The sequence below is a fragment of the Homalodisca vitripennis genome, chromosome 5 (assembly GCF_021130785.1).
Source record: "Homalodisca vitripennis isolate AUS2020 chromosome 5, UT_GWSS_2.1, whole genome shotgun sequence".
Lineage (NCBI taxonomy): Eukaryota > Metazoa > Arthropoda > Insecta > Hemiptera > Cicadellidae > Homalodisca > Homalodisca vitripennis.
In genome coordinates this window covers 160,791,301-160,858,729 of record NC_060211.1, presented here as the reverse complement: position 1 = coordinate 160,858,729, position 67,429 = coordinate 160,791,301, and the positions used below count along the sequence as shown (strand labels likewise).

Below are 67,429 nucleotides of genomic sequence, written 5' to 3'. Positions count from 1 at the left end.
CACAGCTTTATACAATAAGGTAGTTGTTATAACAGCGTATAAATAGCATTTCTATTGTATTAGATGGATTATTGATCATTGGCGCAATCTAAATTTAAAATTAAATAACTTTGTATTTGCAATCTGCATTACACTACTGATTAAGCACTTTACAATAATTAAATATTTACTAAAATTTAAATGTAAACATTTAATTAATGTTTCTGCCTTTTTCATGAACTTCAGCTGAAAGTTTTAACAGCAGTTTGTGTATGCATGTTATGTTAAGTATCAGTTCAATTTATATTACGTGTCGTAGCGCAATCTGCCGCTAACCAATGTAAAACCACAATCCAATGTAAAACACTCCAATATCATAACATTTGAATTTTAACAAATTAATTTTTAAATTTGAATTCGACTTTATTTGGTGAAATGAATGTGTTATGGGTGGTAAAAAGCACTCTAAGTGTTAATTCAGACCAAAAGCTATACATGTTCCAAATTTCAGCACAATCCATATAGCAGTTTCAGCGCGATTCGAGTACAAACCTCCAAACATCTAAACATCCAAACATCCAAACATCCAAATATCCAAACATTCAAACTTTCGCATTTATAATATTAGTGGGATTAAATTTAAATGTGAACAGATGATTCAGTCTAATTATATAACCTCATTTGAAAATGTCAACAGCTGTTTATTATCAGCTAAATATGGATTATGAAACGCAAATACTACAACTTGTTACAGAAATTCAGTATTTCTTATATTCCTTTCTTATAAACCATCCTTATTTTCAAGAAATTAAAAAAAAGAAAATTAGTCGAATTGATCCACCTGATGCCGAGATTAGCGCTTAGGAACACATTTTGCGATGAGTTTTATATAGCAGACTATGTTAGCTACGCACTCAATTTAAAAATCAAAGTGCTTATTACTCTTCTTAGATAAAGTACATATGATGTAATTTTTTGGTGTTTTACCATCTTTATTAAATGTAAGTGAGCATATATAGTATAAGTATTATTTCAGTGCTCATTGTTAAGAGGTTTTGAGGTTAATGGACTGACTCATTCCAGGTTTTGCGCTTATGGGGGGGGGGGGGGTTTAATGAGAGTAGGGTAAACGTGCTTTAGTGTCAAGAAAAGTGGACATTTCAGTATCCATGGGGCGTTGGACGAGTGCGAAACATGCGTTTGTGACGTATTAAAAAACGCGGATAGTGAGGTTGGTGCTCAGCGCGCTTTCCGTCCTGAATTTTTCTATCGCCACAGGATCCCGTTCCAAAAAAGTTACGGATTGGTGTGAAATGTAATCACTTGTAATCGTAGAACGCTATCAAAAAATGAATGGTAATACAGTGGCAGTTAACTCTAAATGTTATGCTGACATGTTGGCAACCTTTCATCTGCCTGAAATCAATCATTATGATACAGATGAAGAAACACTCTTCCAGCAAGATGGTGCAAAACGAAAACATCAGTGTGATCTAGATGAAGAAACACTCTTCCAGCAAGATGGTGCAACATGAAATCATCAGTGTGATACAGATGAAGAAACACTCTTCCAGCAAGATGGTGCAACATGAAATCATCAGTGTGATACAGATGAAGAAACACTCTTCCAGCAATATGGTGCAACATGAAATCATCAGTGTGATACAGATGAAGAAACACTCTTCCAGCAAGATGGTGCAACATGAAATCATCAGTGTGATACAGATGAAGAAACACTCTTCCAGCAAGATGGCGCAACATGAAATCATAAGTATGATCTAGATGAAGAAACACTCTTCCAGCAAGATGGTGCAGCAAATCATGCTGCTAATGTTTCAATGGATTTGTAAACTCGCATTGTCAGGATGTTTTATAAGCAGGATGTTGATATCCATTCGCCTGCCCGTTCACCAGATTTGTCCACTCCAAATTTCTACTTTGGGGATATCTTAAGAGCAAAGTCTTCGAGGAAATCCACCAAGAACAAAAGAAGGTTTGAAGGAGCGAATTTGTCATGAAATTTAGCAACATTCCGCTGCAGACGCTTCAGAAAGTCGTGGGCGGACATCTCAAACTTCGACGATTTGCATAAACCAAGGACACCACCTAGCTGGCACTATATTCGAAAAGTCATTGTTTAAGGTATAACACCACTACCATCCACTCATGTACATTGAGATTCATGTTAAAACAATTCTCCTCTTTTTGTAAATCAATTATTGGTGACTGTTCGAAATCGTGCCGTTTCACAGCCTCACCTGTACATTAATTCATCTGAAGTATTTTAATGAATTGTGCCGAAAATTTCAGTCTTAGTCTATAGTGGTGGAATAAGTTTTTATTAATCTGGGTGAAAGAATTTACTATGTAATATGGTGTATTCTGTGATAATTTTGAATCAGAAGTAGTCACGATTAAGGTACATATTATTTCAGTGTTTACTATTAAGAGGTGAATAAGGTAAACAAAATTACCACTGGCTCTGGGTCTAATTTTAAGATTAGTGCGTGAAAAGCATTTCTGGTTAGAATCAAGTATACTTTACACGTCATAGTGTTGTTTGTCTTTTTTTCCCACGATCAAAAGTATATACACTACTCGATCCAAGGAGTCTACTTAAGTCAAAAAGTGCCTAAACAACCTACAACATTTTTGGATACTTTTTATACATGTTATAATTCTATGCTTATTTGGATGTTCTGAATATTGTATGCGTGTGCGTAGGCCGATGTTACTTCTATTAGCAAGGCTAGATTAATGAACATATAAGATCACAAGTTGTTAGGTTTAGAGCTTAATATACTTACTACACTAATATTTATATACAGAGTGTCCCATATTTAGGCAGCCGAACTTCAGGAGGTTATTCCAAAGGTGAAAACAAACAAAAAATATAAATTTTTCCGTCTATCTTTCTGTATGTGGTTTTTACAAAAAGCTTAATACCTTAGAAGTTACTTAAGATAAAAACATGAAACCTGTTATAAATATTGATCTTAATAGTTTATAATATATCCTTTAAAATGTGTGTGTGTTTAAAATGACCATTATTTTAAAAATTACAGCTAAAAACCTCAAAAACTTTTAGTGAACTTTAGTAAAAACTCGTAAGAGACAAAAGGCTTGAGGAATTAGTCGTACAAGTTATGTTATATAGATGATTAATATCAGACAACTAAGAACTGAGAAATTGAAATTTGTATGAAATAAAATGGTTTGTTATTAATAAGAAGTTTAAAGGTAAAAAAGCAAAAAATAATAAAAAGCCTACATTCAAAACGCACTAATAATATGTTAAACAATTGAGAAATATCATTCATTAGATGTGTGGATTTTAATCTGCAAATATGTAGCATAAGCTATACTGTACAATCAGGGATCATCAGCTGTCATTCATTGTTGTGAAATACACGTTTTTATTTGTTATTGGTTAAAGTCCATTCCAAAAAAAGAAAAACAGTGATATAAGGATGTTTTTCTAGATATCGCTTTTCTGTTTACGTTGCTATCATTCTATTGTCTTATTTAGTTGCTGAATTCACCAAACTGCCCATTTAGCCAAATCAAGAGCTAACAGACGTTAATGTTTTTATGGATTGACCAATGGAAACTCTCGAGAGGCAATCTATACAGAGAGGTTTCTTAACAGAAGAATTCCACACAGAGAAACGTTCGCAAATGTTCATAGAACTCTGAGGGAGCGTGGAACTTTTACACAAGCTGAGAAGTCCAATTTCAGTTACAACATTAGAGCTCATTAATGAATATTAAATTCCGTTGGAGAACACTCAAGTACTAGTGCTATAACATTGCAACAGGAGGAAGAAATACAACAAACAATTATACCCATGTCATATTAAAAAATTCCAAAGCCTCTCTCAAACAGGCTCTCAGCCTAGAATGAATCTGTGTCAATGGTTTTTGAGAAAAATTGCTGCGATTCCACTATTTCTGTCAAATTTTTTTTTCTGTCGAGGCCGGATTTTTTGAAAGATGATATTTTGAATTATCAGAATAATCACTTTTGGACTGACTTGAATCCTCAAATTATGTCGCAATCCAAACACAAAGTAAATTCCCCTCTCAAAGTATGGAAAGGGATTATTGGACATAAGTTGTTAGAAGCTGTGATTTTGCCAAATAGACTAAAGGTGCGTCATATTTGGACGTTTTACCAAACTTGATACCGGAACTATTAAAAGACATGCCTTTACACAAAATAAATTCAAAGTGGTTTATGCCATATGGTGCTCTTGCAAATTTTAGATGGAACATAGGCTACACTTAGGACGTATTTTGTCTTTTACAGCTTTTTTTTACTCAAACAAGGTTTTTGAGATATTTAGAATCTCAAAAACTCAGATATTTAGAATTAAAAATTAAAAATGACTGCCTTTTTCAAAAGAATGTTGTAAAAAATAATCTTTAAGGGATACGTAAACGATCAAGACCAATATTCATACCATTTTTATGATTTTATCGTTAGTAACTTCAGATATATTAAGCTTTTTTAATTCACGTACGGAAGGGAGATAGACCATATGTTTATATGACATTTTTTTTTGCTTTGATCTGTGGAATAACTTCCTAAAGTTTGGTTGCCTACACACGGGACACCCTGTATATACAAAAATCTGTTTGCTGCATATTTTTATCTGTAAGGTATAACCCAAGCTTGAAAACAATCGAGAAAGCTAATTGTTGTAAGAGCGCCACGAGTTTTAAGCCTACATGTTTGGTTTAAACGATTTCCAGTTAATAATTTCTGAGGGTTTTTTACAAATGGGACAAACAGAGATAGGGCAAATAATGACGAGATATCTGAAACAGCTTGTACCACTTTCTCATCTAAAATATAAATGTGTACATGAAACCAGACTGATGGATAGGCACAGCCTTATTAATGTTGTTGATGTTTGTGTACTTTAGCAGTGAAATTTCACTTTTTCGTCGCTACTTTGAACTTTTTGTTTAACTACTCCATATTTTTCTTGCTCAAATTTAAATTAAATAGGTCGCACAACTTAGTAGAAACCCCAAAATAAAGTATTAACATCTATGTAGATACATACGTTTACAAAAGATTATACTCATTACGGGCCCGATAAGCTATCACTACCCCATCTGAGGGATACAGTTATCGTTGAGGGAAAAATATTAATTTGTGAGACAGCAAGTAGACTTTTTCGGCGATTGTAAAGGCACTAGCAAGGGATTGCATTTCTTTTTTGCTTTTAATAATTCGTCCTAGTTGGGATGGACGATAATTCCTATTTCGTCTTATGAATCGAAGAACAAACCGTAATCGTCCTGTAACAGATCAGGGCCACGGAGGGTTTTTTGTTTTTAGTTTTCACCGAAAAGTCTTTTCTTTTGATTTTACTTGAGCAGGCAATACAAGTTCCTCTGAACCGTTGTTGTGAATCTGTTTACTTTTATTTCCTTCAGTCAGTTTTGAACACTATACTCGTTTATTAGGTTTATCGAGCTACATAGTACCCGAGCTCTTACTGTGAGATCCTTGGTTCGTGTGTTTTAAAATAAATTTATATGCTTATTTAAATAATTAGAAAATTTGGAACCGTTTATTGCCGCATTCTGTCAATATGATGCAGAAATACTTGACTTAGAAACTATCATATAACCTTTTTATAGAGGTTATCCTGAGGTTATATTGAGGCATTGAGGTTATCTTTTCGTTGCGCGAGTGCATACACTTTTGTTGAGTCCAAGTCACGTTCTCATTCTAAAACCTCACAAATTAACAGTGAAAACACTGAAAATTGGTGAGTTTTCATTTTATAACTAACTTCTGCTCAAATAAAAAAAACGAAGTAAATTTTAAAGAATTATCCAGTCACATCTATTTATTGTAATCGATCTTGTCCAGTGACGTTTCAGATAGAAGTATAGTCAAGTATTTATTTCGGAGACATAAAGTACATTTGTATTCCAAACGTCAAGTATCTAATAATTTCGACACACATGCTACATCGAATTCTCATTTATACATACATTTTGGCACTCAGTCTGCCCCATTCATCGCCAATTTTTTCTCAACTCAATTCGAGAGTAAGTCTTCTGATTGTGTGGGCTCCCAGTTATACGCCATAAACTCGTTCACACTATAAAACGCGTTCGACACTAAACAGCGTTTCAGGCGAGTTTTAAATACTTTATGCGTAGGTGAATTTTTTTCTTTTCTTTTAGTCAATAGTCATTAATATCTAAAGTGATCTAATGATAAAGTAAACAAAGTCGCAGGTTACCGCAGCAGGAGTTTCCGGTTTAATATTTATATTGCAGCTCAACTTAGCGTTCGTTGGCGCAAGGAAGATAATGAGTTTTAAACCCTACTTCTGTATAAATTTGTCGCGTATGTCAAATTAATGACTAAACGTCAGAACAAGTGTAACATAAATGCTGTGTAGTATTTCATATCTTAGCTATAGCTTTAATTAAATAGCGGATAAAGATCGAGCAAGATCGCTCTATCCAACACAAAGTACTGACGTTCTAAGTGTAAATAGAACTACCCTAGAGGTTCTAAAAACGGCCTATTACGGCCTAATCCATCCACATCTTGTGTATGGATTAAGACTCTGGGGAGGATGTGCCAAAAACAAAATGGAGCGGGTTTTCAGGCTCCAAAAAAAAGCAGTCAGGATCATTTTAAAACTGAATTATAGAGAGTCGTGCAGGGCATCTTTCGGGGAGCTGGGATTGATGACATTGCCCTGCCTTTACATTTTTGAGGTGATCGTGTACTGCAGATCGAGATGTGCCTTGATAAGTGGCAGGGACGTTCACCAATATGAAACTAGAGGCAGGGACAACTTGCGAACTCATCAACGCAGACTGGCATTATCGCAACACCTCCCTCAGCAGGTGGGTGTCAGACTAATCAACAAGCTCCCTGAGGATATCAAAAAACTCCAACAACCTCAATCAATTCAAAACTCGTCTCAGACGCCTGTTGGTGTCTAAAGCGTTTTACTCGATTGATGAATTCATGACGAGCCGTTGGGATGATTGAAAAATCATGGATCCGAAGTCTGTGTGATTGTGTCGTGAGAATGCTGAGATGTAAGTATGACTGTGAGTGAATGTGTAGTTAGGATATATTTTTATGATGCATTTGACTATTGCAATACAATGTTACATATTGTCAAACACGCAATAAAGAGATTATGAATTGTGAAGTCAACGCGTGAACATGCACCTGACCTGTATTCCCAAATATGTCTGACGTTTTGATCTTGTATAAAACCTCAAACCTAAATCATTGAATTTGAAACACTTAAAATGTTTTGTATCCTCTAGAAGAGAAATACAGAAAATTTTAAATTTTAGGTAACTATGAAAAATGTGGTTTCTGCCATTCTGACATCTACCTTGGGGTGACACTTACCCTGTCTCTCAACTTTAAGAACAATGTACAAACAAAAAAGAAATATAAATCGCTAGCACAAAAATGTCTTTTTCGGGGATTTCTTTTCTATCTTAGTTATTATAGTTTTGCTATTTTTTCAATATTATAAATAATAAATGATGCACGACCTTTATAATATAAAATTTATTGCTTTTTACTTTCGATGGGGTGATACCACCAACTTCCGCACCGGGTGCCACAGCATACAGCTGTGCGGCAAGGTACATCGGCAGCCGATCAGCTGCAAATGCTCAAATTCTATGTTTAAAGACTGTTATTGAAAATGGATGCTTTGAAAGGATAACAGGAGATCGGACATTTGCAGGCTTTGCAGGTTTGGGATTGCAGATCCAAACAGGTTCGGACATATGCACCTGAAGTCGGCTATAAAGAGAAGCACACTCCCAACCAAGTATACCCTCTCGGAGTGTGCTCTCTGCACTAAAAGGATAAACAAAATTTTGACGGAAAGACAATTATTCTTTTAGAAAATGAAAATCATCCACATCATTGCACTGAAAACCCATAACACGTGCTTGCCGAGATCACGTGTTTTCTCGGACAGTATGCCTCGTTATGGTATGTACATAGCCTTATAAATAATATTGCATATATATATTAATTCAGCAATGTTTATTGAAATGAAAATAAGGCTATTGCCATTTATACAAATTTAATGTTAATAAAAGTCATTTGACAGGTGTTTGGTCTTCCGATCATATGTTAGTTTGGTTATTTAAACGCATATGTGACAGATGCGGCCAAATACAAAATAATTAAATCGTAAAAAGTGAGGGCTCCGTTCTGTGGTGTACTGTAATGGTAGCACATTCACCCGGCAAGTGAGAGATCCGGGTTCGACTCCCGGCGGAGCAAGTACTTTTTGCGATATATATATATTTCAATGTTTATTGATATATATCTCAATAAACATTTATATATATATATATAATGTGGAGTTCATAATATAATATATATATATATATATATACATATATATATAAATAATTAATTAATTCATCATTTAAATTAGTGAGAATAGTTTGAGATTTGTTGATAGATGAAAATGCCAATTCACCTGGATTACACTATATTTTATATTTTGTAATCCATGTGTCTCTTATGTTAAAATTATGTAAATTGATCGTTTTGAGCTTCTTCGTCGTTGAAGTTTTGCGTTCTCTTCAAACGAACAAGGCTCCATATTCCACTTACATTTTCCCCTCAAACACATCAACTACTAAATACGTAGAATGAGCAAGAAATATTAATGATCTCTGGATCTGAGATTGCTGCAGACCCTTAGTTACTGTATACAAATACAGACTTCCATTAAAACCTGTATTTACGTGGATGGCATGGAGAAATCCAAAAAAGCACAGACGCTGCATCCGTGATTGTTTTCTTATTGAACACTTCAGTTGTTGGCTTAAAGAAAACTTTTCAATTGACGTAAAAAGTGGGTTTAAGAAGAACTTCTGTTTAATACGGTGCTACCATTTGTTTGCATTGATTATTTTATTTTCAAATATGTATAGTTTATAACATTGACGCTATTCGTCAGAGCGTTAATGTAATGTGGTGTGGATAGATAATATAAGGTCAAGTGATAAGAGACTGACCGAGAGGAAGTTCAAATGTTTTGTGAGCAGCTTCTGAGTATATATTCGTAGATAACGCGCAGCTGCACACAGTAGCTGACATGATGTGGTCTGCAGCAATAGAATCTTTAATTTTCCTTGCTACATTTACACCAATTCTAGGTAAGTCATTCATAAACCAGAAAGCAATATAGTAGCAATAAACATGAATTTATCGACAGTGACTAAAGTGATTATTACAAAACAGTACTGCCTTCGCTAGGCGAACTTTTAGTAGAATTTTACAATAAACTACGAGCTAACTTAACATTAATCACGTACCAGTTTAGATCTACATTTTGTTTTAAGCATTACAACAAAGTATACAACGAATAACACCTATCAAATATCCAAGTAAGTAATACACATTGTAACTACCCAGTTATACTCAATAAATGTTCAATCGCAAAATTTCGTGCTTTCTTCCGATGGCAACTGCAGTAAAATCCAAATAGTTTAAAATATCCTCAGCAATAAGCTTTCAAATAACGTAGATATGTTGCACCTGATGTGACAAAGAGAACACCTCGCCACCTAGATACACTATATTTTACTCTCTGGTGTTGAAACGATGCAAGAGTTTATTTTGAGCTTCTCTGTCACTGACTACTTTTGGTCCTCTTCAGCCGAACATTACTTCAGATTCCAGGAGTCAAGTCTGTTACACCGTCGGATTTCAGATGCTGCACTAAGAGGAAGGTGAACTGGAGCTAAACTCAGGATGCACAAGCTTTCAAAATATTATAAACATCAGTCGTAGTTGGCATATTTAATATTAGAAACTAATATTAGAGTTATTTTTATGTTACATTGCTTTTTGTTTGGAATGCTACTTGCAAATTTTGTATTAAACTGGAATAATATTTTCAGGATCAAGAGGAGAAATTTTTGACATAACAACGGTTTACGATGTGGGCAACATTTGCAGAAACCTCTCCCTACTGCCCATTGGTACGTTAAAATAATATTGTATCTTTAATTTCAAGTGACAAACACCTATACTACTGCATATCCATGCAGCATCAGTGACGTAATTTGTATAAAATTAAAACTAAAATGGCAAGTTTAATATAATGCGAATGCTCAAACATTCAAGAGAAAGGATTTCAATGTAGACATACTTAACACTTTTTAGGCACAAGCTTTACATAATTGCGAGTATCCAGCGGCCTTATAATTGATTAAATAATAGTATTCTTACGTATTTAATAAATCTTTTACAAACGAACGTTATGAAATTTTACGTATTTGTACTTTCTTGTTAATAATAAATACTTAAAACTTGCAGAATATAACTTTTTTAACTGTTGTTTGCGAATTATACGAACAACCCCTTGCTATTGTTAGGCATGTTATTGTCATTCCAATGTTATTATGTAGTTTTTATGAATTCGGTTGTATTTTACTGTATCCCAAACAACATACATATGTAAGAAAAGCATTTGTCATTAAAACAAACAGGTTCATAATTTCTAAAATAAATAAATTACAGCAATGTCTTGTGACTTTCTATCAAGAGACAACTGTGCTGGCGGCCATCTTGTTTTTATCTCGTAAGAAGAACCTTACGCTGAAAGACTTTTTCATTATTATTCGTCACATTTCATCATTAAAACCATGAAAGATTTCTCACATTAAAGGCATATATTTTAAAAACAAACAAAACCAAACGCATTGTAAATGTATTATATATATATATATATATATATATATATATATATATATATATATATATATATATATATATAAAATTAAGATATGGTAGTTAGCATCTCCTGAGCTGTCAGCGCCCAAGCTCTATTAAGTTTGGGTTCTGAGGGTCAAAACTAAAGGTATACACGAATGAGTTTTACTCGGCAATCTTATTAAAATATTTATGTACATGTGTCAGAATTACGTACCAGAGAAACGCATGTACTTTACGGACGACTTTTGGAAAACAATCGTTTAGGGTCAGTGTGTGTACATGCTATACATATAGGTTTGGTACTTAATACCTAATATAACGGAGGTATCCCGATCATGCATTCGCGCGGTATACCTGTACTGTCTGAATACCTTTGGTCTACCGGTGTGTGTTTATACACGAAATTTGACGTCTGTTTGATAGTGTGTTGTGTTTTAAAGCTCAGGAGAAGCTAACTCCCTTATCTTAATTATATATCCCAGCACTTACAAGTGAACTGAAAAGAAAGTTATGTTTTAGATTGATGTGTAACAAATTACGATCTGAGGTATCGTATACACTTTTTATCAATTATCCCTAGGACCTTAATAATGAGCTTAAGTTACTGAAAAAAATGTTGTGTACTATTTTCAAGTAATTGTTATACCTTTTTGTAAAACATAAAAGTCGTATAAGCATATTGTATTATTTTATAGGTCCTAATGAAGTGGACACAGGATCTGCAATTGATAAACCATGTGATTCAAGTAAGTGTTAGTTAAAAATAACAAATTTTAGTTATGTTTTATAAAATTTCAACATTTTAAACATGCCACTCAACTATTGTAGCTGATAAACACATTACGTAATATGTACGTTCTACAACTTGATTTTGTAGATAAGTATTTCTTTTGCTATAATATTCTATTTTGCTATGTATTCTGAATTCTGTGACGATCAGACAGAACAAACCCGGGCAATAGTGTTGTAGGTCAATTGATTGTTGTAGGCTAGTTATGATCAACGATGTATTAATAAACTTGTATAGTGCCCATTATAATTGAATGCCCAGTATTATAATAATGCCCGCATATGCCTACGATCACCTCAACCCTGAAAATGTAAATAGCTATTAATTAAACAAAATTAACTTTTTAGGAGCAGACAGATTTCATAAAAAGGATAAGAAATGTTTTTTTTTTTAGCAAAAATGAAACAATTTTTTAGTTATTCTTATGGTGTCACTTATAGTTAATTTTAAATTTACAATGAATTCAGTACCATTTCTCTTAGTCAAGATAGGAAATTTTCGGTCACCAAAATAAGTAGTTTACATTAATATTTTAGATAATCTTACCTCAATTTCTTAAAGAATATGTATGGTTTAATGTTATGAACACCACAGTGCTCGTTTAATATTTGAGTAAATTGTTTACGTTAACGTTAATATAGGGGATGTTTCGTGAGAGGTTAGCACATTCCAGGAAATTATAGTAGACAGAAGCCAAAAGATTCATATGAACATTTGTCCCATGTCGTTTTAGTTATTTCGTGTGTATATAAAATTTTACAGAATTATCTATCATCATATAAACCGTTAATGACGCTAAAACGGAGAGTAAAAGTCAGCATTCGGATATGATTATTTTTTCAATTAATACTTTAGAAAAAAGCGCAAATTCGCGATTGACGAGATAGGGACAATACACAAATTGTAAGGTTAACCTTCCATACCATTGTTATATCAATTTTAACAAATGTAGGCTAAAGTTGGATTTGCCTCGACATGTACAACAGAACGTTATTCTTGTACAATAATGAAAGCTTAACTCATTTCGATAACTCATGAATAATTTAAATGCCAACATTTTGAAACGGAAAGTATTATTATTTATTTAACTTTTCGTTAATTTTCCTCTTATTATATTAAAACAACTGTCAAGCATCGTATTATTCACACTAACAGTTTAAGATATGAGTTTTAAAATTAATAAAATTCATACTGACATACAAATACTATGCGGAGCGAACTTTTACTCGTGTTTGTGTCTACTATACTGTAATTTCCAGGAATTCGCGATAATCTGCCACAAAACAACCTGTGTATATGGTAAAAATATAAATACTAAAAATATACGCCTTGACCATTTCCAGGTATCAAAGGGCGAGTTCACGTTCGTACAAATGCTTATGGATTACACGTGGAAGGAATACCAGGTAAGTTTTCTACAAGATATTATGTATAACATTAAGCTCACCTCTCTGAACTTCATCTGTCCCAAAATGTATACTCCTCACTATGAAATGTTGAAAGATTAGGTCGCTAAAGTATCATATCGTTAATATGATTTACATTGGCGTTAGGAGTCGTAGCTAACCTTCACGAATTGTCTGATAAAGTGTGTGAACCAATCCACTCTATTTCAAGTCGTATCTGAAGTCTATTAAAATAAAACGTAAAACAATTATTTAAAATCTTAAATTTAGTAAAATCTCGTGTACTACTACTGAGTAAAATTACTAACAAAAACAATGTTATTCATCACGATTTTCTGCTTAATACTCTTAATACAGTTTCTATTTATTAAGGACCAGACAGGGCCTTCTTGAAATACTGCCATTCCCTCAGTCTGTGCAATAACTCTTGAGAGAAGCGTTTGGGAACTTGAAAATTGGTTCATGGGTTCCTCTTGGTCTAAGGAAATTCGCTATTGATTTTCGGCTCAAACAGTCAAAGGGCAGTCATTTTGTCTGACTATCTATAAAACTTGATAGAACACTTTTAGAGACTTGAAATTTTGTACATAAGTTCCCTTTGGTTCAACAAAGAGCTTCATTGGTCTTACGGCGAAAGGTCCGTCTGACGTCTACCTCGTTCATTACATTTTGTCGAGTCTTTCGATATTTCCTTGTATGGTTTTATTCAAGAAGTTATCACGTAATGATTTGGAAATCAATGTTATACTTTCGTACTTCATTTATAAATTAGGAATTACGCAATCTAAATGTTTATATGTCACTTTAAAATGAAAACTACTGGGCTTAAATACAGTTGGAGGAATTCAGCTGTGCTCGTAGGGCCCAAATACTACCTTTTCAAAAAATAAACGCTGTCTGTGTGACGGGTTGCGTTTACGTGCTAGCCGCTGAGATGAAGGCGCAACAATCTTTTTAACGACTTTAAACTCACGATTTCGATTTGCAGATTAGTATTGACAAATACGTTATTTTCAACAACACGTTAAACAACACTATAACAACTGAAAAACAAGGATAAGGCCTATTATTGCTATTATTTGGTATTCTCTTATTATTTAATTCCACCACAATCAGCACTGTCACAGAACAGACTGATTGTAGCGAGTGTGATGAGTTATTTGGGCCAATACGATTCCTGAAAGGAGGGTTTTACCCATGAGTTACATGGAAATGTTTTCGGGACGCAGTGCATAATGCTACCCCGCCACCCCTCCCGCCAATCACCACACACACACTCAAGGTCACGCGCGCAGCTAAAGTCCTCGAACTGTATGGTTAATAAGCTCTGACTTCTCTCCGGTATTAATGAGAATAGGATAATGAAGACAGCACTAATCATTACAGAAATTAGTAAACCAATATGATTCTGATAGAATGTAACACTGTTTCAGAATCGGTAGGACTATTGGCATCCAATAACAATTGTGACCCTTCGCTAGAATGTAACTGGACGAAAGACGGCTGGAGTTTAGAACCCTCCGAAGAATGTAAGTAACATTTGTCTGTCGAAAGGATCATGATCTGAATCAATTGCATTGCAACAACATTAAACTGAGTTTCGTAATGAGATTATTGCCAAGAGCTTGCAGAAGGTATGTTTAAGGTGCGGCTCTTCCTTTTTTTGCAGATGTGATCAGTTCCGATTAACCACCACCTATGTATTATAGATATGTATACTCTTATCATATGTTTACTAGTCACTCTGAGACTGTTTAACACTACTTTTAAATGTGTTTGTACATTGCGATTATGCTTTCCTTTGTACAACATAATTATACTGATTTTTAGCGTGGTAAAATACATGGAACTTTTTTTAGTATATATGGATATATTCCAGTTGTAATAACATTGTATATAACAAAATTAAAACTGAAACGGAGAAGTTATTTTGATAAAAAGCATCAAGTAATATTTGTCGTTTTGTAACAGTAAAGTTTTAATGCGATCAGTATTAGGCTACTGTGGGTTAAGAAGTTAGCATTAACTGGAACCAGAGACTGTTGTGAATTGTATTTCTTTGATCTCTAGGTCTGCAGTGTGATTTTAAAGACAGATATACATAAACTTAATATTATAAAATAATGTTCAATATTTTTGCTACTTGATGAGAGTGAATCTATTGCTTTGGTAAAACTGTTACAGTTGTAGATATGGAAGAACTGCAGGTCTACTCATTTCAAGACCCAATTAAATTAAGGATCACAAATATAAAAAATAATGGAGTAGTATTTATCTTCTTCACTAATGGAACGTCTAACCTAAGGGATGAGGAAATAATATACTTAGTGAAAAATTCGCATTCAGAAACTTCATGGTTTAATGGTTATGAAGCCCAATTTTACAGTCAGTGCATCTCATCAAAAGTAGGAGAAAATCACGGATACACAGGCTACAATTTTGAAGTTAAGGATCGTGATGGAAGTATAGTTGGAGTTCATTGTTCTCGTGCAGATTCAGACTTTAACGTAAGTTATTATTTATTGTGTTACTTATAATTAATATTGAAACAATACTTAAACTGTAATTTATTCGTGCGTAAAGTTATATATCCTACTATATTGATGCAATATTTTAACAAATAATGTTGATGGTATTATGAAACAGGAATAAAATATATTCCGTATAATTAAATCGCTAAGGAAGAATTACACTTCTTGAGTTAGTCTATACAATAGGAGTATGATACACCATGCGCAACGTAATAAAACTTTGCTCAGATGGAAGTATTTGAATCTATAGCTACATGCGTTGCTATGCCATATGTTAACATTTAGCATGATTATACTCAAGTTTTTTGACACATTTTTCACTGTGCGGTTTTCTCGTTTGCCATCATCGCCAACCATAAGACCAATGTAAAAATGTTCACTAACGCTAAACCAAATGCTATGGAGTAACATGCACCTATATAGGTCTTATGCATTTTCACATTGGTGTTATATGTGGCGATGATGGCAAACGAGAAAACCGCAAAGTGAAAAATGAGCGGTCTATGTTGGTCCTTTTTATACAATGTACAATTAGGCGGCAAATGTTGGTCCGAGGGTCGTGTGTTTAGTGGTGGGGGAAAGAGGGGAAGCCTCTTGATTGTAAATTATTGTTGAACTAGTAATTGTCTTTCGTTTGTTAAACACCAATTCATAAAACATTAATTTCACATATTTTCTTTAATTTTAAAGTAATCAATAGTATTTACGTGGGTGAAAGTAACAGAAATTCTTGGATAGTTCTTAATATTGAAACATAATACGTTGCCCCAAAATACTGTTGTTTCTGATCTGTGGCCTCCTTATTAGCCACAAACATTTATTTTATTTCATAATATTAAACATATATTTCAAAAGAATAACATTTTTTGAATAATACGCATTTAATAGTTTTTCAGATTAAATATTGTTTTTTATTAGAGTTATAAATAAATATAGTATTGAGCATGTTTTAATATAAGTTAAATTTATCTATGCTGTACATTTTTGTCGTAATACTGTTTTGTTAAATTGTTAAGGGGTAGTCCTGTAGTCAGTAGTGAATTTAATATAAAACATAACTGACAACGACCGGTTTATACACGGAGAATACTAACCATCAATCGTCCCACATACTGCTGAGTAGCTTTGTGGTCAGTAAATCAGCTTAAGTACTGCATTAAAATAGATCAAATAACATTTTTATTTTGCCAGAACATTACAAATTTTATAGCAACCTCCAAAGACTTTTTTTATTTTAAAATTTTAAACATCCACATCACATCGGCACCCTAGTCAAACATACTAAAAGGATATAAACATTCCACATTAGTATCTCTTAAAAGACACCAACCATCAATAATGAACTTCAATGTAAGGATTATTTTAAATTTCAACTAATTTTGGAATATGATCAAGTGCCAGGAATACACGTATATTAATTGTATAGGAACTACTGAATCCCATCTAAGAATTTTTACTATAAGTGAACCAACAGGATATTTATCTCCTAAAATTATATATGAAAAATAAAAGTTCTAAATTTTATAATAAACTGCCATACAAATTGAATTAGGCTATAATTATGGCTATTGAAGGGAGTTGAATTCAGTAACAGGTAAATAATTATACTAGGTTTGTACAAATAATTAACATTTAAATTTTTTGTTGTTAAAATCTTAAGCTAATATTTTCAAATTATTAGTGCGCAGGTACTGCACTTAATTGTAAAGTTTAAAAATTCAAATATATTCCTTTTTCGTAAATGTTTTATAGAAATACAAGGACACATATTTAATTATTTTATTAAATTCGCATATTTTTTAGGACGTTAGTACCTCTAACAATTTGAAGATTATGGAAGGTCAATGCGAAATACTGTTTCTTATATTACATGGTCCTTTAAAGTGTAAATATCGAATGCAACATCTGATTTTAGTCTTTCACTACCTTAGCCTATTCTGTTCAACAATCATACAAGAATTTCTTTCCTCAAATTACATATTATATGTTTTCCGTCTGATTGCAAGAACCCACTCATTACTAATTTATTGTTACTGAATGTGGGAGGAGATATTTCGTTATTACACAATAGTATATTACACATTAGAGATATTTCCATATAGCATATTATAAAATCATAAAATATAACATACTAAGGTCTGTTCACACTCTAGATTTACAGATGGTAAAATCAAAATTTCGTTATACTCTGCATTAACAGATGGTACATAAAAGCAACATAGATCTTTTAACATTCTAATAATATATAAAGCATATCGGAGTAATTTAATAATATACGAAGGTGGTCTGAAAAGTTTGCTTTCTTAACGTTAACAAAAGCTACTGAATTTCATCTGCTGACGGTTACTCAACAACTTATATCCATTTTCGATGTGCAGATTTTATTTAATAGTAATTTGAGTGAGTTGATGTGAGTTTTTTTGCAAAAATGAACAAAATTGAATATCGAGCTGCCATTAAATACTTATATTTGAAAGGCAATACGCCTTCACAAATCAAAAAATGAGTTGGATTCTGTGTATGGGGACTCTGCACCATCATTTAACTCAGTGAAATCATTTTTGGGATGCTGAATTTAAACATGGATCTTGGGAAATGATGAACGTTTGTGACGTCCAAAAACTGCAACTCTGCCAAAGTTCACCACATGGTGCTAGACGACAGGAGAATTAAAGTGAGAGATATAGCAGAGGTTATATGTCGAATGAACGTGTTTATCACATATTAAATCAACATTTAGGCATGAGAAAGCTGTCCGCGCGTTGAATGTCGCATTTACTCATGTTAGACGTTTTAGGATGAACATTTCCAACACTCTTTTGGCGCAAAATAAATCCGAGTTTTAAATTCTTTTTAAATATTTCATTCATCACGTTTTTCAATTAATCCATCAACATTTTCCGAAATAAAATCTTTAATTGCCTTGTTTTCATTAAAAAACTTGTTATTTACAGCCTTTTCTTGAGCATAAATATAATGAATAATTCCATAAAATTTTGTTAAATCACTGATATATCTGTATTCAATCTCATTATCATTATATTTTTACACCAGATCCTACGATTTGATCTTTATTTTCCCTAAAGTGTTTTAATTAAATTAATATATTTTTTACCTCTAGTTGATGGTTGATAGTTTTTTAGTTGATGGATCATTATTTTTATAAACTGACTCAAATATCCATAACATTTCGGTATACTTTTTAAAATCTTCTTCAGAATATGAATCCTTTCTAGGAACATCATTATCTGTTAATATCCATAATCCTTGAGTACCTTCATATAATTTTTCATTAATAATTATATCGTTAGGATAAAAATTCACGCGCAAATTTCCAGTCATATAACTTTTCTTTTTTCTATCCCAATACAAACCAAATTTATCATCTTTTGCTCTAGGAAGAAGTTTTCTACTCATTGTACCAACTATTATATCAATTGTTCTAGGTCTTGGTTCAACTATTGTAGATTTTTCAATGATTCTAGGTCGAATCGGATTCTTCAATGGGGTCGAAGATTGTAATTTTGGCAATTCAAATTCTTCTACTTCAGATTCAGGAATCGAAATATCAGCAAATTGTCGTACAAATGGGACTAAATCCATCATATTTTCATTTAAAACATTTTTAATTTTTCCCTCTACATTTTTTATTTCAGAAGTTACAGGTTGATAGAATTTTTGAATAAGTTCTTATTCTTTTTCATCAATTCTAAACTGTTCTTTAAATTCTTTGATTAATTTATTTTTTAATTTGATCGTTTTTTTGCTTCTTCTAAAGTTACTTTCGCCATTTACTTAGACAAATTTTGAACGGTAAACGAGAAAGGTGGAACGTGAACGTGAAACATGAAAACGTAAGAGATTTTCACACGTTTCCATTAGCAAATGTATTCAAGTATTTACCATCTTTAGGCTTCAAAGTTATATTAATTGTTAAAAATACGTAGTCTTCTTTCCAAATGTTTTTTACAAGTTTTTTTAGTAGTTTACAACTTTTTATTGTCCATCCAGAACTTCTATTTGGATGATTTGTCTGTTCTAGATGCCATAATTCATTACATTGCTTAGTAATAAAGTCATTTAAGTTAGAGAATTCATCTGCTTTTATAGTAAAATACATAGGACGAGTTGTGTTTTATCATTCACTAAAGTTCGTTCATATTCACATTCTATATATAAAGAAACTTTGATATTTTTCACATATTTTTTTAATTTTTCGATTAAACTTATAATTTCTGGTCGCATAATTGATAGATATTTGTAAATTGACACGAATTGTCGTTTACATTTTTAAAATGTACTGCTTGTAAAGATCATGTAAAGATGATAAAATTTCAACATTAATGATATTTTCATCAGGTTTTTCGTTGTTTTTAAGAGTTTTATCTATTTGGTCAATGATTTCAGAGTTAGTCTTGTCATTAGTTTCAGTAGATAATTCATTCGCAATAGAATGAATTTTTTCATCATTAAATATTTTTCTTATTTTTCTTAAAGTTTTTCTTTAATTCCTGTAATGTTTCTATATCATACAACTTTTCGTGATCAACAATTTGATTTTATTTAGTCCATTTCCTAAAATAAACTAATTCTTCTTATAAATTTGTTTAATTTTGCCATATATTTTAGAATTATAATGTCGTTTATAGTTTTGTTATAGGATATATTTCTTACACAACGGACGTGATATTGTTTTTCGTGACATTTATTTATGAAAAATGTTTAATTAGAGATTTTCTAAATTCCAATTTTATAGTGAACTTTGAGAAATTCCTTTAAAATTATTATCAAATTTTAAGCTGAAAATTCACAATAATTAGAGATAATTCAGTAGACTTTTCAGGATTTTTCAAGCAAACTGTAGTATTAGGGTGTATGTACATTAAAAACCGTGATTTAGACCCCAAACACCAAAAGCTCCCAAACAAATGTTGGCTCAAAAACACGGCTTTTCTTGTGTTTTTTGGAAGTATAATGTCAATTTTTAACCTTAAAAGTGTATAATTTACCCAATTTTTTGTAGAAGTATTCTTGTATTATTCATTTGTTTGGTATTAAATGACGCTGTAACAAGAGTAGAATGAGTTTGGCAATATATAATTCAAAGAATATAAGAAAATTAATTGATTTAGATAACAAAAAGAAGTATAAAATCATGAATTAGGAGAAAATTAAAGATAAATTCGGGCTTACAATCATAGCAGAATTGGAAGATTTTAAAGTACATTTACCAAAGTTATTTGTAAGCCTTTTAGAAAAAAAAGATTAATGGATTGAATAAAAATGATAAATTACACTTGACTGTTACTGGAAAGAATACTATTAAAGATAAAGAATGTGTTAAAATTAACTTTTTAAAATAAAGATTTTTCTAAAGATTTCGAAGTTTTTTCATTAAAACAGCTCAAGAAATTAGAATGCTAACAATGAACAGTAAAACAGTTATAGATTCGGTTATTTTTGATTCGTGATTTACTGTTTGATTTCTCAGATTCATTTACGATACATTGAAAAGGATTTTACATTGATTTTCTGTTTGCCTCCAAAAGTGAGCCAGGAACTTATATATATAATATATATATATATATATATATATATATATATATATATATATATATATTTGTGGAGTCACAAATTACCCACAGTTTGATACCCAATTTGTTATTGTGTTTATTTGGTAGGTACTGTAGTAGTAATCTAGTGTAGTTTTTTCTCCCAACCAAACTTTCATCAATTGATAATTGTTTGTTAGGAATATAGTAATTCTGTGAAACATTGTTGGCATGATTTATAAGCCTAGTAGCTGGTTGGAATTTAGCTGTGGGGTCATAATCAGGATCAGTGTTTTTGGCCAAAATCCTGTTGTGTGTCAAATGAAAAAAAAAACATATGAATGCATTCAAACCGGTTCCTACTAAACATTTGACCAAACCAGGGTGTATTTTGAGTCATGTCAGACAGTACTCCATTAAGATTTCAGTGTTTGTTTGTTGATCAGTCCCATGTTTAGTAAAACTGCATTAAATGCCTTGATTTCACCAACAGTAACATTCGTCCATTTTCTTATTTGATTGGTAATACTGATTTCATTGTCATTTGTGTACTGCTGGGCATATCTGTTTGTTTCTTTCACAATAGTTTGCAAAAATGGCTGTGGTAAAGAATAAACAAAAATAGATAAAAAAACAAAATAGATGAAGTTTTAAGTAATAAAAAATAAAAAAATGTTTTAATAGATTACATAAAATGTTTTTATTGTTTATTCTTGTTTTGCAAATAACTAAAAAACGAAAAATAATTTTACCGTGGAAAGCTATTTTTATATATTGTACATTTAGACAGGAACAACCATACAAAATGTTGTGTTATTTCTCCCATAAAAACATTTTTTTTTATGACACATTTTGTATAAATACGTATAATTGTACTTCACAACATTTTATAAGTGTTAAAGCAACTGACTCTTACATTGCAAGAAACTTAAAATAAATATTCACATTATGGGTGTACCGGTAAACAGATGATTGTAGGATCCATAAACAGGTTCAATACAGTTAAAAAACACTATTTACCGAGAAATATTTACACAATTTTATTTGAAATTTATTTACTCTTTTTCTATTTACAAATGTGTTATTTACAATTTCACTCCCGTGAGATCGCAAATTGTCAGTCATTTTAACAACACAAACTGACAACACAAAAAACCCCAGTTTGAGTGTTTTGTTGTTGCTGTTACACACAATAGCTAAGCACGTAACAACTAACACTACTAATATTTTTTTTTGACAGTTTTATTTACAATCTGTTCAGACATTCTTAGAACAATAAGTAAATGAGATAAAATAATAAATTAACACGAGTTAGACTCTATCCAGCGATAGAGCTAACACAAAAAAACAAGAAAGTTTGAAATTAGAACCTAAGAGGTAAGTCCAGGATTGAGTGTCTCTTCAGACGTGTAACTGACGCACTATTATCCAACAGGTTCATCGCAAGATAGTTCGGATGAGAATACAGCTTGTCTTGGTACTTCTTGCTGTAGCGAGTTATTTCCTCTTTTACTGTGGGAATTTTGATGTCTTGATGTAAATTGATTAGTTATATACCACGGAGCTTCCAGGATGTTCCGAAGGACTTTAGACTGAAAAAGTTGGAGAATTTCGATGTTGGAGTTACTGGCTGTACTCCAAAGCTGTATACCATAAGTCCAAACAGGTTCCAAAATCACCTTGTATACTAACAACTTATTTCTTAATGATAATTTCGACCTCTTGTTTAAAAGCCAGGATATTTTTTTGAATTTTGAGTTTAAAAATAATCTTTTGTGCCAGATATGAGAACGCCAAGTTAGTCTTCGGTCTAGATGCATAACCAGATATTTCACTTCTTCAGATTGGGGGAGGAGGACATTATTAAGAGAAACAGGTGGGCAGTTAGCAGGCCTTGTTGTGAAAGTTTCATGAGTGGACTTGGTTTTATTAACCTTCACCCTCCATCTCACAAGCCACTCCGACAAGTCATCCAGCTCAGATTGTAGTCGTTGGGATGCAGTTCCTGGGACTTCATGAGAGGCTAGTATAGCGGTATCATCAGCAAAGGTGGCCATGGTGACATCGGCTCGTACAGGTATGTCAGATGTGAAGAGGATGTAGAAGATGGGACCCAATACAGTGCCTTGTGGAACGCCGGCCTCAATTTTGTGGAGGTCGGAGTATTCGTCTTGAAATTTGACTCGAAAACCTGTTTGACAAATAGGACTTGATGACATTAAAGAAAGAATGAGGAACTAGTAGATTTTAATTTATAGAGGAGACCCTCATGCCAAACTTTATCAAAAGCCTGACTGATATCAAGAAAAACAGCCGAGCAGTATCTTTTTGCTTCCAGATCATCCTTCACTACATTGACCACACGATGAATCTGCTCAATGGTAGAGTGCTTCTGGCGGAAACCAAACTGATGGTTGGGGATAAGGTTGCCGCTATCAATAACTTGCTGAAATCGTTTTAGAAAAAGCTTCTCAAAAACTTTTGAAGTCACAGGCAATAGACTTATGGGCCTATAAGAACTAACCTGATGTGGAGGCTTCCCAGGTTTAGCTATCATGACAATTTCCGATAATTTCCACTGTGCTGGAAAATGGTCAATTCTCAATATTGCGTTGAAGACAAAATTCAAAAACATAATAGCTTTCCTCGGCAGTTATTTTAAAATCCTTCCTGTAATGAGGTCATACCCAGGAGCTTTGTACGGCTTCAATTGTTTCACAATTATTTCAGTTACTTCAGAGGGAGTAAAGGGCTGAACAGGAAGTGATAGTTGGTTAGGTGATTCTAATAAGTATTCAATTTCTGGGTCAGGAGCTTGAGCTGAGTCACTGTGCTTGAACACATCGCGTAGGCTAAGTGCGTAGCGAATACTTCAGTTTTCTCCTTGTTGTTCTTGGCCCAGCCACCACCTGGCAAGATAATCGGAGGAATCGGCACTCTTGGACTAGTCATGTGTTTAGTAGTTTTCCACATTGAATATTTCGTGTCTTCTGTAGTAGTTAGACTTGCAGTAAAAACCTGAAACCTTTCATTATTGAAGTTAGATAACAAACGTTTCAAATCCCGCGCCGCTCTATTGAAGTTGTTTTTATCACGAGGATTCCTGGAATTTTGCCAAATCCTACGAAGTCTTCTTTTTTGAGCAATCTTTTTCTTGATGCTAAGAGGGTAGTTCAGGCCATTAGTGGTTCCATTTCGTTGATACGGCGTTGATTGCCAAGCACACTTCTGGACTGTCCTGTTAAACAATTCAACAGCTTCATCTATTTCACCATTTGTCTTCAATGAAACGTGTAAATGCAAGTTTTCATCAAGAAGAGATCGAAATTGGTCCCAGTCAGTATATTTAGAACTTAACCGCAGTGGACCCTCTGTAGTAATGGCAGATGAACTTAAAGTGAAGATCAATGGAGAATGGTCTGAGGATAAATCAAGAAAAGATTCTACACGTGTGTACGTTCGGGAAATACCTTTAGTCACAAAGAAATCAAGCAAATCAGGAATTTTTAAGGAATCAGTAGGCCAATAAGTCGGTTCTGCCGTAGAAAAATATTGATAGTTATTGTCGTTGATAGTCTTAAGGAGATTACGGCCTCTGGGATTGCACAGCCGAGAGCCCCACATGGTGTGTTTCGCATTAAAGTCACCCCCCGCAATAAATCTACAACCCAAGGTATTGAATAAGTCGCTGTATTGCTGGTATGAAACATTATGACGAGGAGGGTTGAAACCAATTTGCTGAAAAAGTCGTTAAGTGTTTTACTTAAAGCGTTTTGAGTACTGTTATCTTCAGACATCGAGTTGGATGCCACCTGTGCATATGATCGTCCCGGCAGGATTCGAACAGTGGATGGACTGGGAGGTCTTACCACTTCTTGGGCTCCCCGAGGTGATTGATCATGAGTTTTACTTTCAGGTACTTTGGGTCTGATCGGGGGAAACGATTTTTGTTTAAGTTCGCGGTACACAGAACAACCTTTGTAGTTCGCCGGGTGGTTCCCCTCACATAGAGCGCAGGTGGGTGGGTTATCACCAGGGCCGGATTTACCAGTTTGCCGCCTATAGGCTTAAGATAATTTGCCGCCCCAAAAAGGGGAGCACACCCCCCCCCCCCGCCAAAAGTGGGTCCGGCGGTCCGGCCCCCCCCCGGGAAAATTTGCATTTTTCAGGAACAAAATAGTAATTTGGATGGCGTTTTTAAAGCATTTCGTAACAGTTTTAATGTATTATAAATTTTTTTAATGTTTAGTCAAATAACGGGGAAATATCGCGACGCGGTGGTTAGGTTAGGTTATTTCACGTTATTTACCGACCGAGAAACACAAAATAACGTGAAATAACCTAACCTAACGCCGCGGCACGATGTTTTAGCTTGATCAACAATCGATATGTTCGTATTCGATTGTGCCGGTGGAACTATATGGAACTGCAGCCCAAATAAACACACATTTTAGAAAATGTGTATTTTTTGCAGACTTACACTTACTTGGAATGTTGTTAAATATTTTCAAATCTTGGAAAATTGTTTAATTTAAATCAATCAAATGGTTTTGCAAGGTGAAATTAAAGTTGACAAAATTATTTGAATAACTGGTTTATTATAAGCATGAGTTGAAATATTTAAAAATAACGTTTTGTACATTCTAATACAAGTTCATTGTGTGATTAACAGAACTAATTTATTGTATATACAGTAGGCTATTTACATTTTACAGAGCTTTCATACGAGCCTTTTTAATTGAGAACTCTTTAATTAAATCTTCATAAGAGAGCTTCTTTGTTAAATTTGCTTCTATACATAGGAGGGAAAGTGAATTGAGCCTGTTTTCAGAAATGCTTGTCCGTAAGTAGTTTTTAACTCTTCGAAGGCAGGAAAAGCTACGTTCTCCCGCGCAATTAGTTGCAGGTATGCACAAACTAATTCGTACTGCTATGTCCAAGTTAGGGTAAACATCATGCAACGAGTTCTTTCTCAAAAAGGTAGAAATTCCTTCCAACGTTTTATCTGAGGGATTGTCCATTCCCACCGCACAGTGTTTTTGGAAGTGAATGCACTCTTCAATAAAATCGGAATCTAAGTCATTTTGATAAATTTGATGAAGTTTCGTTGCCTTGTTTCTTAGTTCCTCTTCTGTGATGTTGATGTCTGTTTTGCTGTCACACAATTGAGTCAGGAAGTAGAATTTATCTACAAAGTCACTATAGGCCACTTTTCTTCTCTTAAATTCACAAATAAAGGAGTCTAGAATTGGAAGAAATGTGTTAATTCTCAAGTCATCTCTGCCAGTCAGGTTGACTTCTTCACTCCGGATTTCGTCTGGCCAGACTTTTCGCTTGGTTTGTCTGCTTGTGTCTTTTTCGTATGAATCGTATGTTTCAGTTTTGGTTATCTTCATACCCAATTCCTCGAAATAAGAAAAGTTGTTTCTTTCTGACACAAAATATTCCTCTAGAGAACCATACAAATCCCTGACTAACAAAACGTCAACGGTTCCACTTTGTATAGTTTTACTGACTTTGTGAATTCTATGGAGGGCAGTGCTCCAGAAGCATAACATAAATGCAGTCTCAAAACGTTCTAGATTCCGAGCGATTCCTTGAGCCTCACATCTGGTTGTACACTTCGTCCCAAGACTCTCGCAAGCTCTGACATGCATCATCCCTAGCCGACCATCGTGTAGGACACACCCTTTTTATAGTCTTATTATTCTGATAAGAATCTTCCATTACACCTATCAGGCACTCCCATCGTTTTGTAGAAGATGTAAAAAACACATATAGTTCTTGAAGCAACATGAAGAATCTGCACGCTTCTTCACAAGATTCAGCAGCAGATGATCCGACCAGATTTAAAGAATGAGCCGCTCACGGGATGAATAGAGCTAAAGGACTTTTGCTCTTTATCTTTGCCTGAAGACCATTGTAAGTCCCCGAAATATTTGAGGCATTATCGTACGATTGGCCTCGGCAGTCATCAATGTTTATTTCCAGATTTCCTAGTTCTCTCATCACACTTTTAAACATACCCTCTGCGGTATGTCCAACTGACGGGATGAAGGTAAGAAATCGTTCACAGGGTACACCGTCATTTAAAACATACCTGACTGCAAGAACCAACTGGTCTACATGAGACATGTCTGGGGTTGAATCAACTATGAGAGAAAAATATTTTGACTGTTTCAATTCTTCACAAATTTCTTGTCTTACATTTTGAGCCATTAATTCAATGACTTCTTCACACGTTTGGGAAGAGAGATAGTTTGTATGACCACTTCCACAATTACCATATTTTTCAATGTGAGTAGCTAAAAAAGGGTCGAATTCGGAGATAAGCTCTAAAGCCATAAGAAAATTTCCATTTCTGTTTGATCCAAAGATTTCATCATCGCCTCTTAATGCAAGGCCTCTTGATGTCAAGGCCTTAACGGCCGCTATAACCCTGGCCAAAACATTTTTCCAATAATTGGTTTCTTTGTCTAGCTGCTCAGTTAACATACTGCCAACACGTTTCAGAGCAATTTCTCGTGATTTTAGAGTAATGATTGCCGACTTGTGAATTGGTGAGTTTTCGTGATGACTGGCCCGACTTTCACCATTTTTCCAGTCTTTGAATCCGTCTTTACAATCAAACTGGGATTTCTCTTTGAAATTGAATGCCAAACAAGGGCCACAATAAACAGAACCCTTGCTTTTTGAGAATACCATCCACTTTCTGTCCTGAACCTCTCCATTTTTCAATGTTCGTTGAAACAGAGATTTGGATAAATATCGTTTTTGATCCTTGTATTCTCTTACGCTGTTTGAGAAATCCAGGTCGATATTTTGTTTGAACCCACTTTTTGCGATTGAATCTCGAGTTGCATCATTCAAAACCCAGAAAGCTGGATCTTCGCTGGAACAGCAGGGTGACAGCAGCTCCAACGAAAGGCTTTCAGTGGCGATCTCGTGAGGTATGATGATGTCTTCGTTTAAACTTGCTAGATTAGCTGGTGGATTTGAGCAGCTTGGCCCAGCTGAAACATTGTCGTCCAGCTGGCCGGCCGTCTCGTCAACGGAATCGTCAAGTGCAGGTCCTTCAAGTACTGGTGCAATCTCTTGTTCTCCTGGCGTCTTAAAGAACAAATCTAGCCTTTTGGTTTGTTTCAATACACGTTCTTGTTCTTCGAGTTTCTTCTTCGCCCGTTTCTTGTACTCCGCACCGCTAAGCCTCTTCCGTCCATCACTCATTGTAGTTGTAGAGAAGCTAGTAGTAGCCTAAAATATAAAACTCTACGTTAGAACCGAATAGTCAGTTATTTGGGAGCGTAATCTGCGTAACTGCCATCCTAGGAGTCCTGGAGGGAAAAAACGAGATTTGAAAGCTCTTTTTATATGAGAAGAAGGAAGAAGGTCTGGAGGGCACACATATACCAGCCAAAAGGGGATCTGGAAAAATGTTGGACTTTTTTCTGTGAGAACGCAAGCAAATACATTGTATTACTTACATGAATTTTTATGAGATTTTTTCAATTTCTTTGAGTTTCACTCGCCAAAAAATTTTATTTTGTCTTAATAATGAGTTTTAGAGTACTTCTGTTCTTACTTATCTAAAACATATGTTAAATATGCCAAAATATCTGTAGTTTAAACAATTTTCCCTTAAAACTACCAAGTAACACTCATGATTTAGGGTACCTACCTAACATTCCATGATGTAGAGAGTAACACTCATGAGGTTTATAAGGAGTAATAAGTACAAGAGCAGCGGTAATAAGCAAGTAAAGTAATTATCCTAAATTTTAATTGGTTCATTGATAACACATACGACAATTGAGTATATTTTATTAAGGGGGTGCTCTAACACGCCGCTGACCATGAAAACAGGGCGTGGAATTCAAATGATCACTGCTCACAGAATTAAGTTATCCTAAATTTTAGAGTATTGGTGTATTCCTCAAATGGTGATCTAGGATTGCCGTTTTTTAAATGTTGAAAATATTAAATAATATAGTGTAGGGGACTTGGCAAAAAGTCCAAAAATTAGTGATTTTTAACCGCCCGTTGAAGGCTAAACAGATTTTTTGAGTGGAAATTAAAAAATCGAGAACCCTAGATTGATTAGTTGTCAATAGATTTCCGTAAAAAAAATATTACTTTTTATGAGCACATTTTGTGAGCACTGTTGGAATATGATCATTTGAATTCGACAAGCCTGCAAGCGTGAAATTAACATTGCGCTTATGGGAGCCGACCGGCCAAAGGTTGCTAAAACCGCAATGGTGAATCGCCCCCTTAAAATTAAAGTTATTAAAAATTGTATATATTGGGACCTCGAAAGGACAGTTGATTTGACAACGACCCACATGTTATTGCAATGGTTACTTGTTAGCTAAAATTTTCCATTCACTCCACTCTTACATCTAAGTCTCATTCAGATTCAATCATACTTACAAAGTTACAATTGATTGTTGACTTTAACATTGAACTAGCTGAATACAACGAGTCAACGACTTATATAACACCGTAACCGTGCCGCCGTGTGCACAACACTAACATCAACCACCAACTGACAGCGCAGTGTAGTCACTGTAGACTGTAGTGTAGTGTAATCTGTGGATGTGTGAGTCGTGAGTCAGAGGGTGCGTCTGTCGGTCCGTGACAGCGTCAGGTGACTATCAGCTGAGCGCCAGTGTTGGAGAGGTGGGGAGGGGCAGGGGAGCGGAGAGCTGTCGCGCCAGCCACCCAGGGCTGCCGGCTGCCAGGGGGTGTTGCCAATGTAAATCGGCAGATCGCCGCTCGTTGCGCGAAGGAACAAGGCGTTCGTACATATTTTGTAGTAATACATACAACGAAATAGGAAATTAAAGTGTATGTGTTTCCTAAAAGCTCTATTTATATAACACAAACTTAAACTCGTATAAGGAAAATAATATTGTATTTCACAAATATTTCATTTTAATATTTTAATTTTTTTTCAAATCTGCCGCCCCTTAATTTTGCCGCTCTAGGCTGCAGCCTACTTAGCCTATTTAGAAATACAGCCCTGGTTATCACTGGATTTCAAACATGCCCGTGTGTCATGGTTCTGGCCACATTTAACGCACCTGTAAGGGTGCCAGCAATACGTTTTGGTGTGTCCATAACTTTGACATCGCTTACACTGAACGATCTCGGATTTCCTGAGCGGTGGTTCAAAGGTAATTTTTGCATTAAGGAGGTACTCGATATTAAATATATCTTTGTTACACGGATTTGGTTCCAGATCAACAAAGAACATTGAAAGAGGTGCTTTGGTTTTATGCTGTCTCATATTCATTACATTGCGAATCTGCAACCCACAGGATTCAATAGCAATCTTAATGTCCGCAACATCAGTGGAAAAGTGCATATTTTTTAAAACCACGCGATATGCTTTCTCTTGTTTGATTTGGTAGGTATGAAAGGTGACCTGCAACTCTTTTAGTTTGTGCACCAGCTTCCGATAACCGTCAATAGTTGTTGTATTAACTTTGAATTTGTTTTGGCTGAGGCATTTAAATGTGTACTAATATTTACAACCACAAAATAAAATAATGAAGAAGAATCCAGCATACAGTAGTACGATTACACTAAAGCATAAAGAATTATCAACAAAAGATCGAGTCAGCTGATAATGTCACGTGACAATTACGAAATAAAAATGCATAGACCTCAAAAATAAATATGATATTCATATTAATTATCTAAAAATATACAAGGGAATAAAAAACATAAAACTTTCATCATTTGACGCCGTATTTATTTAAGAAAACGACGAATATCAAGGAGACTATATATTACCGTCTGGCGCTTGTCGTATACGCCACCAACGGCAATATTTTGCCGCCTGGCACTTATTAGACGCGATCTATGGCGGCAATATATTGCCGCCTGGCCCAGAAAGGGGGACAATACTATAGGCAATATACTACAGTACCAATATACAAACGAATAATAATAATATAATTTTGATTTAAGAAATTATCATTCTACTATAGTTATAATGACCATTTCTGTTTTGCGTAATATATATACTTATATATATATTATATATTATATATATACATATATATATATATATATATATATATATATATATATATATATATATATATATAAAAGTCATCTGTTGAAACTCACTCGTATTTTACTATATCGCCGTGTTAATAAACAATTGAATTGTTCTTCTTCCTCTTTTTCTTTTAAATAAAAATTTGCAATAATAATAATACTATAGTCTTAACAAGTATTTCTCGCAGTAGGTTTTGACAGTATGTTAAATTTCAAGAGGAAATCTTTTTTCTTTAAATTAAATTATACTTTTGTTTATATATAAGTCTGTAAAAAGGTCAAAGATTGTCCTTAAACTTATGACAATCTAATATTGTACATATTACTAATATATGTTTAAATGCTTTCTACCTTAAATTATAGAACTATTTGTTACGAAACAGGTGCATGAATTCATAGATTGTGTAATATTTTTTCATATAATACGAGTATAAAATAATTATTTGGGATTATAACGTTTTTATTATTAATATGTTTATAACTTTTTCAGATTGATTATACAAGTATCATTTATAATCGTGGAGACGAATTATACTTACAACCACTTTATGGAGGCGACGTATTGTTAACCACAATCAGTGCGAAATATATTTCAGTATATACAGTTTCACATGACAGTTATGTACAATTTAAAATTCCAGGTGAGTTGGTTTAGTTATAGTTCTATCATTAAGTGTGTAATTAAATTAAGCTAGTTTTGCTCACAACTTAAGGCTATTAAGTGGTGGTAGAAAACGTTCCATAATATTTATGTTGGCGGGAGGAATTTAAATTAAATATTTTGAATATTGTGATTACGTTAAAGTCCAATAAGGCGGACAACGTGAGCATGTCATCATCGGATACGTGCAGCATGTCTTCGCCTATGACAACACTGACAAGAGTTTTGTTAAGGGTAACGGCATCTTACACGAAATTGTGTTACTCAAGTTAGATATAAAGTATTAACTAACAAGTTTGAGAGTGCCGAAGAGTGAGCGGTCTAAGTCGTTGGACTTGGGTCTGAGTTAGAGATAGCGCAGGTTCAAATCCTGTCTGTGCCCGTTGCATTTTTTATCAGTACTATTGAACTTGTACTGTATCGACTCTCCCCCTTATTCTGTTGGATAAGATCCTCACACAGGACAGTGGCCCATGAGGATAGACAGAATAAGGCTTAAAAGTGGATCGATCTCTCCTTAAAACAATCCTAAATATTTGTTGGTTAAGTACTTATGTTTATTTAGTATAAATAGTCTATTTCAATCATCTTCGTACGGAAATTCCGGAAAAATATACGTATTATAATTCCCAGAACTCAAAACCACTATCTCTTGAAAATTTATACATTTAAGAGGGATTAGATAAAGACTCCAAACAATTTTAAACATCTGAAAGTAAAATCACAATGATGTTAGCCATTTTATCGAAACAACTTATAACAACGATAAGGTTGTCTCGTCAGAAGGACATCACCACTACTTAATCTGTATTCATTTGCCAAATAAAACATTATCAACGGTAAATTACTTTACTATTTACAAGTTAATTGATATTGCATTCGAAATAGATGTCTCGCTTGAAAGGGCTAATTTATTATACGAAAATGTACTTAGAAAATTTACTTACGGACAAGGCGCGCGAGGATTTGTTCGGCAGCAAGATCTCCAGCTAGAAATTTAAAGAGAGAAACAATTACTACGCGTGTCAATTAGCTAATTAGGTTATTATTCCGCAAATAATTTAGATTAAAGAACGTCAGCGTAAACTTATACAGTTACTAAACAGTAACGAGTAAAAAGGTTGTGAAAATATATATATTATAAATAAAATTAAACTAAATAACGGTACAATATTTTTCGATTGAAGGTTGAGCAGGATCCGTCCTTGAACTTAATTAATTTCAATATGTTGCCATTTTGAACTGGTTTGAGTAGAAAGCTCTAGTTTCCACAGTTCTTCTTCTTTTATCAAGACTCTTCAAATGAGGTGTCACTTAGTGGAATGGAAAAAGTTGTAATAGTGACTAAAAAAAATCACTAATATCTTCTAGAAAGGTGTCGCGTGTTCCATCTCTCCATCTTTATCCATGAAAAATTAAACAAAGTATATTCAAAATTTTAACTTACACTGCATTATATTCTTCATTGGTGCAACAAGGCAAACTCTACTGCTGGCAATGGAAATATCTTAGACCATGAGTACATGAAAATGTTTGAAGTAAACACTTTTTGACCTATGTAGAGTTTCGAGACCTCTCTATTTTTATTTTTTTATCGGGGCGACAAGTCAGTCTGTTGTAAATTTGAACCAGAAATGAATGCTCTTACACGTGCTAAGCATGAAATAAAAGTCAGGGCAAATTCTGATATTCTTAAGTATGAACAATGAAAAATGTCCCTGATGTTTCCCTTCTTATGTTTGAAAATGTTCATAGAACTCTATCATTTTACATCATAAGTGTGTTTACTAAGTATTCTAAGGACATTGGTTTTGTAAATTGTTTGGTAAGAAGCCGCGGCTAACAGCTACACACTTGATAACAAATAAATTTAGGCAGTACAAACCTTACTCCTTTCAAGACAACCATAAGTAATTTGAAACAACCAAAGCCTACGAATCTGCGTATGAATCCGTGGGTTATTGCTAGTGTAATATTAAAAATGAATCGCTAAATGCGTTGCTAAGCGCTAATACTGGGAATGGCTAGACCAATTTGGCTAATTCCTTTTTCAAGGGGGAGGTTTATAAGGAAAATAGGAAATAGTTTGAAACGTTTTACATAATATCAAATAATTCTAATGTTGTTATAAAACAAACATTACAGAACAAAGCCGTGAATGGTTTCACATAAAATACTCCATACTGGTGGGTTCCTTTGACATTGTGATATGGCATTTTAACAGTGCATTTAGGATAAGTGTTATTAATAATAATTAATAATAATAAATGCCTTAATAATACATTATTCCCAGAATACGGTTGGAAATTTGAGACTTTTTCCGGAGAAGGAAAAGAAAAAGGAATGTAAGAATCAGAGGTCTCCGAGTTGGCGTCAACCAACGTAGCAAGCAAACAGTTATAGGAATTTAAATTTGTTGTAATTCTGTTTACAGTAGATCTAGTTTTCATTAATTAAAAGTAAATTGAGTCCACTCATCAAAATATTTGTAAATGCACTCGCCCATTAAAAAAAATTTCAGCCGTTCCAAAGTAATGGCGAGGGGGAGGGAGTTGATATACTTGGTATAAACAGTCGAAAGAATATATCCGTCCACAAACTATAATGGACTTTATCAACGCGGAGCCATTTATAAATTTTATATTTATTATATTTATAAGTTTTATAAATTTCACTGCACTTATCGAACGCTAAAATCTCATGCTCTTGGATGTGGTTTCAGTATTATCAACAGAAGCACAAGACAGCGAGCTGACAAGTCCACTGATCAATACAGATCGGGTCTGTTTAATACTTGCTGTTCATTACGGTAGGGAAATCTACTCTGAACAACTTCAAATCCTAACTGAGGACCTGTCTGGAGGCCGCCAGATCATTTATACAGTTCACGATGCAGAGGTATTTAATTCCTTATTGCTCAGTTACAATAGATACTCGTGATACCTATACTATTATAAAAACTTTAAAGGTGTGTGTGTGTGTATATATATATATGTATGAATATGTGTGTACTGATTGTGTGTATCACGTAAAAAAACTACTGAAACGATTGTACTGAAACTTTACATGGACATTTTTATTGTCTCTGGTGAACATATACATAGACCTATTCTTATTTATAAAATCCCTCCCGGTACGTCCCACTAGTCTCTAAAGTTATATTACTCCGGAGAGCTCTATTACTATACGCAGGATAGCAGTAAAAACTGATAGGATCAGTGTCTACATCAGTAGCAGTTTGACTGTCTCTTATAGTAGATTCTTGAACTAGTGTATGTCCTTGGGCCTACCTAAGGCACTTGTATTTCGTGCGTGACACGTTCAGTAAAAGTGATGTTACTGTCCAAAATAAGGCCAAGAGTTTTTCATTTTCATAAATTGTCATTTTCCCAACATAACCCTCAGGCCACTACTAAGGGGCGTGGTGATATGTGTTGAATCGTGCACTTACCAACATTGGGAATCGTTCCATTGATAACCGAACATTCGACAACTCCCACTATGTCTCAAATGAGCTCATCAACGGCTGTTTCCATCTGGCAAGACTAAAAAAAGATATGCAGTTGGGAGTCATTTGTATGTATGTGAGCAGTGAAATCTGAAAACAAACTAGAAAATTAGCTGTGAACAAGTTGTGCAGAGTTGGCTCCAGATAACTGCCTTGCGGGTCTCCTCTTTCCCTCAGCAACCGTAGGATGTTTCACTTTCTAGTCTGGAAACCTGCAGTCTGTCACTGAACTAAGACTTCATCCAATCGACACCGTTATCACTTACTCACTTTCTAGTCTGGAAACCTGCAGTCTGTCACTGAAGTAAGACTTCATCCAATCGACACCGTTATCACTTACTCACTTTCTAGTCTGGAAACCTGCAGTCTATCACTGAACTAAGACTTCATCCAATCGACACCGTTATCACTTACTCACTTTCTAGTCTGGAAACCTGCAGTCTGTCACTGAACTAAGACTTCATCCAATCGACACCGTTATCACTTACTCACTTTCTAGTCTGGAAACCTGCAGTCTGTCACTGAACTAAGACTTCATCCAATCGACACCGTTATCACTTACTCACTTTCTAGTCTGGAAACCTGCAGTCTGTCACTGAACTAAGACTTCATCCAATCGGCACCGTTATCACTTACTCATTTTCTAGTCTGGAAACCTGCAGTCTGTCACTGAATTAAGACTTCATCCAATCGACACCGTTATCACTTACTCACTTTCTACTCTGGAAAACTGCAGTCTTTCACTGAACTAAGACTTCATCCATTCTACACCGTTATCACTTACTCACTTTCTAGGACTCGGTGGGTGGCTATTAAATAAATGGAGTCACCTAACGACTTGGATATTTCTAGTACTGTTGAATGTCTAGAGTTTGAAAATAGTTTTGATTTTAAATCTTTTTTTCTAATAATTTAAATAACGTAAATTTAAAAATTTTCCATTTGAATATAAGAAGTTATTTAAAAAATATTGATAGTTTATTGGTTTATTTGGAATCACTCAACAGAGATATTGATATTATCGTTTTAAACGAGGCCTGGGTTGGTGACGACATGATCGTGTCGCATCTCGACGGTTATGAGGTAGTGAAGACTACAAGAAAGAGAAATCGTAACGATGGTACTCTTGTCTATGTGAAGAGGTCTTTATCTGTCGTGTCCGCTGAGGTAGCAATGGGTGATGTTTATGGGCTTACGTTTGATTTTGTTTTTTATGGTAGGAGATGTAACTTAACTGCTTTATACAGAACACATGACAGTGACACTGACCTATCTATTAACGAACTGGAACGGTATTATAGTAGTACAACAAAGAATAAAACGTATATCTTTTTAGGTGACATAAATTTAAACTTACTGAACACTGATATGTATGCAGAGCGTTACCTTAACATTTTGACAGAAACTGGTTTTGTGAGTTATATAAATATACCCACACGTGTGACGGGTGACAGGGACAGTGGCTCGTGTATTGACCATATATTTGTTAATCATGATAATTTCCATAACGTTCGGACAGCTGTCTCACACACAGGCATTACGGATCACTACAGCACTGCGCTGGAGATACAGTTCAGTGCTTCAAGAGTTAGGGTGCAACAGACAAATAATAGCTATATAGATACAAGTATTTTTAGGAATATGTTAAGAAATAAAAGCTGGAATTCGATCATTTTATCAAATGATATTGAAACTAGTGCAAACAATTTTAAAAAATATAGTTGACGAAATTACGCGCAAGGCAAATAAACCAAATATGGGTGGTTCTCGTCTCACTAAGTTAAAACCTTGGATCACGCCTGGTTTAATTAGGTCAATAAGAAAAAGGGACAAGTTAAGCAAATTGGTTAAGAAACAACCTTTTAACACAGAAGTTATTAACTATTTTAGACGCTATCGAAATTCCTTAAATAACTGCGTAAAACAGACTAGGTTGATTTACTATAGAGAAAAAATAAATCAGTGTGGGAATAATCAACGTTTATTTTGGAAGACAGTTAATGAACTGTCAGGATGAAATAAAAAATAAAGATTCTTTCCCAATAGGGAAATATATGCAGGGGACGGACAGTAACATTACTATGACTATGGGGACATAGCCGACGACTTAAATAACTATTTTTCAACAGTAGGATGTAACTTGGCAACTGCAATCGATTCAAGCGGCCCACCAGTGTTATGTGACGAGGATTACTCTACCGACTCCACTTTTACTTTAAGCACTGTAACTGAGACTGACATTATTGAACAGGTCAACAACTTACGTGGACTGTCCGCGCCTGGGTGTGATGGTGTATCAGCCTCCCTTCTCAAAAATAACATTGAATTTTTTTTTAAACCATTATTGCATATCTTTAATTTAAGCATTATTTCAGGCAAATTTCCATCTGTTTTTAAATTGGCAAAAGTTATTCCGCTCTACAAAAATAATGATTTCCGTACCAAAAGTAATTACCGTCCAATATCATTATTAAGCGTTTTTTCTAAAGTACTCGAGAAAATCATTAAAAAACAATTAGTTAAGTATTTAAATAACAATAATATTTTAACCTCATGTCAGTATGGATTTAGAAGAGATAAAAACATAACGGATGCGTTGTACATGCTGACTAAAGGAATTAACGATGCTATTAGTTCGAATAGGCGTTGCCTTATCGTATTTTTAGATTTGGCTAAAGCATTTGACTCCATTTCACGGAGTGAGCTCTTACAAAAGTTACATTGTATAGGCTGCCGAGGTAGCACATACTTATGGTTTGAGAGCTACCTGTCGGACAGGAAGCAATATGTATCGATCTGTGGAGCAAAGAGTAGTGAACAGCAAGTAGACTACGGAGTCATCCAGGGAAGTACACTTGGTCCCATTCTTTTCCTGATCTATATTAACAATCTTGCCAATCTGTGTGTGGAGGGTGAGTTGTTTCTCTTTGCAGATGATTCCGCAATACTATACGAAGGAAAGAATTGGGGAGAAGTCAAAACAAAGGCATTACGTGGCTTATCCATAGTAAAAAAATGGTTTGATCAAAACTTATTATCTTTAAATGTTTCCAAAACGAAATTCTTGCCAATTTCATTACGAGCTAATAATGATTTTAATGAAAATAGTCTAAAACTTCATTCCTGTGGCAATTTCACAAGTGAAACATGCGGTTGTGACACTATAAGCAGTGTCGATTCATATAAATATCTAGGAATTATGTTTGACAAACGGATGCGATGGGCAGTGCAAATAGATTACATGAAAAACAAATTAAGAAAATTTATTTTTGTATTTAGGCAGCTACGTGAAATTTTAAATTTTAATGAATTGAAACTTGCTTATTTTGCTTATTGTCAATCAATGTTATTGGTTGGTATTATAGCTTGGGGTGGTGCCTATAAATCAGTAATAGAACCTATAAATGTTGTCCAAAGAGCCATTCTTAAGACTGCCCTGTGTAAAGGTAACCGTTATGCATCATCTGCACTTTTTAATGATATGGGAGTTTTGGGGGTCAGGCAGCTATATGTAAAAACGTTGGTTTTGTATATGTATAAAAACAATAACACAATTTTTAGACGAACTAACCATAGATACGGAACTAGGATTTCGGTTTCAGTAAATATTTTAACAGATAGATTAACTAAAAGCTTTACATTAACTAATTCTCATTATATAATGCAAATTTTGATTAGAAATTTACCGAGACCATTAACTGATTTTTGTAATATAAAAATTGGAATATTTAAGAAGCTACTGGTTAAGTGGCTTACGGATTTGGGAGGGGAAGCAACGGAGAACGTCATTGCATCCAATTATATATAGGATTTTCTTTTTCTTTTACTTCAAGCTCATGTCTGTTACTAGCCTATGCCCGTTACTTTACTTACTTTTTTTAGCTCTATTGTAATGAGAGCTAGGTTTATGTATTTATTTATGTACGTGAGTGTGTTGAGCTACATATTGGAGTTGTATTTGATTAAAACTTATCGGCAATGTGGGTCGACCTGTCTTTTCAACGACTCGTGCCCACGCACAGGCTTGCCTATGTGGGTACTTTTATCCTATATTTTAAGTAATGTTAATGTTTTTAATCATACTTGAAATTACTATAGTATATATAACTCTATTATGGAATTGTAATTTCTTTATTTGGAAATAAATAAGGTTTTGAATTGAATAGTCTGGAAACCTGCAGTCTGTCACTGAACTAAGACTTCATCCAATCGAAACCTTTATCACTTACTCACTTTCTAGTCTGGAAACCTGCAGTCTGTCACTGAACTAAGACTTCATCCAATCGACACCGTTATCACTTACTCACTTTCTAGTCTGGAAACCTGCAGTCTGTCACTGAACTAAGACTTCATCCAATCGACACCGTTATCACTTACTTTCTAGTTTGGAAACTTGCAGTCTGTCACTGAATTAAGACTTCATCCAATCGACACCGTAATCACTTACTCACTTTCTACTCTGGAAAACAGCAGTCTTTCACTAAACTAAGACTTCATCCATTCTACACCGTTATCACTTACTCACTTTCTAGTCTGGAAACCTGCAGTCTGTCACTGAACTAAGACTTCATCCAATCGACACCGTTATCACTTACTCACTTTCTAGTCTAGAAACCTGCAGTCTATCACTGAACTAAGACTTCATCCAATCTACACCGTTATCACTTACACACGTTATCACTTACTCACTTTCTACTCTGGAAAACTGCAGTCTGTCACTGATCTAAGACTTCATCCAATCGACACCGTTATCACTTACTCATTTTCTAGTCTGGAAACCTGCCGTCTGTCACTGAACTAAGACTTCATCCAATCGACACCGTTATCACTTACTCACTCTCTAGTCTGGAAACCTGCAGTCTGTCACTGAACTAAGACTTCATCCAATCGACACCGTTATCACTTACTCACTTTCTAGTCTGGAAACCTGCAGTCTGTCACTGAACTAAGACTTCATCCAATCGACACCGCTATCATTTAATCCATAGTAATGCATTTTTGTATATCTTCTTGTGCATCGAGTCAAGTTCTTTAGAGTAATGCCGGATTATTAGAGAGCTATATCTGCTCTTGTCTTTTGTATTTAGCTTGTCCTTTAACAGGTTGGTATAAGAGCAGTGCAGGTACTGCGATTTTTCTTAAGATTATAACAATGGAAACACCCTAGCACTGTTTACAAAATCCATCACCTGTCGAAAAAACTCCATTTTTTCTTAACTCTTGAGCATAGCTGGTAGGATGGAAAAAGGTATTAAGCGTTTAAGAGCACCTCGTGTAATAATTTTTGGGAGTGCCCATATTATAATTAATTTCTAAGATTTTAAGAACACTACAGTTTTTAGAGATTCATTACATAAGAATTATAATGACTATGCTTGTGAAAAAACTCATAGATTTTGTTATTTGGATCGATTTACCGTCACTACCAACTGCTTTTAGTGTGTCTCATTCATATGGAGACAGTAGAAAAAGCTTAATCAATTCATTTAGCCTGGTAGTCTTGTAAAAATACATAAAAGTATCATCGTCATCATTGCTACATACAGATACAGGAAAATATTTATTTCCACCCTCCACATTGAACCTGGTTGCGAGATTAATATAGTTTTCACTTTCAGATATGATTAGAAAAGCCGCAAACCCTTTGGGGATCTTTCTTGTCGATAGTTTATCTGAGAAAAACTCTTTTTGCTTTCCTTATCAGTACACACAATACATCCCATACTGATCTGTACGCTTCCCAGTTTTAGCATACTCCATATCTCCTGCTTCTTTCATGGCGATAGTTTATCTGAGAAAAACTCTTTTTGCTTTCCTTATCAGTACACACAATACATCCCATACTGATCAGTACGCTTCCCAGTTTTAGCATACTCCATATCTCCTGCTTCTTTCATGGCGATAGTTTATCTGAGAAAAACTCTTTTTGCTTTCCTTATCAGTACACACAATACATCCCATACTGATCTGTACGCTTCCCAGTTTTAGCATACTCCGTATCTCCTGCTTCTTTCTTGGCGATAGTTTATCTGAGAAAAACTCTTTTTGCTTTCCTTATCAGTACACACAATACATCCCATACTGATCTGTACGCTTCCCAGTTTTAGCATACTCCATATCTCCTGCTTCTTTCTTGGCGATAGTTTATCTGAGAAAAACTCTTTTTGCTTTCCTTATCAGTACACACAATACATCCCATACTGATCTGTACGCTTCCCAGTTTTAGCATACTCCATATCTCCTGCTTCTTTCTTGGCGATAGTTCATCTGAGAAAAACTCTTTTTGCTTTCCTTATCAGTACACACAATACATCCCATACTGATCTGTACGCTTCCCAGTTTTAGCATACTCCATATCTCCTGCTTCTTTCTTGGCGATAGTTTATCTGAGAAACTTTTTCTTTCTCTTCGCTTTCCTTATGAGTCCACTCATTATATTCCATGCTGTTCCGCAGTTTTAGGATACTCCGAAAAGTATGAGTCCTTTCAGGACGCTTTCTTTTTGGTTAATTTTATGCATGAAACAGACACTTGTACATTATACACTCATTTGATATTTAAACTGATGGTTTTTTAATGTCACTTACATTTTTAATTTCAAAAATATCTTGCGACTTTACGTCTGCAATCTGACTAACAATACGTTGACTTTAAAACTTGGAAAAGTCTCTGGATGTGATTTGTTTTGCCTTAGCTTTTCCTTCTTATACAGGGTGGAGCAAAGAAACGGGATATTTTGAAATAATCATAATAAACCAATGATTTGTACAAACAACTTTTAATGCTTAAAATGTGTCAGGAAAGAGTGGAAATTACATGAGAAATGTTGCAAATAACAGTAAAGTTAAAGTCACTTTTTAAAAATAACATCAGTTACGTGCTGTCTATTGCGCCTAACACATTCATTCAATCAATTTCAAAAACTTATCATTGTGCGATGTAATGTTTTCTCTGGGATATTGACAACGTGTTCTTCAATCTGAATCTTGAGCCCAAGAAAATTTCTTGGCCTAATCTGGTACACAACGCTCTTTAGATGTCCCTATACAAAGAAGTCGCATACTGAGAGGTCTGGAGACCGTGGGGGCCAAGTGACGTTAGCGTTCCTTGAAGTAATGCCCTTCCTCAAACAAACGCCTAAGTACTGCCATTGACAGATTGGCAGTGTGTGAGGAGGCTCCATCCTGTTGAAACCAGGTTTGCTGAATGTCAATATCTGGAAAAGAATGAAGCCGTGGAGCAAAAAATGCCTCCAGCATATGAATGTAATGTTCAGATGTGACAGTTACAGTGGAACCATTACCATCCTCAAAGAAGTAAGGTCCAATTATCCCTCGACAAGACACTGCACACCATAAAGTAACTTTAAGGCTGTGTAACGGACGTTGATAATGTTCACCGGGATTTCTGCGGGCCCAGTAACGCATGTTCTGCTTATTGACATGCCCATTTAAATGAAAGTGGGCCTCATCAGACATCCAAAGATTTTCAAGGAAATTTGCGTCCTCGTTGATTTTAGTCAGTAGCTGTTCATAAAATTGTAAGCGTAACTCACCGTCATTTGGTTTTATAGCTTGAACAATCTGAAGCTTGTAAGGATGAAACTGCAGGTCGTGCAATATTCTTTGCACACTTCGACGCTTAAGTCGCAATGATGAGGCGATTTTTCGTACAGAACGACGCGGACTCCTTTCCACTGCGACTCGCACCGCATCAACATTTTCTGGGATTCGAACAGTCACTATACGCCCAAGAGTTTTTTTCTTTAAGGCCGAACCAGTCTCTTCAAAATTCTGAACCTATGGTGATATGGCATGTGAAGAAGGAACTCGACTGCGGGGAGGAATATCATAATGGCGTCGTTATGCAGCTTTTACACTGTCGCCATTTTTGTAATACGCTGTCACGGCAACGGCACCACTCCACTGCTCCGTCTCAACTAAATGACCGTTACTACTTGGCGTCATGACTTCCGCCCCCCACTCCTACGAGACTTACAGGTGTACCAGCAACAACTTAAAAATTTCCCGTTTCTCTGCGCCACCCTATTTCAGTACACAATATATGTTTGTGATCCAAAATATGAATTTATTTACTCGTATGATGTATTGATGACTCTTTCAGTCTGTAATTAAGGAATTAACCACGGAGCTGTAGATCTTTAGCATTTGTGAAACGACATGGTTACGCAAATAAGTCGTATTATAAATAATAGCGAGGATAGGAGAGTATTAAAAAGCAACCTAAGGCTGAATGTAAATGTATGCCATTGTGGTAAATCTAATAATCACACGTACTCAATACTTACTTTTGAATTTCCTTTGTAAACTCTGTAATTCATTTACGTATAAACCCATAAGTTATCTAGGATTTATCTAAGGCTACAAACAACCTAAAGCATTCTTATTACGTTTATTCTTATCTACAAAGTTTTTCAAACATTTAAGTGTAACAGTTTTCGTTTTTATACAGGCTGGATGGAGTGTTATTCGTATTAATAAAACATTGCAGACCTACCAACCTATTAAAATAATAATCAAGACACTGGACGATACAAAAGTCAAAATACGGTTGATTAACATATGTGATGCAGGTGGTAAGTTAACAAAATTATATATCTAATAAAAGTAAGAGTATATCCTAAGCTATAATGAGGATAGCCAAACTTAGAAGTTGAATACACAATTTATCGTAGATATGGTTTTAATTGAAGTAATTATGTTGTAGAGTAAAGTAATTTCACGTCAAATCAACACACTTTAGATAAACATTTTACCTCACCATTGTAAATTGTTTCTAAATTTTATGTGCTTATCGTGATTGGTAAGACTACAAAAATTCTGAATTTTAAACTTAAATCTCATATTGTTTCCGAAATACCGCCATATAAATTTCCAAAAAACTACCTAAAAAAAATACGAACATAGTACGTTTCTGAAGTTGCTCGAAGTCCTAATTGACGTAGAGGGCTGGGATGGGTGTCATTTTGCAGCTTTATAATGCTAATTACAGTGAGATATACCATAATGTACAGTAGGTAATAATTAAAACCATATTGTCATAGTACATATAAAGATGATTATTGAATATCTTTCTCAAACCGTACATGATTTAAATATTTTCCAAGAAACTTAGTAATGCGTATATAATAAATTAAAGTATAAATATGGGATGAGTTCTTTGGTTGAAGATTATTTTTGATAATGGAAGGATTGTGAAGGAAAAAGGATTTTTCAGAACTTTTGAAATCGTTCAGTAAAAAAAAAAATAAAATAAAAAAACAGTAACACTACGTTTCGAGATTTGCAATCTCATCTCTTCTTCAGGTAAATAACTAACTTAATACATAATATTACAAACTAGGTTAACATAAACAAATCATAACAACGCGTTCTGATACGCCTAAATCAGGAATCGTGACCACTAAGTTGTGTGTCTTCTTCACTAACTCTAAGACATACACTTAATAAAATATGGGAATGAGTATGGCAAAAAAATTATTAATTACTATTTTTTATAAATATTATTAATTATTAATTTTATTATTATTAATAATAATAATTTATTATTGTTTATTTATTGTGGCTCTTTTTTCGCAAGTAACCTGGTTTGGCTGAATAATAATACTTATTAAACAATTGGTATTTTTGATTTTAGGTTTTCCAAAAATGATATATTTTTAAAGTAGCAATTAGAATTATTTAAGTAAATGGGTGTAATGATGTTAGTTGACTAAATATAAATATGGGATGATAATTTGTTCGATTTTAAAATTTATATTAAATATAATAACACGTTTATGCGGTATTGAAAGATCTTTACAGTAGCCAGTGTTATTAATTTGTTGTACATGGATTTGATTTATTTCACTATCTAAACTGGACTACTGACTTAAATAATTTAAAATATTGAGTTTTTTCTTTGTTTATGCTTAAGGGACATAGACCGAAGAGAAAAAGTTTAAAGAATTTGAAATTTTCACTAACCACTAATGAAACGATTAAACCAAGAGTATCAAGATTTAGAGATTCAGTTTTCCTATCAAGATAACGTATTTTTCTATTATAATTTTTGTACACAGTAGTATTATTATTAATGGTTTCCCAATTTTTATGGTAGAGCTTCCAAATTTTGGAAAATACGTAATACATAACAATACAGCCGTTTATGCGCTGTCATGTCATCATTACTGTAAAACCTATCCTTAAAAACTATTATTTCTTTATATATTTAATGATTTAATATTTTGTAAAGACAGCTTTAGACCTAACTATTTCGGATATTTCGAAAGGTATATTTGATTTGTATTAAAATTTACTTTATTTAACTATACAGAGTGCCCTATGAGGCAGTGATAAAATTTTGCAAGGGGTAGAAAAAGTTGCTTTGTTTCAGAGATATAAACACGTTTTTGAAAATAAAAACTGCTACTCTAGATCTTCCACTGTTAGAAAACATCAGTTTTTTGTCAATTTTCTTTGAATTAATACTAAAATGATAGAATATGTGGTGCAAATTAAAAACAGGTAAACTACATTATTGATTGATTACTCATTAGAGTGAAAGGTTTATACATTTAAAGTGTTTCACATTATTATTCCTCCCATTAAAACTAATGCTTTGAAGAGAATTATAATGGTGAAAATATTGTTTAGTTACAAGCGATTCACATTTTATGGGGATTTCTAAATTATATAATACTATTTTTTGCCACTTCTGGAACAATGTAAATTTAAATTTTATTAGTATTGTTACTCGTAAATTTTGAGTAATTGATTTAAAGAAATAATTGCTACAGAATAGTAATTTATAGCAGTAGTAAGTGAAATATTACTCTGGATTAATTAGCATTTTTTGTGTTTGGACTTGTCATTAGCTGAAATATCTGAAATAGTCCCTTTTAAATTTTATTCACCTTGAGCTGGTGTCCAATAATCGTATTGGGAGATCAAATAATACTGAAAATATTCGTGCTTGTATCATCAAGGAGTATCATTTCGTTCAAAACATTGTTAAAGGAACAATAATTACTTTTTAGTCATAATTAATAAGATATTTATTCTTTATAACATTAATCATTTGTTTGAATTATAACACTATTTGAAACTTTTGTTAAAATTTTTGACATACATTAAACAATCTTGTGTTACAGGCGAACTTGTTGCAATTCTGTCATCTACAAGTTATGGCAGTTCTTCTCCTCTCAGTAGTCTGCCAGTTTATAAGGTGCATCCTGATATGTTGCTGACAGGTAAGTATTTGTTATCAATATATGAGCAATTTAAATTTGCATATCATAAATATGCGTTTACAGTTGATAATAAATTATGGAAAAGTAATTGCTCCATCGAGACCTGCATGTTAGTAAGAGTAGCGATTTTTAAATGGAAGTAAGAATTACTTTTATATTTATATTTTTGAAATTAAGAATTATGTTTATATATAAATTATTTTTAGAATATTGTGTTTGTGCCTCTTATAAATATTCAGAGTTGTTTATTACATATACTTGGCACTCTATATTAATGTTATTGCTTTACTTAAAACCAATTGCAAAATAATGCTTTAGAAAAAGTAAAAATAGTGGTAGGTATGTCTGCTCGGTATGAGAAATCCTGCTAGAGTACCGATTAAGCAAATTATTTTTGTTGATCAATGTTAAAAATAAATATAATGTAAAATGTATGTATAATGTAGGTTAGGTTAGGTTAATTGAAAACACTTCTAACAGTAATAAAGCACTTTAAATCATATTTTTACTGATATAAAAATGTTTTTGCATTCATATCAGCAACAAAAATATCATTTTCATAATGAATCAAAGGAATGTGGGTACAAATTGATTGCACCGTAACGAATTAATTTTAGGACGAAGTACAGTTGAACATTTTGAATACAAAATATATTTAAAACTATGAATTACTTTTATAAAATTAAAACCATCTTAAGTATAACACAAAAATGACTGATCCAGAACTATGAAAAATAACTAATTTAAATATTTTAGTTGGAAGGGTTAGCAAAAGAGTAAGGAGTAGGTACTTTTGAGAAAATATATTTTCATATGAGCTTATGGCTTGAGGAATAACTAGCTGTCCTGGAAATTCTTTCGATTCCATTGTTTTAGCGGGTTGATATCTCTCACATTCCATCTGCATCCCAAGACTAAAATCTGCATTACTTGCTTGCGATTTGGTTTGGGACTTTATTTATTCAATTTAAAACGCAATTTACAAGTAACCTTTTTTATTTTCTGTATGAGGACCTTTTAATTGCTCAGCAGTAAGTCAGCAAAGGCAACACTTATACATTATGCAATACAAATTTTAAGTATGGTTAATAAAGTAATTAAGCATGGTTATTTAAAGAGTGTTTAAATCAGTGTATTATATTGTTGCAGAGCCCCTTCAAATGCCAATGCCCTTTACTGGCGATAATTGTAAAAACGGAGGTGTGTTTACGTCAGCTGGCTGTGCTTGTCCACCAGGTTTCATGGGCACCCTTTGCGAGACAGGTGAGTGTTGAATCATGCCTTGGTCACAGAAACAACAATTTCTGATTTGTTTTAAGGTTTTGAAGTTATCTGAATTCTACGTAAAATCGTAATAACCGAATATTTGGTTGGTATAGGGGGGTAGATTGCAGTACCTTTTCCGCAATGTTCTAGCTTCAAAACTTAAACAAATATTATTGACTTGGAAAGTAGTTTTCAGCCTCCTCACTGACAAAACAGCGTTGAGCATGGGCGTTACCAATAGCCCTCGCCTCTTCACCATCTGTCTCCTCAGATCCAAATCTAAAGCCTCACGTCAGTATTCAGTCTTGGTCGCAATGTGCATATTTTAAACGATTAATTCGCTAGATACCTTATAGTAAACACAGAACACGTAACGTTAATGTTCCAGGATGTGGGCAGAACAGATTCGGCCAAGACTGCGGAGGTGTGTGTTCTTTTCGGACCAAAAGGTGCCGAGGACTGGCGCTCTGCTCTCCGTTCTTCAAGTGCGCATGCGCTCCTGGCTACACGGGAGGTGACTGCAACGAACGTAAGTACGAAGAGGGAGAGGGAGAGAGAGAGAGAGAGAGAGAGAGAGAGAGAGAGAGAGAGAGAGAGAGAGAGAGAGAGAGAGAGAGAGAGAGAGAGAGAGAGAGAGAGAGAACACTTTATTTTAAACTTTTTTTCTTCGAAAATTGTCTCATACTCTTGTCTCCTCCAAAGCCAAGATGCCAAAAGTTTTTCTTAAACTTGCGCCTAAGACAATCAAATATCTTACTCATGTCTAGATGTATGATTATAACGTTATCAACTTCTTCCAGTTTCAATTCAACAAGATAATCTAAAGCATTTGAGGTTGATTTACTTTTAGGAGACAATATTGACTTGTTAAATTAATGTTGCTTGTTATCCGATGTTCAAAGATTGTTATAAAAACAACCTTCTCTATTATTTTCGCGAAGGCTGGTATCAGTTATATCGATCTGTATTTTCCTATATCACTCATTTTAAATTTTTGTGCAAGGATATGACCTTTTCAGTTTCAAATTACTTGAGAACCAACCTTCACTTGAACTGAGGTTAACGATGTGAAGTAAGGGTGGAAGTGTTTAATTCTTCCATTCAGTGTTTAACCATCATAGAAGAGTACTCATCTAGTCCAGCAATGGGTTTGAATTTTATTTTTGTTATTATTCTCTTCAAGTCTCTTTCAGAGGACGGTTCTAGCACAGTTAGTGGTTTCCGAACATTCAGGTCAAATTCTAAGGTTTTTTTAGAAGATTCATTTTAGCGTTTAATCTGCTATATAAGTAGAAATGTATCAAATCTATTAGCAATTTCTGTTGCGTCCTCAAGTTTTGAATTGTCAATTCGTGTCATTAATCCGTTAGAAGGTTTTAGACAACTAACGATCAAAAACAAAAACGAATTTGTGGCATTGAGCAGGTCACGATCAATAGATGGATGTGAATGTCTAGAGGGCAAGACAAAAAGACTATTTATTTTGCCTAGAAGTTAAGATGTTTTATTTCCAATAATCAAGTTTGAAAAATATAATTTCATCGGTAAAGCAAGAAGCATTTTGTTTGCGAATAATATTTTGCGTTTTTTAGGTGTATAAGTAAATTTCCAAAGTAACCTAACTCATTTTACAGCAATGGAACAACACACACGCCATAGTTTATAGATTTAGATTTTTACAAGAATATTAAAAATAATTTCATATTATCTGTTTGTTTTTGTTTCAGAGTGTTCTACAGGAACGTATGGAAACAGTTGTTCCCAAAAATGTGGCCATTGTTTATCGGGCAAACCCTGCGACATCTACACAGGATCCTGTGATGACTGCGAACTTGGGTATCTCACCCCTCAGTGTTCTGAAGGTAAATAGCAGTCCTTTAATAACAGTTCTCGATGGGATTCGGTTGAGCGTTATTGAACATTTTTACATTAGACTAATTGGTAAGCATGATGGAAACGAGAAACAGCTGAATAAATAAGTTTTGGAAATAAACTTATTTATACTCATATAAGATGTGGCCAATAATGTACACATAAATGATGTAGATTTTATTTTTATTTTATTTATTAAACTGTTGTTTTACATAGTCTTGGCCTCACGAAGTTCAACAAAACTTGTCGGTGAGGTCCACTTGAAAAAGTATGTAAAATACATTGATACAAATATTCAAATTTTAACTTTTTTAAAAGATGGGCATAAGTTAAAAAACCCATCTTAATGAACAAACTCGCTAACTTAATGAACAAAAGTGTGAAGGTATTATGTGGCAAGATTTATCGAGAAAGATTTCATCTGTGTGTTTTGAATTTTGCATGCAATTTCATTTCTACATAGAACAAGATGGTGTTTTGTAGTTCTATGATGGTGCACGTCAAACCATGGAATTAGGCTGAACGTCGATAATGGCTATTACTAAGGGTGTAAACACTTATTTATCGTATGATTGCAAGTATTTTGACCTGTTCGTAGAACATATAGGAAATGAAATGATCTTAATTTGTTTTGAAATTTTACATGCAACTTTAGCGAAAACTGTTATGCGACACATGATGGGACGTAATATTACGTAGTTAGTAACAAGTTTTTATATTAATTCTGTAAATCTAAGCTCTATTATATGTTGTAGCTTCTGTCTACTACTCTCAAAAACCTGCGTTGTCATATGATGACTACAGAACGTTGACAGTGTCTTTCTATCCAAAAAATGGGACGATGGGGTATGTGGGGTATAGAAATCCTAAACTCTATCAAATCCAATATAAAGAAGTGGTAAGTGAAATGATTAACATTTATAAAAATATGAATATTATTGAATCACATTATTTCATAGAATAGTACGTATAAAATACAGTTTAGTCGTTTGTAATGAAAAGATTGTCTTAAATATACGATATTGTAATACCATAATATTGATAACAATGTTTGCACAATGAATATGAGATATTACTCAATTGTTAAAAAAAAATGTGTTTATATTCGTATCTCTATCTAAATACTCGATAAGCTGGTTAGTCTGCACTATGCACAATGACGTAGAATTAGGTGAATGCTCCCAGTTGGCCGAGATAATTTAACATTAATTAAGAGCACGTGATGTGGCCTGTTTACTCTCTCTCTCTCTCTCTCTCTCTCTCTCTCTATCCCCCCACTCTCTCCCCCCCTCCTCTCTCTCTCTAGTGCTTGTCTCGTAAATTTAAAAGTCAAGGTGAGGGATGTCTCGAAAACCTCCCTTGTACCCCGTTAGATGTTTTTGGACCTCGATAGATTCTGTGACGTTCCTTTTTTCCCTCAAACATATGTGGATTCCCTTATGACTACTTGTGTCACCTATACAATTGACAGTGGAGGTTGTGAACTGTACCTTCACTGTTATCTGTCACTCCACTTTCAAGTCAGTCTACCTATGGACACTGAGTCAACTCGTGGAGGTCCGTCAGGAGGATGGAACGTCTGACCGTGCCGTGCAGCGCGTGTGAACGTGACGACGACGTCGGTGAATGGCATCATTCAATTTAACCCTTTCTCTCTCACTCTATCTTTGGCCGACCCACTCACGTCTGTTTTTTTTTCTTTAAATAAAAAATAATGTAATAAATGAAACTAATTTATTGGTCTATAGTATCACACAATTCATTTAACTCTTTATTGTTATTTATCTAGTCTCGCAAGATTCATCGTCTTTAAACTTTTATTCTAAACTTGTAATGAAACATTCAGTAATCGTAGAACATTCCACGTTTTAAAGATATCCGTTTACTTTAATTTGGATTTTGTTGATGAATCTATCTCAAGATTTAAAAGTTTCACAGATTAACTCGTCTCACTGGGTGATAAAGATCAGTTTTTTTCAAAATTCGAAGCGTTACTCACTGACCTGACTGACTAACCATCAATTACGATTATGTTTTGATGGGAGATCTCAACGTGGATGCGATGGACAGCAACCATCCATCCACCAAGCGACTAGTCGATCTGCTGAGGTCATTTGGCCTTGAACTGTTGGTCAAAACTCCGACGAGAGTGTGACGGCCACAACACAGTCGGCTATTGATAATATCATTACGAACATTGAAAATGTCACAGTTTCGGTGGTCAACACAGCTATCTCGGACCACTATGGCCAAGAGGCTGTCATTAGTGGAAAACAAATCGCGAGAGAGCCAAAAAAACATCAAAAACAATAAGAGACACAAGGCCAGAAAATATCGCTCTCCTCAACGCTTCCCTTTCAAAAGAAAAGTGGAATTTTCTAAATTTGTCACATCTCATAGAGCAGCAGTTCCAAACTTTCAATGAATGTTTGAGTTTCCACCTCAACACCTGTTGTCCTACAAAAACGGTTAAAGTTCGTCCAAAGAAGATAAGAAATACTTGGATCACCAAAGGTATTCTGGTTTCGAGAGAAAAAACTCAAGTTTTTCTCCGAAATAAACAAAAAATTCAGCCAATGAACAGTTCAAAATCTTTTTTCGAACTTATAAAAAAAAATACAGAAAGGTGATCCAAGCTGCAAAAGCGTATGATGTCTCAAAATCAATTATTTCTTCAAAAAACGTTTCCAAAACTGTATGGGTCATCATTAACAATAAACATCAAGAATTCAAGCAAATCACAGTCAAAATTGGGGACCCACTTGTGAGTGATGCTTCTAGGGTTGCCGACGAGCTTAACGGCTTCTTTGCGTCTGTTGCTTGTGGGACGGGGCCCTCTTCCATCAATGCCACAGGGGAACCCCACGCGTAGACAGAGTCCAATAGCCTCAATGGCTCTGACTCCCGTAGTTGAGGAAGAGCTCGATAGAATTATCAAGAACTCCCTGCCAAAAAATCAAATGATCTAGAATTGAGATCCATGTGGTTAATTTAAAAAATGCTCAAGGCATATTTTAAAACCACTGACTCAATTAGTCAATTTGTCTTTTTTAACTCAGGAGTTTTTCCCTCACTCCTAAAAATTGCAAAAGTGCATCCGATTTTCAAGAAAGAAAAACCCCCTGTTCAATAAATAACTATCGGCCCGTCTCAATTTTGCCTATTTTAAGCAAAATATTTGAAAAACTTTTTTCTAGCGAGAATGCTTTACTTCTTAAATAAAAACAACCAGCTTTTCTGAACACCAATTTGGATTCAGGAAAAATAAATCGACAATAGACGCAGTGGTGAGTCTGGTTGATATGGTTTGTAGAGGGGCTAGAACGTCAGGATCACACATTAAGTGTGTTCCTTGACCTATCTAAAGCATTCGACTGCGTTTGACCATGAAATACTGCTTGACAAACTACAATCTCATGGCATCAGAGGCGTGCCGCTCTTATGGCTTTAAATCATTTTTAAGTCAGAGAGCTCAATGTGGTTCAGATCTCAAACAAATTTTCCAAACCAATGCAACTGAGCTATGGAGTTCCCCAGGATCTATACTCAGCCCCAATCCTGTTCTTGTTGTATGTCAACGACGTACATTCATCGCTGCTGCATGGCAAAATCGTGCAGTATGCTGATGACACGACTCTCTGTTTCAGAGTTAACTCACAAGAAGGTTGTTGAACTACAAACCTTTGTCGATATCAACAACTGTGTTCAATATTTCAACAGGCCTCAACCTTCAAAACAAATTCTTCTAAATCCAACGTGCTAAATTTCGCGCGGCGCCCAGTGGACTCCCAATGTGGGTCAGCTGTCATGTTTGCAGATTCCATATTGGAAGAAGTCTTACTCCGCAAAATTCCTTGGAATACTCCTCGATCGAGGGTTGACATGGAACAACCACATTGACCATGTGTGTACCAAACTGTCCTCAGGAATATATGTTTTGAGGTCCTTGGCCCGGTATTGCCCCAGTCAGGTATTGATTGCGGCATATTATGGGCTAATTCACTCCCACCTTTCCTATGGGGTAGTGTTGTGGGGGGCCTGTGCAGGCAACAATTTCCTGAGGGTGTTTCAAATTACAAAAAAGCGATTCGTATTATCGCAAAAGTTGAATTTCAGAGAGTCGTGCAGGACAGCATTCAAAAATTTGAAACTGTTGACTTTGCCCCAGTCTCTACATTTTAGAAACATCTTTGTTCTGTTTGTCTAAATGTGCCCTTACCAGGGGACGTGACATACACGGGTATGAGACTAGAGGCAGAGATAACTACCGAACTGGAAGACACAGAACGGTAGTTTATGAGCACTTGCCTTCGCAGGCAGGTGTTCAATTCATCAACAGATTGCCAAATTCTATGAAAAACTCCCAAACGCCCAAGGCGTCAAAAGCTCGTCTTAAGCGTTTTCTGGTGTCAAAGGCATTCTACAGCGTTGACGAGTTTCTGGCGTTTAACTGGGAGACCCGCCCAATTCGATAACTGACTCCAGCGCTGTAAGTGGGTTGAAATTGGCGAAGGATGAAAGAGACTGGAATGTATGAAAATTATGTAAGTTTGAATGTGATAGTTGTGTGGTATGAGAGTTTAAAATTTAGAAATAATTATGACGTTTGCCATACAATGTGAAGAAAATTGTTGCGAGCAATTAAAGATTTGATTTGATAAATTGATTGTTGTAGAAAACAAATTTATATTTTTTATTCAAAATTAAAATACGTACAAATAAAAAAAACATGGCCATTTTCCCAACTGAATTTTGCGTAGTAATGCTTAATTTATTGTTTGTCAAATTTCTATACGATTGTCCTCTGAAGTTAAGTTTCGCTTAGCTATAAATTAGTTCTCACATAATGTATTTATCGTTCCTAAAATACTAGTAACTTTGGATGGACAAGCCACGGATTACTTAAAGTTCTTAATTCTTATCAACGTTTGCGGACAACCCTTTCAAGACAATAGTTATGTACTAGGGTTAGTTATTTACCTGAGGAAGAGTTCAGATTGCAGATCTCGAAACGTCGTGTTACTGATTTCTTCATCAAAAACAAACTTCAAACAATGAACCCCTTCCAGTGTAATTCATGAGTAAAAGTCTCTCTCAGAGGCAAATTCTCAACATTGTATATTTTACAGGGAGGAGAGTGGAGAACGTATGTGAACAAGATGGTGCCTATCAAGTATCACGGAGAAGTCGCATTTCTAGAAGATGAGGTTACAGAAGTAATTGAAAATCTAAAGGATGGTGTAATGTACGAAATACGTGTTCTATTTATGGATGCTAAACTTTAACAAGTACGACGGTGAACTGGTTCAAACCTCCAAGATGCTGACCAAATGTGACAGTAAGTTTAAACTATAGCTACACAAATTCTAAAACAAAAGCTCATTAACAGGTGTTGAATGTGTATGAAGAAGCCATACAGCCCTAGTGATGATGGCGTATAAAGCACTTATTACACTTGGCCACTAAGTTACGCTGTTAGCGTCATACTCTCGCTTAATATGTGATGGTATCAGGCCTTACACTGGGCCGGCCGTTGGCGCAGCTGGAAATTAGCGGCACTTTACAAAAATTCTGCAGCCTGATCGACACATGACCGCCGATAACGATATACTATGAAACTGTCTCTTGGAAGCGGTTGCACCGCTAGCCTAATTTTAGTGGAGCAACTCCCTCGTTAGCTGTGTAACTCATCGGCCTAGTGTAATAGGAGCCTTAGAGTAACAATACTCTACTTTGACAGTCTTTGGATTAACTCAACACTCACTTACACGTAAAACTATCCACTTCTTATGCTTAGTTAATATTATGATATTTATGTGGATATAGCTAAAGGGGGTGAAGCTTTAGAGTGAATCAAGCTAAAGTATGGATGTATGGATGTATGGATCAGAACCTCTTAAATTAGCACCTTCACTTCTAGTCTATCATGAGTGAGAACAACCTGTGACACAACATTGAGAAATAGAAAACTGTTAGAGAATTTCCAAGACACAAGTCTTTTGTAGGTATTTAAACTGCAAAATTGATGTTTAAACCAATTAAGAAAATCAATAATCTTGTAGACAATTGCTATCACGATATATCGTTATGACTTTTTGGGGCTGAGTGCCTAACAATGCATCATGTTTTTAAGGAATATTGTTGATTTGTTCACCGACGACGGCACTTTTCACTCATATACTATGATAGGGAGGAAGCAGGTATCGATGAACAAATACAATACTATACAATTTTAAATAGTTGTTTACAAAAAGTGAAGTTAATACATATTTTTCCAAACTATTTAAAAGGTCCACACTTGTAAACAAGAGAAATCTCGAAAACCAGCAGTAGGTTTATTAGGTTATTATAATTGATATATTTACACAATTAATATCAAAAACACAAACAATATGATTTTAGGTTTTTTATTTTAAGTGATTTAATTAAACTGTAATTTTATGCACCTCAAGTAATTCTGTTTTTTTGAATAGTAAAAATGATTATTTTCAGTTCCTGAAGATTACGACTACAATATACAAGCTACGACAAATACTACTTCGCTTACTTTTTCGTGGACAGTAAGTATTTGAAATAGTTTTTAAGTATTTATGTCATGCATATTTAAAAAATAAGATTTTGTGTATATATAATGTTTTAATCTGTAATTTTTTTATCTTTCTTCGGGAGATACAATTAATTGAACTAAAATCTCTCTTTCTCTATTTTTCGGTAATGTGTGGGAAGGTACTCGAGTGTTTTCAGAATACTCCCGATATTCAAAGTATGGAATCAAACCATGGGGTAAAAGTATCCGTCAGATAAGGTTCCGAGATAAGGGTGACGGGCCGTATCTGAAAGCCATAGACAATACCCTGCAAGTGATTAGAAGGACTTTTATCGGATGACAAAAAAATGAGCATTATAAAGGTTAGGAAAGTGGTTGTGATAGAATACGAACAAAGAAGTACGAGGTAAAAGGAAGACAAAAGAAGAGGATAGGTCGGAAGACAAAATACATGTCAAACGACTTTTATTTACATTAAATGAATTTGTATCAATGCAAATAGCCGATTTAAATTTTTTCAATAAGCATTGAATCACAAAAAGTACTTGCTCCACCGAGACTCGAACCCGGATCTCTCTTTTGCTGGTTGAATGTGCTACCATTACACCACAGAGCCCTTACTTTTTACGATTTAATTATTTTGTATTTGGCCGTATCTGTCACATATGCGTTTAATGAATAATACCTATTAAGTGTGTGTAGATTTTTCATATTTTCTAAATAATTTCATAAAGTTTAAATATTTGTGTATGCCTTAATCTTATGCCTTATTGATTTTTGATACGAGTACATAATTAAAATGATAGATCCCAATCTTTGAACCATGGAGTCCAATTTTGTGATATATCGAATATAATATAACAATAATAAAAATAATAATGCGTGTCATAGACATTCTCTCAATTTGTATTTGTATTTGTATGGGTCGTAAACGTCCCATACTTTAACTTGGTGAATCTTGAAATCTCCGAGTTCACTGAATTTGATTTAAGTAATCCAGTGTTGTAATTGTTACATAATCCGTTATAATATGGAAACTAAAAGGTATTATGTGATACATAATACTGCAATGTACTGTATTGTATTCCAGTACAACAACATGACTGATCACTGGTGCCCTCTAGAAGCTTACGAAGTGTCCTGGGAAGAGGATTGGCTGTGGCTAACAGCAAGCACTCAGGACACAGATTACACTCTGACAGACTTCCTTCCGGATACTGGAGTTAAATTTAAAGTACGAGCAAAAACCAGTGGAGGATTTGCACCTTTTTCAAATATAATAACGGCGACCACGCGTTACAATGGTAGGTTTCCTATTCTTACTGTATCTTACAGGTTAAGTTAGTACATAAATATATTATTCACTTAGGTGTGAATAAAACCAAGTTTAAAAAAATCAAACTGCTTTGAATGTTATCTAATTCTCCTAACAGTTATGATCCTAATTGCAATTATATTCAAAGTAAGCTTACTTTTGATACCTTTTTCATACTATTTATGAGTGGCATTTTAATGTGTCTTTGAATTTATTAATATTTTATGTACAAAGAAAGAATAAGATCTAGTTACTTGCAGTGCTTGAGAAAATTGCTTTTCATATACCTGTTAATTGCAGTAATAAGCAAAATGTTTTGGCAAATACATTTTAGTTCAAAACAGATTTCACATATATGAGGAACCAGTTCCCACAATGTACCTTTTTATTGCAAATTCTATTTTTAGTTTTAAGAAAAAAGTGGACCAGTGGTCGTTATTATTATATATTGTGGACTCAGGACAGTCTTTTCGACAGACTACAGAGGTTGTATGTTTTAAACCGAGATTGTAGAACTATTAAATATGTAACACTTTGATTAGTGTTCTATGCTCTTCCCTCCCCCCCAAACCAAAAAAGTCTCCCAATGACCGCGGAAATATATAATAATTGTGTCATCTGTTGCAATTTTCCTTATAATAACTACAGCGCCAATATTCGTATTACTTACAATATCTTTACAGTATTACGTGGTTTATTATTTAATTGAATAGATACGCGCGGTAGCTGTTATTCCTCGAACTGGCAAAGTTGTAATTTACAACATCTTTCCCCTTGTGACTACGGACTTTGCATATTACAACTTCCAAGGGTGTTATTCTGGTATAAATAGTTTATTATCTCTTACAAGCTATTATTATAATCTTTATTGAATATTAAATATCTCGTAGAATATAAAATAAATACAAAAAACGTAGTTTTTTTTATAGTAAGGGCAAACAATGCAAAACGGGCGTTTTGTGTCTCGTAGACTTGTATAAGAAAATTGCTGATCCCGTCAACTTCCACCCAATCCAACCACCGTTAATTAAGATAAGCCCTAAAACCAGCTTTACCACAGACCATTGCCTGTCATAAGTATACACCAGACCACAAAAGCCCCTAACGTCAAGCGCCTTAGCCACACAGTCATCTGTACTTGATGTATTGAATGTATAGATAGCCCACTCAGAATACCCAATGTTGCTGTTCGAGTCAACTGGTTTCCATGCCAGTCTAGATATAAAATGTTTTACCCATCTTAGTTCCAGCTTACACACATGCTTTTGCCCATGCAAGCTCCTTTAATATGGACACAGTTATATGATATTGTTTAAATATTTATTAAGTACTAGCTGTTTTCCTGCGGCTTTGCACTCTTTTCGTAAGCTTTGCCCGTGAATATGAACTTCTGGTTTAATAGAATTGTATTTACAACGCCGATGTAGAGCCACGATCAAGAAAATATGTTTATGTTTATAGCCATTGTGCACGAACATGTACTTTATTATAAAGTGGTATAACACTCAAACTTTAAGTTCAATCAGAAATGTATCTTAAAGACAAATATACATAATAACTTAGCGCCTTCAAATAGTGTTTGGCTATGTAATATACGTAACTGTCTTGTAATTGCAGTTTATAGTGTGCAGGCGCTTTGAAACATTTTATCTTTTGCAGCGCCGCTTGGTGGTGAGTTAAACCAATGGGCAAAGGTTATAAACCTTCTCCGTGGAAAAATACATATACATACAAATTTTAATAATCGCCTGTTTAATATTTTGCGATTCCATAAAGGACAAACACACAAACATTCATTTGATTCACACAAAAATCATACATAGATTTTTTACTGTGACTTGCTTACTGTGTTATCCTATTTGTAAATGTTCCTTTCAGTCGTTAGCAGAAAAAGGAATTTTTTCATTCATCCAATTTTGTTTATTTGCTCAGCGGGTTCTTTTAATTCTCTACCTTTTACGTGGGAAAAATTACTAAAACCAGTTTTAAAGTTTTCGTATCAATATTACTTAAAAAAAGAAATACGATCCCAGTTCAATTACTTGGTTTAGTTTGTTAAAAGGTTTTATAAATCTTTCTAACTTGTTTTGGAAAGTTGCAATCTCGTACATTGTCGATAAAGTAGTACGGTACTGATATTAATGCAATTTTAAAATACTATGAAATATTAATAATAAAACAAAATAGTGCTGTTTATATTTAAGTTGGGGTTATTGAGGTGCAAAGCTATGTACAGTAAAACCAAATTTATATGTTATATTGTATATTATACATATATATTATAATTTTTGAATATGTAGAATCTGTACCATGTTATAATAAACCTCGAAATCATTAAGGTTCAACCGCTGTGAGAGGGCTAAGGCTGACTGCTTCCCACAGCTCCTCCCTTCAGCTGTCCTGGCAGGCGCCTATCGAAAATGAGCACAGAAAACTGCGCTATATCATCTCCTATAAGGTAAAAAATGTACCTAACCCTGGAAGCATATAACGACTTGGATTGTGGATATTAATATTCCAGAGTATTTATATTTAAATTATCAATGAGACATCCAAGACGATATAAAATATTTTTTGATTAGTAAGCTCCTAGTGAATATTCAGTACAATTTATTACTAAATTGGTTAACTATTAAATATTATCTGGTTGGTCTAAAATAAAATCACAGTTGTAAATAACACAATGGATTTATTTTAAACTGGCAAATTAATAAATTCAACGTTTCAGAACTTTTATCACTCTATTTTCTACAAAGAATTGACAAACCTTTTAGTAAATTTAACAGTTCCTTTGGCAAGAAATAAAAATATTAATCAAATATATCAAACTAAAAACCAGAGCTCTCTTCTAAAATAAAATAATAAAGTTTTAAAATAAAAATGAAATACCACTTGGAAATAACTAAAATAAAAATGTTCACTTCTAAGTTCACTCAAAAGTCAAAATAAAAATTTAAACTTCTCTTTCCACTATTTGAACCTTAACTTTCAAGTCTCTGCAGTTCAGATTACAACTCTCTCTAACAATTATTAAAGTTCAATTAATTTACAATTAATAATTCACAATAAAACAGTTCCAGTTAAATGTTAATAAATTACTAATTTCCTAATCTCAATTAAAGTTATTAACAAAGTTCAACTTAAATTCACTTCTCTTGCTAGCATAAACCAAATGTAACTTGTATGATTCTATTATGCTCTATTGTTTCTCGAGAATAAGTTATTCAGATTGCTCTGTAGTTTCTATGAATTTAATTTTTTCCTATAAAAAAAGACATCACAATTAATTTAATATCAAATCAGGAAGACTATTTCAATAAAACGTACAATAAATCTGGTGCTTACCTCAAAATCCCTCGCGGAAAAAAATTTAAGAAACACGGTGCGCTGTAATCAACTTAATCACGAAAATAACCAAAAGAAGGGCGAAAATTATGAGGGGGCGCTTAAATACTTCCCTTTCCAACCAACTTTTCAGGACATCATTTCGCGGTGTTCTCTCATTGGTCCAGCTGTATCAAACAAGGAGAACAATACTCGCAAAAAGACAAGTTCTAATCAATTCAAGGCAGTCAACCTGGCTTCCTAACAATTTAAAACTACCAGTACTAACTTGCCAAAGGATTACATGTTCGTTTTTTTTACCCTGACATTTCACAATCTAATCTAAAATTGAATCCTAATATTTTGATCCCTAAATTTTTATTTAATTTAAGTTTAATTAAAAAATATAAATCAATGTAGCTTTAAAAAACGCTACAAAGCGTCTATCAGAATATCCAGGGTGTGCTCTAATTTTTGTAGTTTTTACAGGGTCTCTTTGTTAATTACGTATAAAATCCTATATGCAGTATATGTATAAAGTGTTATGTGTAATTTTTATTATTAAGAATCAGAGAATAAAGCTATATAGTTTTGAAGTAAAAATAAAAATATATGTATTTCTACAGAATGCATTATATTTAGTATTTGATATGCGAAAAAATATATTACATTAATTTATTTGCATTGTAAAATATAAGAATTTTAACAGTCCGAAATAGCTAATTTGTTGGAAATTTAGTTGTGAAAACTAAAATATATAGTGTTATGGGATTAAAAAATAAAAATTTTCATGATCATAGAGAAAAGAGCAGTGGCAAATCTTTACCCATTTTCAATTGCTAAGCAACACAATGAAATAACGACAATAAAATTGACTCTCATGCAAATTTATATGTTTCTTCTACCTTTTTATAAATTTAGTTTATGTATAACAGAGTAGAAATCAGTTTTCTTATTAAAAAAAAAGAAAACAAGATACAATACTTCTACTTCAGACTCATCAAAGTCAGTCATATCAGATTCCATTGCCATGAATATCACTCGATATACAAGGATAACCCGTTCTGAGGTATTGCATAATTGACACTGTATGATAAAACTTTGCATTGAGGAAATTTAAAAAAATTAAAAAAAATTCTGCACAATTAACAAAACGATTCGTTTACAAACAACAATTTCCGCTGCACAAAGGTTAACAACGAAATCACATTTGGAAAAACCACAGATTTTAAACTAGAAACAAGATAAAATAAAATTAAAGACCTCTAAACATTAAAACGAAGTCATGGGCTGTCGATTAACATTAACATCTTCCATGTGTCTTTAAATATTTAGAGGCTCGCGTTCGAACACCAAGTAACCTATAACTACGTCATATTTGGTAATCACTGTTTAAATAGAAGAATATTAAGATGGTTTTTATCAATATAAATTTGGTATAATGTAATACTGGCGTCTTCAAGCAGTTTGAATTATAAAATAAATATATGTCAACAATGTAGATAATAAACAATAAACAAAAACACATACAATGTAAACGCAGTACATAAAATTTGACAAGGTCAGCTGACGTTAAACAAATCAAATTAAATCTTTGTGAAAGAGTTGGTTTTAGATAAGAAAAAAAAAACAATGGAATAACAGATTTTCTGACAAATGTTGGAATCAGAGAATCTTTACATTAATAACTTTATATAAATGTACAGAAAGCTATAGAAGGGGTTATAGTGGATGTAGAATTTAGCGAAATTCAGATATAAAGAATATTTTGTTCCTTCGTTGCAAGGAATATTTATAGAACAGTTTGTTTACTATTGAACTGGATTTATTTATCAACTGGTGTTCGCAGTGTGTGATCCAGTTAGCTTGCCTACCTGGCTGCAAGGAATATTTATAGAACAGTTTGTTTACTATTGAACTGGATTCGTTTATCACCAGGTGTTCGCAGTGTGTGATCCAGTTAGCTTGCCCGCCTGGCTGCAAGGAATATTTATAGAACAATTTGTTTACTATTGAACTCGATTCATTTATCAACTGGTGTTCGCAGTGTGTGATCCAGTTAGCTTGCCCGCCTGGCTGCAAGGAATATTTATAGAACAGTTTGTTTACTATTGTACTCGATTCATTTATCAACTGGTGTTCGCAGTGTGTGATCCAGTTAGCTTGCCTACCTGGCTGCAAGGAATATTTATAGAACAGTTTGTTTACTATTGTACTCGATTCATTTATCAACTGGTGTTCGCAGTGTGTGATCCAGTTAGCTTGCCCGCCTGGCTGCAAGGAATATTTATAGAACAGTTTGTTTACTATTGAACTCGATTTATTTATCAACTGGTGTTCGCAGTGTGTGATCCAGTTAGCTTGCCCGCCTGGCTGCAAGGAATATTTATAGAACAGTTTGTTTACTATTGAACTGGATTCGTTTATCACCAGGTGTTCGCAGTGTGTGATCCAGTTAGCTTGCCCGCCTGGCTGCAAGGAATATTTATAGAACAATTTGTTTTACTATTGAACTCGATTCATTTATCAACTGGTGTTCGCAGTGTGTGATCCAGTTAGCTTGCCCGCCTGGCTGCAAGGAATATTTATAGAACAGTTTGTTTACTATTGAACTCGATTTATTTATCAACTGGTGTTCGCAGTGTGTGATCCAGTTAGCTTGCCCGCCTGGCTGCAAGGAATATTTATAGAACAGTTTGTTTACTATTGAACTCGATTCATTTATCAACAGGTGTTCGCAGTGTGTGATCCAGTTAGCTTGCCCGCCTGGCTGCAAGGAATATTTATAGAACAGTTTGTTTACTATTGAACTCGATTTATTTATCAACTGGTGTTCGCAGTGTGTGATCCAGTTAGCTTGCCTACCTGGCTGCAAGGAATATTTATAGAACAGTTTGTTTACTATTGAACTCGATTTATTTATCAATTGGTGTTCGCAGTGTGTGATCCAGTTAGCTTGCCTACCTGGCTGCAAGGAATATTTATAGAACAGTTTGTTTACTATTGAACTGGATTCGTTTATCAACTGGTGTTCGCAGTGTGCGATCTAGTTTTCTTGACAGGTGATTTAAATATTAATTTACTAAATGATTGTGTAAATACCCAGAATTACCTTAGTTTGATGGATGGTTGCGGTTTTCAGTCTATGGTCAATACTCCCACAAGAATTACACACAGTTCACAATCTTGTATCGATCACATTTTTATTAAACACAGAAAATTAAATTCATTTAAAAGTGCTGTGTTCGATATTGATCTGACAGATCACTGTGCCATAGGTTTGAAATGGGCAATAAACTGTAAGACAAATAAAATTAAGGAAGACCGATTAAACACACAGGTTAGTCTAGATTATAACATGGTTAGAGAAAAGCTCGAAAAAACCAATTGGGAACTTTGCTACAAATTCACTGATGTGAATTATTGTTATGACATTTTCAACCAAATTTTGACTGACATAGTAAATAGTAGTAGCAAATCTAATAATACAAATTCCAAGGTGATAAAGGCAAAGTCAATTAGTCCGTGGATGACAGCTAGGTTATTAAGCAAATTGGAAAAAAGGAAAAAACTATACAGAACTTACCGAAAGAGGCCTTATGATAATGTATTTAAAAACTATTACATTCGATTCTGTAATAACCTAAAACTTGAAATTGACACCGAGAAAACACAATATTATTCCAGGAAACTGAGCGACTGTAACGGTGATTCGCAACAACAATGGAAAATAATAAACAATTTAACGGGTAGGAATTTAAAAAAAGGTGTGAATCAGATAACTCTAGATAACGGAGTTGTGGTATCGGACGCACACGTTGTAGCAGATGAGATAAACAAATATTTTATCTCTGTTCAATCAGCTGACTATCACGGTCAAGAACAAACAACAACAAACTGTGCAAGCTGCTTGCCGGCCGCGCCGCTGCCTGCGCTAGTCTCGCCAGCCCATTACGTTAATTCCTTTTTTTATGTTTCCAACTACAGAAACAGAAGTCGAAAATATTATCAATCAGCTAAAGAATAAGCGATCAACTGGATTCGACGCCTTTAGTACCAAACTTATAAAAGAAATGAAAATATTTATTACACCACTATTAACTTATCTTATAAATTGCAGCATGACTACCGGAATTTTTCCAAATAAACTGAAACAGAGTATCGTTGTGCCGCTGTTAAAAAAAGGAAACTCCACACAATTAAGCAACCTTAGACCAATCAGCCTACTTTCAATTTTCTCTAAAATATTCGAAAAAATAGTCAATATACGTTTATTTAAATTCCTTAATAGAAACAATTTTATTAATATTAACCAATACGGGTTCAGGAAAGGGAAATCTACCGAAGACGCGCTAATAAACTTCACTAATAAGATATATTTAAATTTAAACGAAAGCAATAAAGTTACAGGACTATTCATTGATTTTCGTAAAGCGTTCGACTTAGTTAACCACAGAATTTTATTAAGTAAACTAGAATCAATAGGAATCAGAGGAATAGCTTTAAATTGGTTTTACGACCTATTTAACAGGCAGAAACCAGCAGGTAAAAATTGAGAGCTGTCTTAGTCCCCCTCTAACCATAAATTCAGGCGTCCCTCAAGGTTCAATTTTATCAGCAACTTTGTTTCTTATTTTTATTAACGACCTACTTGAACAGACTTTTCGTGGTAAAATTAGTGCATTTGCAGATGACATTGCGATTTTTTATGCGGAAAAAGAAATCGAAATTCTGCATCAAAGGATTACAACGGACATATCCTTAATGCAACGATGGTGCTGTAACAATAAAATGCAAATCAATGTAAACAAAACAAAATATATAAATTTCGGCTTTATAGACTTTCTTTTTGAAATTCCGCTTACATATCACCTACAGGATTGTACGCAAACTAGTCTGTGTACCTGCCAAGCTATAGAACAGGATAGTCATTTTAAGTATTTGGGAATCACTATTGATGAAAAATTGAATTGGGGAAAACATATTCAGGAGCTGAACAGCAAAATACGATCTACAGTAAGAACATTCTACTTTTTAAAACAATTCTGTGATAAATTTTTATTGCGAAACCTCTACTATTCTTTAGTCCAGTCAAGACTTCAGTACGGAATAGTCTGATGGGGAGGTGCGTACAGAAGTCTAATAGATAATCTCAGAGTGTCACAAAATCATATAGTGCGTATAATGCTACAAAAAAAAAACTCAGAGATAGCTCGTTCCCCCTATTCCAACAAATTAGAACTCTACCCATTCAACATTTATATGTGTACAAAGTGCTGAAACTATTTTATAGAAGAAGTGGCAATGAAGGTACAACTTTCCTTGTATATGGAACAAGAAACGCAAATAAAAGAATTTTTAGAGTACCAAAAGTAAAAAAGGAAATACTTAGACTATGCTTTCAGTACGTAGGTCCAAAATTCTTTAATAAATTACCTATTAATATTAGATCAATAGATAAATTAAACCTTTTCAGCAATAGTGTATTTGACTGGTTAATTGAGATAAATGATGTTAGATTCTTTAATAGAGTCATTAGCTAAAGTTGAAAGTTACTGTTTATTTATTTTATATAAAAATTAATTTGGTTTCATGTACCAAATTGTATATAGATGGTTATTGCATATAATGTATAATGTACTGTGTGTTATTGAATGCATGTACATGCATTTTGTAATAGTGTATGTGCCTAAATAGCGCATTGATTTTTTTCTTTGACAGAAGTTATTTATATGTTTATAATGTTGATTTGTTTTTAATGTACTATGTTTGCTGCTATGTTTTTAATTTGTTTTGTTTTGTTTGTTTTTGTTTTTTTTAATTCGAATTGTATAAAGAGGATACTAATTTTTATGTTGTTTTTACTGTTAATATTAGATAATTTTTATTCTGACATTATATGGATAAGTAATTACTAGTTATTTTTATATTGGTTATATTTTTTGTATTCTTATTTTTAGTTCATTTGTAGTTTCAGGCACCTCGGAGAGTGGCCAGCATGTAATTTAATACAAACTGAACTCTAAAAGTAATATTAAGTTTATTTTATTTTGTTAATCCTAATCACGCTACTGGACATGTGATTAGGCTATTCCTAAGATTTTATTTTTGTACTGTTTTTGTAATTTTTTGAAGGAATAAATCATTATTCTCATTATTCTCATTATTCTCAGTTAGTTTGCCCTCCTGGCTGCAAGGAATATTTATAGAACAGTTTGTTTACTATTGAACTCGATTCGTTTATCAACTGGTGTTCGCAGTGTGTGATCCAGTTAGCTTGCCCGCCTGGCTGCAAGGAATATTTATAGAACAGTTTGTTTACTATTGAACTGGATTCGTTTATCAACTGGTGTTCGCAGTGTGTGATCCAGTTAGCTTGCCCTCCTGGCTGCAAGGATGCCACTGAAGGGCAGGTGACCGAAGAAGATACTAAAACAACCCTGAGTCTACTGTTACCGTTCACCCAATATGTGGTAACTGTAACCCCTGAAGAGGGGTTACCTAATAAAATATATGTGGGAACAACTGAGACTGGTAAGCCAAACATTGCAGATAAATAAAAATGTCAATAAGCACAATGGTCTATTTCTAGGAATTTGT

At 34.1% G+C, this 67,429-nt stretch overlaps 1 protein-coding gene across 3 annotated transcripts; it reads left to right on the top strand.

Annotated features, from left to right (window-relative positions):
• The first annotated feature begins 8,851 nt into the window (after nucleotides 1-8,851).
• Nucleotides 8,852-62,699, top strand: LOC124363063. Of its 3 annotated transcripts, none has more exons than XM_046818143.1 (17): nucleotides 8,852-9,174; nucleotides 9,922-10,002; nucleotides 11,434-11,484; nucleotides 12,872-12,934; nucleotides 14,368-14,463; nucleotides 15,119-15,441; nucleotides 31,576-31,726; nucleotides 34,469-34,644; nucleotides 43,727-43,850; nucleotides 46,407-46,505; nucleotides 47,655-47,768; nucleotides 48,160-48,300; nucleotides 49,499-49,633; nucleotides 50,399-50,541; nucleotides 54,773-54,981; nucleotides 59,845-59,963; nucleotides 62,679-62,699. In XM_046818143.1, the coding sequence occupies exons 1-15, from the start codon at nucleotides 9,114-9,116 to the stop codon at nucleotides 54,926-54,928; spliced, it is 1,914 nt and encodes a 637-aa protein (XP_046674099.1). In that variant the 5' UTR covers nucleotides 8,852-9,113; the 3' UTR covers nucleotides 54,929-54,981; nucleotides 59,845-59,963; nucleotides 62,679-62,699. The 3 variants fall into 3 exon arrangements, with proteins under 3 accessions (XP_046674099.1, XP_046674100.1, XP_046674098.1); XM_046818142.1 differs by lacking the exons at nucleotides 59,845-59,963; nucleotides 62,679-62,699 and adding exons at nucleotides 56,136-56,203; nucleotides 57,281-57,354 and having other exon boundaries at nucleotides 8,861-9,174; XM_046818144.1 differs by lacking the exons at nucleotides 11,434-11,484; nucleotides 59,845-59,963; nucleotides 62,679-62,699 and adding exons at nucleotides 56,136-56,203; nucleotides 57,281-57,354 and having other exon boundaries at nucleotides 8,858-9,174.
• The last annotated feature ends 4,730 nt before the right edge of the window (nucleotides 62,700-67,429 follow it).

Excerpts from the sequence above, each read along its gene's own strand:
- LOC124363063 (XM_046818143.1), top strand. The coding sequence starts at position 9,114 with ATGATGTGGTCTGCAGCAATAGAATCTTTAATTTTCCTTGCTACATTT. Across the intron at positions 9,175-9,921 it reads TACATTTACACCAATTCTAG|GATCAAGAGGAGAAATTTTT; the intron begins GTAAGTCATTCA and ends TAATATTTTCAG. Across the intron at positions 12,935-14,367 it reads ACACGTGGAAGGAATACCAG|AATCGGTAGGACTATTGGCA; the intron begins GTAAGTTTTCTA and ends ACACTGTTTCAG.